Source organism: Rhagoletis pomonella, unplaced genomic scaffold (assembly GCF_013731165.1).
Source record: "Rhagoletis pomonella isolate Grant_MI unplaced genomic scaffold, Rhpom_1.0 Rhpom_scaffold_00010, whole genome shotgun sequence".
Classification (NCBI taxonomy): domain Eukaryota; kingdom Metazoa; phylum Arthropoda; class Insecta; order Diptera; family Tephritidae; genus Rhagoletis; species Rhagoletis pomonella.
In genome coordinates this window covers 11,692,809-11,764,897 of record NW_023458564.1, presented here as the reverse complement: position 1 = coordinate 11,764,897, position 72,089 = coordinate 11,692,809, and the positions used below count along the sequence as shown (strand labels likewise).

Genomic DNA, 72,089 nt, shown 5'->3' with positions numbered 1-72,089 from the left:
CACGAATATGATGTTCAAAACAGAAACAATGACGACGAGTTTTACACACATTGTAGTATTTTAGCGCAAACGATAAGTTTCACAGATATTTTAAATTTTTGCCTGGAACATGCACGTTTATCGTTATTATTGGAAGAGCAAGACTTGGCATGTATTTTAAAGGACTTATTTAATCAATTCAAATGAATAAAAACACATTCTTCTAGATTATTTCTCATTTTACATTTCAAAACTGAAAACTGAACTTTTTCTGAAACTTTAATGCAACTCTGTGCGGAGAATGAGAGAATTGAAAGTCAGGTGATCTCAGCTGTTTTCAAATGTAAACAAACAAAAGTACTGGAAAAGGTATTAATTATTTACTACTTTTAATCCGTTAGTGCATACTATTTCAAATTAAACGTAGAAAAATGTATAATTACAGTCTTATAAGCCTGAATATATGTTTGTATCGGCAGCTCTACACACACACAAACTTTGAAAAAGTAAAAGCCGTAAAACAAGGCAATTTCCTATAAGACTGTAAAAGATTTTCTAAATAGATCAAAACTCATAAATATTGATAATACAAGCGAATTCCTAATTTAACCATGCAGCCACTCTTTTCTAGTGTATCAGTAGTTCATTTGGCTCAATATTATGACAATGCAGCAAAAGTTATTTAATATAAAAACTCGCATTTCCATACGATTTTTGTGTACGTTTTTTCCATTGATAACCAGGATATCCTTTATTTTGCTACTTTTTGAGGACAAAAATTATACAAATCCAGCAATTTTAAATATTTACATTGTTCTGAAAACACCAAGCTCTTTAAAAATCGCGATAAAACGAATTACTAAAATGGACCATTTAGATACTATTGCCCAATGAATAAAAGTATAGAAACTAAAATCGGCAGCACTGAAAGTAAGCATGCCGATCAGTGATCGGACTTCTATCACATTGTGGTAGATCTGCAACTTTTTTGAGCATCTACCACATCTACCACACAAGGTCTGACATCTACCACATATTCGCGTTTTTGAGTACCTAGGGCCTGTGCCAATTGATAGAAAAGTTCTCTGGATAGTAAATTTTTGACAGCTATGAGGTGAATAAAAATGTTTGATACGGCAGGGCTAGTGAAAAATTTGACAGCAAGCATTATCAAGAAGAAAAACGAACAACGCACGTATAAACATAAATTAAAGAAAACAAAAGCGAGTGGAAATAAAAGAACATGGTCCCGCCGGCAAAAAAAATAAACAAAAGCTATATAACTTGTAAGATTTAATTTTAGATTTACATATGAAAAGGCGTTATGTATTTTTTTAATTAAGAATACTATTTTACAGGGAGCAGTTCAGAACGCAGAATCCTTCTGGAAAAGCGCATTGACAAGGATGTTTGGTTCAGTTCAAAGAACGCCAACAGCAACGAAGGCTGGAAGTGAGTAAGAACAATATAAATAATTTGAAGACTTTATTAAGCAAATGACTTCGTACTCCACTGACCATCCGTGGCGCTTTATGGGAATGTGAGTTACAATTTTTCGAAACGAAGCAGAGGACAACCTAAGATACATTTTTGTAGTCTTGTTATCGCCGTTCATAATGTTGCTTAGTATTTTGGAATAAACGTCTTGTTGTCTTGTTGCATGTACATTATACCCTAAAACGACATATGTTTTTATTGGAAACAATTGTACACGGTTTTAAACATTTTTGTGAACACACTTACCAGACGGTTTTGACGTGTTTTTATTTCTACTATTACTGCTAAAAGGTCTAATAAATGCATGGATTTCAGTTCCAGAAGAATTGAAATCATCAAAGGCAAATATTTTCTATATAATTGCTGCATTTTATAAATAGCAAACACGATAGTCTTCTTGTGCATCAAAGCAACTGTCAAAAATTTCCAGCAGTAAAAAGTTACGAATTGGCACAGCAGAAATGTAAAATTTTCTCACCATAGTAAAAAGTTTTTCCACCATAGAACTTTTCTATCAATTGGCACAGGCCCCTAGTTTTATTTTTGCTCGACATAATTTTCTTAATTTTAAGAGCAAAAATTGTCCAACACTAAACACTATATATTGAATTGAATGATATTGTTACGATTATCCTAGGATAGCTTGAATCCTCGTCCGGATTTCCCCAAATATTTTGGTTCGTATAGCTGGATTGTTAAATAAATGCTAACGATGACCAAATTGTAGTACAATTAACTTTATTGTACAACAAACAATTTACAGTGCTCGCTAATACAGTAAAAACACTTTACAATACTTGTTAAAGCAATAACTACGCTTTACTACTTGTTAACACAATTAAACTTATAGCTTGCTTATTCGCAACTCACTTCTCTGCTCACTTTACTTGAAGCTTGCTGACTTGTAACTCATTCAACTCCGCTGTGTCGTGGCATATACCTGCGCTCGCACTCATGGTAACTCTAGAACGTTCTGAAGATCATCGCTCATTCTCTTTCTCTCGCTGTTCGCAGTGTTCATCCAACTTGACGTTTCTCTTTGTGGAACATTCTACGTCATTCCTCGAACATTCTGACTATTTCGCATAAAATAAAATGAAAAATATTAAATTTTCTAAATAATAAGTTTTTTTCGACAGGAAACGTGGTTTCATTATGTTAAATTTTATAATATATGATTTATAAAAGGAATTAATAGCGACAATTGAAAAAACGGCGATTTTTGTGAAAGTATTAGCAAATTTCAGTGCATCTAAAAATTCTGAGGTGTTGTTTACATTAACTTGAGAATTGTCAAAATCGGCAAATCCCAAGTGGCGGTTTCTGTAACGTGCCACATTTTTTCGCTACATCGTGATGTGATAAAAAAAAACGCTGGCAGCACTCCGCAAGGTTGCAAAAAAATTTATGTTCGAAAAATATCTTGATATGGACCGCTTTACACTGTCAAGGAAAAAAAATTGCCAAAACGCAACGCAATTTTTAGTCTCATTAAAAAATTTGCAATTTAGGTGAAACCTTACAGAATTTCTTTCTTGCACTTTGTAATACTAAAATGAAGTTTTTTTTAGAGTCTCATTAAAAAGTTTGCCGTTTAGGTGAACCCTTACAGAATTTCTTTAATTTTTGTACAAAGTTCGATCCAAAACCTAAGATCTACCACATTTTTTTCCAGATTCTACGACACAGAATTTTTTTAGTCCGATCACTGATGCCGATGTTGTCAAAATCACAACAAACATGTCGCTACAGCTATATAGCTATATAGTATATATACTGACAACATCTTGTTATTATTCCACCATGCAATAATACAACGTGATATCAGTGATGACAGCTCGATTTGACACTACCCTAGCTCAGTCGAATAAGAAGAAAAACGGGAAGAAATGAATCCCCATTTGGAGGAAAAATATAAAATTTCATATTTTCTTCTAAAGAAAATTGGCTTTTTTATAGTATATTCGCAATGAAATAAAATAAGATATAATACCTTTTTGAGAAAACAAAATGTGTATACTGAGAAAAAATAAAAGAAAATTCAACTATATTATTAGGCAAACAACTGTTAAAGAAGTGACACTGTTTCTGACTGCCTTGTCAATATGTCAATAACTATATGGCATGAATCACGTAAAGGCCTGTATGCAACTCTCAAGAAAAGCAAAAACAAATGACGTACAAGAAAAGTCTAAGAAATGTTCTTGAGTCAAATTTCCATAAGGCAGTACGCAGATCTTAAGAAATTTACTACGCTTTCTACTACGGTTTTCTAAAGGTTTTTGTGAAAAAAGAGCACAAGGCAACCCAGGTTTGCAATAGAAATATATGCCCGTTCCATTATTTCTTGAGGAAAGAGTGAGGCAACAGGCTGTGAAGTATCAAAAATGTCAAAATTCCTTGGACACACACACGAAATAATGGCAAATTTTTCTTTACCGTTTTCTTGAGAGCTCCATACAGGCCTTAACTTTGAAACGATAGTCGTTCAAACCATGATACAAAAACGAAGGTAGTTTCATTAGTACTATTTTTTGATTATAAGGCAGATTTTTGACATTTCTCCAGAAGTAAACGTTTAGCATAGCTTTGCCACATTAAATTTTTTGATACCGGAGATTTTCTTAAATGAATGGAGTCAGTACCGTCGGTAACGATGTTTAACTGAGGATTAGTGTTAACCAGAGATGGTGAAAATGGCCCTAAGGGCCGGTTACTCAATGTCTGGTTAACACTAATCTCCGTTTAAACATCATTATCGACGTGTTCGGCTCCATGCATATAACATGGAGTCGGTAACGTCGATAACGATGTTTTACCGGAGATTAGTGTTAACCAGACATTGAGTAACCGGCCCTAAATGTATCAAAATTTTTCACAGCTTACAAAATTGTAATGAAAACTTGGGTTTGTGTCTACAAACAGTCAAATACGGTCGGCAAATAATCTGGTTAAGTGTGCGCATCAGTTCGGACGGTCAAATTGTTGTCCGAAATTGGTTGGCCTATCGGATGCAATGTGCGCCTAGCGTAACATTATTATAATTTTGGATTAAAGTTACGAACTTTGGCAACCGCGATCACAGTCGTGGATTCGTCATTGAACCACATTAAATGCGGTAATGTGAGGAGTTCATTATTATTACAAATATTTGCGAACCAATCTGGCTGCTTTTACTTGGCATGATTTGTAACAATTTTGCCAAAACGTCGAGTTTAATAACAAAACGTTCTATTTTCTTCCGAGAAAGATTTCATCGGCTATATCAAAAGAAATAATCAATTATGGGTGACATTCAAACTCTTGTGGACATGGGATTTGCTAAAGAGAAAGCGTAAGTAACAATTGGTGCGGCTTGTGCGAATGCATTGCAAAATTTGCATCATTTATGTTTCCTTCGTCATTTAAAAGTATATACATATAAAAAGGGAAATGTTTAGTTATTTGCCCAATGTATTTGTGTTAGTTGGCGGAGGGGGCGTGGCTCTTGGTTACCCACCCACTGGAAAGAGCACAGTTCAAAACGTTCCCACGATAGTCGGGTCTACATCGCCGCAGCGATTTATATCTGGCTAGGGACTGCCACTCCAGCAAAACTCGCCGAAAACTTTTTGGGGAATTTGTATGCTGTTACAACATCATCACAGTTCAAACTTTGTAAAAAGTCATGCCAGAACCCCGGGGAACCATTTGGTGTGGTTAAAATTAGCATTTTGACACACAAAATGAAAACTCGGGTTACGGCAATCACGGTATTTTTGTGCAGACCACTTGTACTCCGGCTACGCTGACCACAGTGTTTTTGCGCAGAGCTCACAAATGTGCATATTTTAAATCGAATTCAATGATAAATTAGTGACCGAATATTATGAAATTAGGTTTTAATAAAGTTTAGATCCTTGACTACAAGTGTAAAATTGTTTTGATCGGGTCATCCATTTGGAACAATAGCCGAAAATCATTGGGCAAATAACTAAACCGTACCTTATAAAATCCCAAGACTTATTTTTACTTTATATAGAGAATATGCTATGAAAGTGACTAATAATAAAGGAGTGGAGCCTGCTATGGAATGGTTGCTGGCACATGCTGATGAAGATATTCCAGTAGAAACTGCTCCATCTGTGATTGTTGAGGACAGCGGTACAGTGGGCGAAAATACAGATCCATCATCATCGGCTGATGTTGAAGCAAAGTCGTTGAAATGCGATGATTGTGGAAAGCTATGTAAAGATCAAACGGAAGTAGAATTTCATGCTGCAAAGACTGGACATAGTAACTTCTCAGAGTCGACGGAAGAAAAGAAACCACTAACTGAAGAGGAGAAAAAGGCACAACTTGCTTTGATCGAGGAAAAATTGAAACAAAAACGACGTGAACGTGAAGAACGTGAAAAGGCCGAGGCACTGGAAAGAGAGAAAAATCGTATCAAATCGGGGAAAGATATGACTGAAGCACGGAAACGAATGGAAGAGCTTGAAATGAAAAAAATAGTAGACCAACGTAAGCGTGAAAAAGCTGAGGAAAAAGCAGCAAGGGAACGTGTTCGGGCTCAAATTGAAGCTGATAAAGCTGCTCGCAAAGCTAGGTGTTATTAACATTGCAAAATACATAATTTTCTCCAAAATGTATACATAATTTTTCGTTACAATTTTAGAGAGCAAAACCAAACTGAGCAACCTTCGTCAGTAACAACTTCCCCCACGCTGCCTGTTGCGGCATCTACAACAAGTGTTCGACAAGCGAATAGAGATTATACTCAAACTCGTTTACAAGTTCGCTTGCGTGATGGATCCACACTTACTGAAACATTCAACGTAAAGGAACCACTGTCTGCTGTGCGAGTTTTTATTCAATTGAAAACAGGTGACGAATCGCCTTTTAATTTAATGACGACATTTCCTCGAAAAGTTTTCACAGGGGAGGATTTTGAAAAACCTCTAGATGTGCTCGGCCTGGTGCCTTCTGCGGTGCTTATTATGACTAAATAAACGCAATTCCTTGGTGGGGAAAATTCATAAATATTAACTTAAGTGTGAGTCGATATAAATTTACTGGTGTAATTCATTGTAGCGTTTTATATTCAACTTTTTGTAGTATTAGTGGAGTATATTTGGTCAAATAAAAAGGCCAGTATAAAAGCAATACAAGCATGAGATTCAAGGATTTCGTCCGAAAAATTTAGCAACCCTAGCCACTTATGTTACAATTTGCATCGTGGTTCTTCGCTGTAAACCTTCAAAGATAAACTTGCATGACCCATTGCTAAGACGCCCGCATTATAAGTAGTGAATTTTTCGCTAGTCTTGACAGTAGTGACATTGAAATTTTATTTAATTGCATAGGTTTTTTTGGTATCCAAGAGCTCCCGGATGAAGGCATAAATTCACTTCATAGAAAATAAAGGCAATTTTCCAGGGACGTGCACCAGATGAAAATTTTGGTCTGCTCTGTTCAGCAGTACGCGCCGTTTTTGCACATTTGGATTGATTTGTCAAAACGTTTTTTGTTTTTTTAACCGGAGTTTCAATTCAGTTGTTGTTGTTGTAGCGGCTACAACAACCCCGCCCAGGACGGTTGGTATCTCAGTCGTTGTCGTCAAGTTCCACTAACGGCAGCCCTAGGAAGCGTGCAGCTTCTGTGGGTTTGGTCCACAGGGACAAGGCCGTTAGGGTTGTCGGGTTTTCCGGGCCGGCCGACAGCCGGTTCTACGTACCGGAATGACTCGGGTTTTACCCGACCAAGGGCTGTTGTTTCTGCGATCTAACCCCGTTTAGGTCGGCGAAGTATCTCAGAAGTTTCAATTCAGTCCGGTTTAACGGTTCGGGATTTAAAAAAAATGTGTATGTATGTATCAGAGAAAAGCAAGGAGCTACTTGAAATTGGAGTTCGGTTATACTGAACTTATGTATGAATGATTTGATACATGAACAGGGTGTCCAGATTGTTAAAAAAGAAAGCGCAAGTTCTAAAAAAAAATCGCCAAAAATCACCAGATTTTTTTTTAAATTTATGAAAACGATTTAACAAATCTTTTATTTTAAAAATGAGATCTTGTTATAATATAGATTTTAAAACCAAAAACGAATATAACGCCTTCAGAGGGTAAGAAAAAATAACACAAATCTCTTATATAATAGTAATGTACAAAAAATTTTCTTTAAAAATAAGCATACTTTTTAAAAATATTTGTTTCAAAAAATTTTTCAATAGGACTGCGCAATTATTAAATTTATTATAACTCAATTGATTAATCGCACAATCCGATTTTAATAGCTCGGCGCTAAAAATTAAATAAAAGCCTATAATAAAGCGAGATCAGCTATTTCCACAATTTCTTCTAAATCACCTATAGAGTCTGAATGATTTACATTTCTGTTGTTGCCATATATTGAACTATTCAACCGCGATAACATACTGTTTGATATTTCGAACTTAGTTTTTGTTGAATTCATTAAACTCGTTCAACAAAGCATGTGATTGCGGCAAGGATAATAATATGAATTTACTTATATTTCCAAACATTTTATTGCCTGTTACGTTTTTCACTCCGCAAGCAATTATCCAAAATTCTTCAGAGTCGGATGGAATAGTTCAGAGAAAAGTTATTTCATGGGAAAGTTAAAAGATTTAAATATTCAGTTTCCGCTGCTTTCCTTTCCTTCAAAGTCAAATAGTGAATTGATAGGCCCCTGAAACTAGCCCTCTTGTGATTCACTTTTCTGGTGACAAAATCAAAGCTTTTTTATAAGTATTAAATTGACTAGGTAATCGTTTCAAAAGTTCTTCGGTTGGGATGATTAAACATTTTTGACAGCCTTTTAATAAGCTTCTTATAACTATAACTAAGTTTTGTATGTTTTTTTAATTGGAAAAAATTTATTTGAAAGGAAAAAACTCCAATGGCGATTTCCTAAATTTTTACGCGCAAATATCTAAAAAAAAATCGCCAAATCTGGACACTCTGTACATGAACAACGTTAAGCGTATGAGCCGAAACTTGCTTGCTAAATTTTGTACCGAGTCAACGCAGTAAAGAGTTGGCTTGTTTGAATCATACACTTGTACAATTTCAAACGGACCGAATCGTTGCATGTACATTCAGGGCTATCACAGAATCCATCGTAGCTTCGATTTTCGTGAATTCTACGAAAGTGCTATCACAAAATCCGAATAGCTACGAACGTAAATTCGAAATTCGTAGAGAACCTTCATTGAATCCGTTCGTAATGAAGATTCGTACAGATACTCTACGACGAGATTATGCTGTCGGAACAAAATTTAAAATCACTCGAATCTTAAAAATAGTAGAAGAAAGCTGCATTATTTTTAATATTAAATATTTATTATACTCCAAATATGTTATAGTTTGATATAATTCCATATATTTGTGTAAACGTAGACGTAAAATACCAATGCTATACATACATACACGCATTCATCTGCTAGACGCTATTTAATGAATTAATATTTTGCACGAATCGAGGAAATAATAGTTTAGCAACAATTTATTAGGAAATGAAACTTAATTACTTTAATATCATAAAAACTTATTTAAAAAAAAAAATTCTATTTAAAATAATAAAATCTAAGCTAAAAATAAACTAAAAAAAATGTTTATTAAAAAAATAAACAAACATTAAATAAAAAAAGAAAAAAATCTCCCGTGCCCCACGACTCGCACTGGAACTCGGCTCTCTCAATTGGCAGTCTACTGCTTTGCACACTCAGCCATTGGCCTGATTGGGCAGCGTGAGCAAAATGGCATACATAAATGTCTGTTGTTTCCTTTGCACTAACTGATTTCGAATCAGCATTCGAAGCTGGCAACGATATTTTCGAGTTCACTCGGATTCAGTGATAGCAATTTTTTCGTATTCGTAGCGGGCGTTCGGATTCGTAGATTTTCTACGATGGATTCCGTGATAGCTCTGATTGTAACACTCGTTCTGTATAAACGACTTGTTGGATACATTCGAGAGTTACGTACACTGCCGGCAAAAAGTATTGGCTCAGCTGTTTTTTTACAATATATGCAACAATTTTTATTGTTATATTTTCCTGAAACTTTGTTTATAAAAACGTGGTTCACTCCAAACAAAACTCGCGAAAATTCAGCAAATTTTCATGCATGAATTTTCTTTTGGTATCCAGATTTGTAGCTCATTAATTTCTGGTATGAAAAATGTAAGCTCGGAGTTAGTCAAAAATCGCATTGATTTTTGAGAATTTTTTTTGTTGGAGGTGTTTTGCATTTTTTCCATATATGTAAAGTATTTTCGAAATATTTTTTTGGATGGAAGACTGCGGGGAAAAAAATTGCCAAAAATCAACGGGGTACAAATCTACATACCCGAAAAAATTTAAAAAAATCGGAGTAAAAAGTTGAAAATTTGCATGAAAATTTGTGGAATTTGCGAGTTTTGCACAAAGTTCACAAAATATATTGTTTTGTTTTTTTGTTGTGGAATGAACCATATTTTTATAAAAAATTTTCGGAGAAATATTACAATACAAATTGTTGCATATATTGTAAAAAAGCATCTGTGCCAATATTTTTTGTCGGCAGTGTATATGTTCTTCCGTTTTTATTCTAAGATTCTGACGTGCGCAAATTATGTCGAATACTATTGAAAATATTATTATATTAAGTAAAAAATGAGATTATTAAAGAATAAAATAACATGCTGATATTCCATTACACTGAAAAGTGTACGCTTAGAATATACCTTAGCTACACGTATGTATATACGTTTCTATGTATATACATAAATATGTATGTAATTTATATACCATAAAATCATTACCACCATAATAGTTGTACATAAATATTTGTGCGTATTCTTACTTTCGTACCAACCATCGGACATTTTTTTCTGCATGAACATATCTACATATGTATATATATGTACTAGAGTCCAGCGCAAGTGTATTTGCCGCATTTCGTTCAATAAGTACTCCTTGCATTGTACTCTACTCCCAACACATTGTTACTCTTTTTCCGCATACATACACTACTTGGCGTTGAGAGAGTAAATACTTGACGTACTTGCTATTATTCCACCAAAGTACGTACTCTACTTTCTCTCATCGCGTACTAGAGATATTTGCTGCTGCCAAAAGGGAGTAGCAAATCTACTCTCTGTATACTTGTAGTACGGTAAGTACTTGCGTATTAAATTTCAATTCTGGTTGTTAGCCTACTAGTTGATATCGTTTGCAGCGCTGGTCAGTGAAATTGAAAGAGTAAAAATAGAATATGGAAATTGACGATGTAAGGAAATGTTTACGGCCTTATTTATAAAAAATAACGTAGATTAAGACAGTTGTTTAATGTGACATTTTCATAAAACTTTTGTATTCAAGCAGCTTTGTAAATCTATGTATGTACTGAAATTTTTATGAAAGTATTATTTCTCGTCTCATTTTCTATAAAACTATTTGCAGTCATTAACCAACAAGTAATTTGTCAAAAACAATAACTTAAGCAATGCTGCTATACGAAATAAAATTATTAGTGGCAACTCAAAATTTTCAAAAGTGCCGATTTTCACATTCGATAGTTGGACATGGTAGCGACGAGATGTACGAGCATTTTTTTCTTAAGAGCTGCATACTGATTTAAGAAATTTTTTATAGAAGAAAATTTATTTTCCATTTATTGTGCGTAATTTTATATGAATTTTTAGTTTTTCTTGAGAGCCTTTACAAATAAAAAAAATTTCGGAATATGACATACATATGTACATACATACGCAGCCATATAACTTGATTTCAAGAGAAACGAATTTTCATTTGGCACGTTCAGAAGGCGAAACAGCTCAGTAACTGAATAGTTGCGTGTTAGATGATCGTAATATTTTTCTGATCATTTGAGACAACATGTTGGTGTGTACCTTTGACAGTTGAATTTGGCAGCTAATGTATGAAGTCGTTCAAAAGACGCATAACGATCACTGATTTTTGTTTAGCAACGGTTGCGCTCAACTGCTGCGCCTTCTGAACCTACCTATTGATAACTTTTTTTTTTTGATAACACTGCGACAGCTCAAATTGGTATTGAGTAAAACCAAATGCAAGACAGAGTTTTTGAATTTCATTGAGTTTTTTTAATAAATACTAAATTAGAGGTGTATGAATGGCGAAGAAAAATTTTATCCGATTTTTTTAAATCGAAACTACGTTTTTACATATGTACATATGTACGTGCATACATAAATATATTTAATATGAAATTGAAACTTTCACATCAATTTGCGCTATCTTCAAACCCATGGTTTCAATTGTACGCATATCGTCAGGGTTTTCCCCACAACTTGGTTTTGCTGCAGTGAAGCGACAGAACAAGTGACGAGAAAAAATATATGCGGACACTTACATATAGTCTGTTCCAATAGCAGTCCGGTTTACAGGATTTAGTCGGAACTTACAGGAAGTCGTTCCTATTGACATAAAACCTGTAAGTGGGAACACATTTGAGAGAGTAACTGAGCAACTGTTCCTAGTCAGAAGTTACAGGATTTAGTCCGGAGTTTCTTTTCCTGTAAGTTCATGAAAAGTGTCAAACGATCAGCTGATTTGCATGTGCAAGCAAAAACTAACAGCGGTGAAAGCAAAGTACCTTATATATGTAAAAAAATGGAAGTAAACAACGAAATGTTTGAATATGTATAGATTTTAATAATTATTTAGTGATATTTCAGCTAAATCAGTGTTATACAAATGACATGTAAACAAACCGACTGACGTTTTTACAGGAAATAGTGCTTTTTGCGTTCCTATGCACTTCTGCATCTGTTCTCCTTTTACTCTCATTTGAGAGAGTAAAATTGTAGTTTGACAGTTCCACAGGTTTTAGTCCGAAGTTCAAAGGAACAGACTAATATATGTATATGTATCTATGCAAGAATGATAGAATACAAGATTGCAAGAATGGAAGAAGAAGAAAAAAATGTTGCAAGGAAAACGTAAACAAGTTGCACCAGTGTGACGTCATGCAAACAACGACTCTGTCAAATACGTTAAGAGAGGAATAGCGGTCCGAGATCGGCGCAACCTTTGTATTCTCTCAATCGTGGTATCTATGCACATACGTATCTATGCACATACGTATCTATGCACACTCGTATCTATGCACATATGTATGTATCTATGCACATACATATGTACATATGTACTTAGGTATGGATATCAGCATTTTAGTTGAAAGTACGTTTTGCTCGTCGCTCTCTTCATCGATCCACTACATTCCTGTCCTTAGTTTTATTCAGATACCACAAATGCGCGATCCAGAAAATTCTTCTATCATTCTTGCCACAATGTATGTTTTCTTCGAAAATACTCAAGTACTACCAGTAGAGTACTCTACTGTCAAATGCCTTTTACTCGCAGTAGTTGCGGAAGGCAAAGTAAATACTCTACGCGTCTTGCTATTGATCGGTAAACTACGTACGCTTGCAGAAACTGGTTTATGCTTACTCACACTTGACCCGAACGATGAGAGTAAAGGAGGGAAAGTATTTGCGCGGCGATCGGATGTCTTGTTAGGTCCTTTAAATGGAATTGCGCAGGAGTTTAATATGTACCAAAATCAAACGAGCTCTTCAGCAACCTATACATGCTTTTACAAAGGAACAAAAATTAAATTACCCTGCAAGCCAAAGTTCCCGAAATCTTAAGGAAATCGTTAGGAGTATCTCATTTATGTAACGATTTTTTTACGAATTTTCAAAGAAAATTATATGAACACGAACTCGTAAAGAAATTTCTGTACGAAAAATAAAGGAAATTCGGGAAAAATTCTGAAAGATATTCTTCACATAGCAGCATTATTTTCGTTGCTTCACAGATTTTCTTCCGAAATTCCGTAAAAGAATAGAAGTGTGCGTAATTTATATCATTTTAGAAAATTCGGCAAAAACCGAATTAAATCTTAACGAATTCTTTAATTTCTTTACAATGCAGAATACTCTAAAAAAATGGTTTGCAGGGTACATACATACATACGTACATATGTACAAATACAGCTTTAAACGAGTTGATAGTACGTACATAAAACGAGTCATACGTACTTTTCTGCTTAATGTTCAACCCATTGTCATGTAAATTTTTTTCGAACCAAATCTTGGTTGCGTATATTTTAAACAAGCTTTCCTATTGAATAGCTTTTCATGAAAAATATACTTGCTTCGCTTGTATTGACGTACTGGAGTGCAACTCATTCCAATGAGTTGCCTTGCAACGTGTTGGCTCGAAACTCGAAATTGTTACTCGAAGCATTTCACTGGTCTGATGCCAAAGTCAGCATAGGTCGCCATGATATGCTGTTTATCAGACCAGCGCTGACTATTGTTATGGCTGGCGAGCTGCTGCCCATAATCCTGGTGGGTGCGTCGTCGTTCATTGTGCAGAATGTCGAATCGTCTATCTGCTCAGCCAAATCGGTTCCCCTACGATCGTTTGACAGGCTTGAGTGCCAAAGATCGTGGTGCGCATGAAAGTCACCAACTACCATCCGGTTTTCACCTCTGAGGAGCGCACCTCTATCAGGGTGATATCCTGCCGGGCAGCAGGTGACAGGGGGTATGTATACGTTGAATATTTCGAGCTCAACATTGCCTGACCGTATAGCAATGCCCTGATATTCTAGGGTGGTATCCCTGCGGGCGATGTCTGCTTCGATAAGACGATACTGCACGGTGTGGTGCGTGATGAACGCTAGGCCACCACCATTATCTCGCTCGCGATCTCTACGGTGCACGTTGTACCCGGCACAATTCAACAATGTTGAATTGCTTTGCAACTTGGTCTCTTGGACCGCAGCTATCAATATACCATGCCTTCCCATGAAGACGGTTATCCTCGATCTTGCTCTGAAGCCCGTTGCAGTTAACTTGAAGGAGCTTCATGTGGTTCGGGAGACGTGTTGTAATGCGGGGTGTGAGTGATGTGTGTGGCCGTGACGCCATTGGTTGTGTGCGCTGCTGAGAAGGTTGCCGCCCTGTGGTGGTGGTGGGTGGCGTCGCAGTTGAGTTGAGAGATGTTGGCTGCGGCGTGTGGGTGGTGGTGCGGTTGTGTGTTTTCTGTGGCGGTTGTGGTGTGAACTATTGTGTTATGTTGTTGTGCTGTGGTGTTTGTTTTGGACTGCTCAGGTGGACTGGGGTTAGCCGTGGGGACTGCTCTGTTAGAGCAGCAGGGGGCCACAAACGACGTGCTCCACTGCCGATGTGTCCGTAGTCCTGAGCAGACTCTGAGCTGACTCCAGCCCTCGCAAGCATTGCACTTGACTGAGGTGGAGTTGTGGTGTAGTCGTCTCCGGCATACACAGCAGGTGTAGTATTCTGGCCCTGGGTTTGACTCGATGAGCAGAAGAAAACGTAGCGAATGTAGCCCTATGGACGAACAACTTCTGAGATACTTCGCCGACCTAAACGGGGTTAGATCGCCGAAACAACAGCCCTTAGTCGGGTAAAACCCTAGTCATTCCGGTACGTAGAACCGGCTGTCGTGGGAATCAAGCACCGGTCGCAATACAGGTCAGAAAGTTCTCTTTCTTCTTCTCTTTTCAGGCACTATAATATAGGGTTACCTGATTGCAGACACCGCGCAGAGAGCAGGCACCGCTCCGTTAGCCGGCACCGGTCTAAGAGCAGGAGTCAATCGAAGGGAAGACACCATCACGGCAGCAAGCACCGCGAAGGGTCGCTGGAAAGGCACCGCAGGTCCTGCAGCAGATCATCGGCCTCTGACAGAAGCTGGGTGGCAGACCAAGAAGGTGCAAACCTCCTCCACTACCCCCATTGGGCCAGCCGGGCGCTCTTGACGACCAACACCGCGTTGTGTCAAGTTGTACCTTTGCTACCTGGAGTAGAGGACCGCAGAGGAAGCTCGGGTCATGGCAGGAGTTCGGGTTGACGTAGAGAGAGGAGCGTAAGCGCGAGGATCGCAAGCGCAAATGTGACAAGGCCGCCCCCGCTAATGGGCGGAAGAGCGACCCACGCAAAGAGGCACGAAAGAAACAGTATATACCCATATATACGCCGATTGGCGGAGAAGCGGGGAACAAACAGGTACTAATACAGGTGAAGCAACAGCATCAAAGCGCAGCAGCAACCAGATTACACCAGCGGAGTTGTCTTCCAGGAAGCGTCAGCGGGAGCAAGCACCCCCTCTGGGATCATGGTCCAGCAGCCAAGGCGGAACTGCCAGTCAGGGACAGGCGCGGGAGGTAGCCACTCAGCAGCCCAGCTACTCTGAGGCCCTTAAGGGCATCCGCATGGCAGCGCACCTTGTGACTACCCTGCTGCTGCCCTGAGCTCGGAGGACCTAACGAAGCTCCAGGATGCCATTATGGGGGAGGTCTTTAAAGGGTGGTCGCATCCGCTGGCTTTCTGTGGGGTGTACTTCCGCTCGGGTATGCTCCTTGTTGACTGCAAACAGGAGCGAAGAGCAACCTGGCTAACCCAGAAGGCACCCTGTTTAGGCAGTTGGAATGGGCCCGCGTTGTGCCCCAAATGGGGTGATGACATCCCGCCAGTGCTTAATGAATACCTGTGTATACACAATGTCGGTCATAGTCCAACATTTGTTACTAGGGTTAGAGAGGAAGTACTTGACATCACTCTCAGAATCGGATCCTGTCTGATCACAGGATTATCCGATTTGCACTGGGAGCTGAGGTCATGACAGGCTGTATAAGCAGGAACCCCAGGAAAAGCGACTGGGCTAAATACAATGAGCTACTCAGGGCTAACCTGCCTAGCTTCAGGGTTAAATATAGAAAGGTCGACTGTGTAGAGGTAGAAAACAAAATAAATTAGCTGAATGGCACCAAAGGGGAGGTCACAGCCTGCTTGGTGGTCACGGGACCTCTCAGTACTCAGGAAGGAGGTGCGCAGACTCTTCAATCGAGCCAAGCGCACGGGAAACTGGGACGAGTATTCAGCCACCTTAACAACATACAGTACGGCGATTAGAAAAGCCAAGTGTAGCAGCTTCAGGTCCTTCTGTGAGACCATCTCATCTACCCCTGCGGCTGCTAAACTGCGCAAAGCCTTGGCGAAGGACAGCACAGTAACCAGACTAGCCATTAGGCTACCAGATGGTACTTATTCAGGTAACGAAAAGGAAAGGGCACTCGCCCTGCTATCTGCATACTTCTCTGATGTCATTCCACCAACCCGGGATGCGGTGTTCCGCGCCGTCAGACCATCCCCATCAGACTGGAAGTTGGCTAAACGCCTAATAACCCAGCGATCAGAACGATGGAAGTTGGATTTTTTTGAAGGGTGCAAATCCCCCTGGGTGGATGGCATCAGTCCAGTGCTTTTAAAGCACGGTGAGGACCTCCTACTTCCACACCTTGTCGACATAATGAGGGACAGTCTAGCGCTGGCCCACATTCCCTAGGTGTGGCAAAGAGCGCGGGTTATCTTTATCCCGAAAATAGGTAAGAGGGATTATTCCCTAACTAAGTCATTCAGGCCGATAAGTCTCACCCCCTTTATGCTAAAGGCAATGAAGAAGAGGTGATGTGTTGAGGTGGGACTTAATATTAAAACCTCTAAGACAGCCATTATTCTATTTACTAGGAAAATAGCCCTAGAGGGGGTGAGGAACCTACCCTTGGATGGGGTCGCGGTCAATGTTGTCACAGAGGTTAAGTATCTGGGTGTTATTTGGGACTCAAAACTTCTGTGGAGGACTCATGTTGAGGCGGTCACCTCCAAGGCTACGAGAGCGCTGATGGTGTGCAAACGTCTAGCATTGAAGACCTGGGGGTGCACCCTAAAGATCCTAAGATGGATGTACACCATGATTGTAAGACCAACAGTAACTTATGGAGCGGTGGATTGGGTATACAGGACTACTCTGGCAACGGAAAGACAGTCTTTTGCCAAGATTCAACGTCTGGCATCACGGGAGCTATGCGCACATGTCCGACGGCAGCGCTGGATGTAGTCCTTGAGCTGGAGCCATTACATATTACGATTGAACAGGTGGCAAAACGAACGCTCTTAAGCTTTGCGAGAGGGGGTTTTGGAAAAGGTAAGGTGCTATCATCCAGGAACAGGGACAAGCTAGGCTCTCAGCTGCCATTAGTGCTGTTCCCCAGGGATGATATGTTTATACTTAGTAGTAGTATTTGAAAGAAACTTCAAAGTCAATCTATACAAAAAGGCGACTTGGAGCACGCCTACCTTGGAGGGACATGTCCAGGTGAGCACTCTGCAGTGGTACACAGATGGCTCTAAAACCCCTGAGGGTATTGGAGCAGGGGTATATGGCCCTAGGCTGAAACTTTCAGTCCCCTTGGGGACTTTCCTAAGCATCTTCCGAGCGGATTACCCTTCGCAGAAATTATCGAAGGGAGAGGATACTTATACTAAGCGATAGTCAGGCTACACTTATGGCTCTCATATCGTTTGAGGTCAAATCTTCTTCTGTCTTGGAGTGCATCGAGAAGCTTAATGCCATTGCTGTGCACAACACCGTCCGGCTAATATGGGTACCAGGTCATGTGGGTGTCGAGGGTAACGAAGTGGCTGATCAGCTGGCGAGGCAGGCGGCTGCCTCGACGCCGATAGGACCTTGTGGTGGGTCCCAGCACGATAAAAGAGGCACTCAGAAAGGAAAACAACAAACTGAGGGAACAGCAAAGAGATACAGGCTACTTATAAACCTCCCCAAGGTGAGGCTAAGCATCATAACAGGTATTTTGACGGGTCATTGTAGGCACAAAGGCAACTTCTTTAATCTGAGATCTGGTCAAGCGACTTATGTCGCTTCTGTGATTCCGCCAAAGAGACACTAGTGCACCTTCTCCTGGAGTGTGAGGCCGTTCCACGAAGAAGGTAGAGGGGCCTATGACATATATGGCCAAGTTAACAGCACATACACTCGCTGCCCCCGGATCCATTCTAAAATTCTTGGAGGCCCTGGGTCTGGATTCAGTGTTGTCATTATCTCGGGGCACAATAGACCCATTCGGCGCAGTGCTTACTCTACTCATCTATCTATCCATGTATATAGTAAAATTGGTGCTGTGATAAACCAATTAAGAAAATTGTGTCTATTAAATATTGGTCGAAACGAAACTTTATAAAAAATGGTACGGTTTTCGGTTCGTATCAAACATTTGTGGAACATTTCGGGTTGGTTATTGGTTCAGTTAATTAACCCGTAATGGTCACACCTCCAAAAAATACCGTATCTAATGGTCACACGGCGTCCAGTAGACCCCAAGCCAATAAGCAGATACCACGAACGTATGTATCGACTCGAATCTTACACTGACCTTAAGTTTAAAACGTTCTCTTTGTTATCTGAAATGAAATGAATAAACGGATTAAAAAAATTCAGTTTATTGACTTTCTCCACGAATAAATTCATAAAAAATGTAAGGTTTTGCTATATGCCAAAATACGTTTACCATTGTGTTACTGATATACTATATTTAAAGAAAATACGTAACGCTTTGATAAACTGAAAAAAAGTAGATTTATTTTGAATATCAAAGCTAGCCAATTTCGCAAGGCTCGTAAAATCAAAGGATAAACAAAAGAAAAGGAAGATCGGTTTTCTGTACGCTAAATTAATTATTTAACTTATTCTTATAAAAAATAAGTACTTTTTAAAATAAATATATAACATTAATCGCGTCTACCAAAATCGACGCAAAATGTATGTACAGTGACGGGCAAAACTGTAACATGGTGTAACACTTTTTACTTCAGCCATCGCTATCTTTCCAAGTTCTTACGACTTTCATAATTTTGTTGTATATTCTTATTGGTACACCTGTACTTCCTCTCTCATAATGATTTGAAGTCTATCCAAGGTGTATTAAACAAGGTGTGATTGACAACTCAGTGCGGCTCTCTTTTGAGGTACTATAATGTCAAAAAGTATAAACAAACGAATTAACCCTTAGTGATGCATGTATCTTGTCAGCACTGATACCAAGGCTTTTATTTTGATTATAGTTTTGTTTTACTTACATTACCTGGAATATATATATTTTGTCAATAAAATAAAACAAATTGTTTATAAAATCGTTTAGCAATTTTCTTGTTTTTAATTGCCCAAGATGTTTGGTTTTGTGCGTTTATTTTTATATTTAAATTTTTTATCCTAAACATTATTCGGCACTTATATAAGTATTATTTGACATTTGTTTCCAATTTTATATGAGAGCTTAACTAACAATTTTGAAATTAAATTTTTTTCATACGAAATAGTTTGGGTATAAACGAGCTCGTTTGAAAGTGCTTGACTCGGACGGAGAACAAATGAAATCACTTTCCTTGAAGTGGTTTTCACAAACGCGAGATAAATCGCGTAGTACAACACTACATCGCTGCCGTCTTAACTCGCAACTAGGTGGTTTAAAACATCGCTCTATTTTCGTGTCCTGAATTCTATTGCATACAGCGCACCGTTCAAAGGTTTTGCTCCGTTTCATCTTGGTTTCCTTACATTAAATATTCAAGCAAAGTCGAGCGTACATATTTACTTATTACCAAACTTTAAATGTGCTTACTTGCTCTCCTCGGCGGTTTATCTCTTACCAATTTCACGTTTATTAAGAAAATTTGTTGCTTGAAAAATTTTTGTGTACATTTTTTTTAACCAATTCAAATTTGAAAAAAATATTTTAAAATGGGTTAACAATTCATTTCAATTTGACATTATAACCTGTTTCTTATGAGAGCAATGTCAAAATCAATCACACTTTGTTGAATACATTTTCAGTCAATCCAACAACAATAATAAAACCAGCAGACAAAAATGTAAATTAAGGCAGATGTTACAGTTTTGCACTCATATATTTTTAATAACTTTTTGACAATTTTGACGAAAAAAAAGAATTGTTAACACAATGTTCGGTACTCTTTTGCTTGTTTTAGTTCCTGTATGCGATTTGGGATTTCTTATTTGTATCTCTGTAAAAATTCTGGAGGTATATCCTCCCATATGTCCTTAGTTTGCTTTCACAGTTCTTTTACTGAATTTTACAGACTTTGATACTTATTAAGCTGTGCTTTAAATTGATTTCGCAAATTATCGATGAGATTCATGTCCGCGGATTGTGGAGGTCATTTCAAATTAGCAAATTTTTGCTTCTGTATCCTGGCTTTGCGAACATGTGCAGTGTGTTTTGAGTGATTTTTCAGCAGAAACTCATTTTTTCGACTACATCTTGCAAATTTTGCTGAAATATGAACAGATACTGTTCCTTACGCATAATACGTACTAACGGACAAACAAAATTTTTTAAATACAACCCCAAACTTTTATTGACCAACCACTGGGATTCAAAGTTTGCCTTACATGATGCGCATGTGCTTAATTTGGGTATTTGATCCAATACCATGCCCGGCCATCTGATTGAAAGCGACTAATTTAGTCTTGTCAGACCAAATAACCTTCAATTGAAACTTAAAAATATGTTTTTTATTGCATTCTGAACGGCCTAACATATCCCAATAGACAACGGTTCGGTTTTCGTGTGATGCAGCAACATGCTGCCACACTCGCACATGTATTTTGATCAAATTTGCTTTTTTCTTCTTTATGATGCCTTTGCTCTCAATTTGGCAATTCTTCGCCTCGCTGTCTATTGATTTGCATTAAATTTTAATACCTTAAGCGCTTCTGTAATAGTGGCTGCATCGCTACTTGCTGTTAAGTTCACAAGATATCGTACCGTAATATTTTTTGACAGACTTCCTTTGTCCTTGGGAACACTTTAGGCTATATTTTTTCTCAGTCTTAACATTTTCAAGTAGCAAATTCCAAAATTGTTTGCCTCTTTTCGTGTGGTCCCGCCTTGCCGCAGTACATCTATTATTTACATTTATGGTTCCTGATTAACTATAATATTTACTGGTGATCACTTCTTTAATAAATTACAATACGGAAAAATGTCATCTGACTTCCAACTAAGTAAGAGATAATTGTAAAAGGTAAAACTGAGAGTGAGTGCAAAACTGTAACATTTGCCCTAATTTACATTTTTGTATGCTGGTTTTTTTTATTGTTATTGTATTGACTTCAAATCGTTATGAGAGAGGAAGTACAGGTGTACCAATAAGAATATACAACAAAATTATGAAAGTCTTTAGAACTTGGAAAGTTAGCGATGGCCGACGTACAAAGTACTACACCATGTTACAGTTTTGCCCGTCACTGTACATGCATAGAGAGAACAAAGCTAGACAGCTCAATTTGACATAAAAATATTAGCATATTAAAACAAGTAACTTTTAACCAAAAATCAAAACCGACTTCAATTCTCATATAAAAATTTAAGGTTACCGTCGTTATCCAATGATCGAATTTAAACCATATTAGTATGGGACAACTTGTGAGGTAAGACCTTTCCTTTAAAAAAGGAATTATAGAAATCGGTTAACGTGGTCCAAAGCTATGCGGATATGTACATAAAAAAATCCGACGAATTGATAACCTTCTCCTTTTTGTGAATTCGGTAAATAAGTACATAGGAATTTACGCATGAATATTAGAATCTATGCCAGTAATAACAATTTAACACATAAAACACTATGTGCCAAATGGCATCCTGAAATTGTGCATACGAAAAAAAACGAAATAATGCATATATGCACAGTTTCGGTTGAAAACCGCAATAATGCATATTAGAAATCCTAAATTATGCATATGCACACTCGTTTGAAAACCAAAATAATGCATATGAGAAAACCGAACTAATGCATACATACACAGTTTCGACTCAAAACCGAAGTAATGCATATAAGAAAAACGAAGTAATGCATACATGCACAGTTTCATGATACAAAATAAAATTATATTTTAACAAGTAAGAAAGTCTAAGTTTGGGCGGAGCCGAACATTAAATGCCCGGCGCAAGTATTAAATATATGTTTTTTCACCTTTCCGAAAGCTACCGCTACATGGTAAGGCGGGGTGTATCAATTTTGAGTAAATTAACGTCCTTCAATTTCGAAATATTAAAGTTTGAAGCATTTCTGAAATTTACCGTTATATGAAAAGCGGCCGTAATTTTAGTCCAATTTCAATAATTTTCAAAGTTTTGCTTATATGTGGCAAGCACAATAACCACACCGAGTTTGGTACAAATTGGTAGAACGGTTACGGATATACATATATGTGATCATAAGTGGGCGGTGCCTCGCCAATTTTCCAAAATTTTATCACAAAAATATTTCTGGGTTAAGAATTTTTGCAAGCATCAATTTTGAATAAATTAGCTTCAATATTTACTGATTTATCGAAGATTTTGTATTTCTCTAAATTACCGTTATATGGGATGTGGGCGTGGTTATCGCCCGACTTTAAAAATTTTCGGCGATTTTGTATGCTGTACCAAGGCCAACAACTGTGCCAAGTTTGGAAGAAATTGGTGCAACGGTTACCACGATATACACATGTAACCATAAGTGGGCGTGACTACGCCCATTTTCCAAAAATTTATAATATTCTTATTTTTCGTCTAAAAATTAATGTAAATTGAGTGAATTATCTTCAGTAGTTTCTAAAATATCGTAGTTTTCGTATTTCTAGAAATTACCGTTTTATGGGAAATGGGCGTGGTTACAGTCCGATTTCGCCCATTTTCAATACCAACCTACCTTGGATTAAGGGAAACCTACGCACCAAATTTCGTTGAGATATCTCAATTTTTGCTCGAGTTATCGTGTACACGGACGGACGGACAGACGGACGGACAGACAGACATGGCTTAATCGATTTCTTTTTTCATCCTGATCATTTATGTATACATTTGTCTATATCTATCTCGATTCGTTTTGGCTGTTACAAACAACCGTTATGTGAACAAAATTAATATACCCTTGTGCACAAGTGCGCTCGGGTATAAAAAACTAAAACCTCGCTATTGTAATATCCATTCGTACTGTCATCATGGTATGAAACTTGAGAATAGAAATCGCTGCATCTTTTAGGCGCATCAATATTACATAGTTACATCCCGAGTTAATAAAAGGGAGGAAAACAGAAGGTAGTTTCACTTTTTATTTTTTTTACATAAACTGTGCTTACTGACGTTTCTACTTTTCGTAAATTGTTGAAGTAGCACTGCCACCTAATCAAATAATTATTTTGGAAATTTTAATATTTTGTTAAGGAATTTTTATTTTATCAAAAAGTAAGTTGTAACACACGAGGTAAATATACTTACATGATTGTTCGTATAAAGAGCTGCGTATTGATTTAAATTGCTATAAATTTAAGGCACACCAAAAATGTAGCATTATCTTTTACATGATATATTAACGGGTGATTTTTTAAGAGCTTGATAACTTTTTAAAAAAAAACGCATAAAATTTGCAAAATCTCATCGGTTCTTTATTTGAAACGTTAGATTGGTCCATGACATTTACTTTTTGAAGATAATTTCATTTAAATGTTGACCGCGGCTGCGTCTTAGGTGGTCCATTCGGAAAGTCCAATTTTGGGCAACTTTTTCGAGCATTTCGGCCGGAATAGCCCGAATTTCTTCGGAAATGTTGTCTTCCAAAGCTGGAATAGTTGCTGGCTTATTTCTGTAGACTTTAGACTTGACGTAGCCCCACAAAAAATAGTCTAAAGGCGTCAAATCGCATGATCTTGGTGGCCAACTTACCGGTCCATTTCTTGAGATGAATTGTTCTCCGAAGTTTTCCCTCAAAATGGCCATAGAATCGCGAGCTGTGTGGCATGTAGCGCCATCTTGTTGAAACCACATGTCAACCAAGTTCAGTTCTTCCATTTTTGGCAACAAAAAGTTTGTTAGCATCGAACGATAGCGATCGCCATTCACCGTAACGTTGCGTCCAACAGCATCTTTGAAAAAATACGGTCCAATGATTCCACCAGCGTACAAACCACACCAAACAGTGCATTTTTCGGGATGCATGGGCAGTTCTTGAACGGCTTCTGGTTGCTCTTCACTCCAAATGCGGCAATTTTGCTTATTTACGAAGCCATTCAACCAGAAATGAGCCTCATCGCTGAACAAAATTTGTCGATATTTGACATTTCGAACCGAACACTGATTTTGGTAATAAAATTCAATGATTTGCAAGCGTTGCTCGTTAGTAAGTCTATTCATGATGAAATTTCAAAGCATACTGAGCATCTTTCTCTTTGACACCATGTCTGAAATCCCACGTGATCTGTCAAATACTAATGCATGAAAATCCTAACCTCAAAAAAATCACCCGTTATATGCAGTCGGTCCATTAAGAAACTAAGTAGGATGTTGCTTTATTTCGGATTCTAGGGAAGCATACTCACTCTACTCCTACTGGTATCGCGTTTCGCTCTAATTGGGCGCATCCGTTCCTCCGGTTGAAATCTTTCGCGGAAAAGTGATCGGCACAAACAAACGATACTTTTGGTAACGCATTTTCAGTTTGTGAGGACCCAAATCCAGGGTCTTTGGAGTCCCCACAACATTATTTATTCTTATGAAGTATTACTATATTGAGTTAATTAATGTATATAAATTGAATTGTATCAAATTTAATTATGTATATAAATTGAATTTACACATACTTGTTGAATTGTAAAACACTAAATTCAGTATTCAATTGTTGCTATTTGAAGTTTGTTATTTTCTTAACATTAGTAGTTAAGTATTGTTATTGTAGAGTAACAGTCTGCCTGCGCGCAGAAGAGTATAAAAGCGAGGAAATATTTTGTAAAGTGAAGCAGTCGCTAGTAGGCAGGCATACTTGTCGGTGGGCAAACACTACCGGCAAACGAAGCGCACCTGGGAATTTCCACCTCATTTGCGTTTAGTCTAATATTCGGCGGAGGTTACCACTCCCGCCGACGGGTAAGGTTAGTGGAGGGATATTCACTCCCACTGCCTCTTAGCGTTCTTGATAGGAATTCTTAATTAACAATTTAATAATAAAGAGTAAATGGATTGAAATTGAAGATCTATTATTTTGAAGGAAAGAAGTAGGAATTCCAATTTCAGGAACCCTGGACGGACTTAGCCTACCCCGGCACTACAAAAAGTTCGTCACAACTTACCATGCACGCGGATATTCACTTTTCCCGGATATGTGGTACCACCGGGAGTCGAAAAAACTGTATGTTAGTTTTTCGCAATTTCTTCTGTTATTTTTGCAGCTCCTAAATATGCAGCTCATCTTGCTAAAAAACAATACAAAAATTAACAACAGTAAATGCATATTTTATGTGAATACAATGTAATGTTTCAATTACCTTCCGTTTTATACTCACTTTCGCTAAAAGCTTTAATTTCCTTTAAATAATATTTTTTTTTTTTGAAGTAGGTAATCAGCCACTTTTTTACTTTTGTCAAAGAATATGGTAGCTCGATTTCAAAAGAAAATGCCAAAAGCACAGTTTAGGCATTATAACCTGTGTTACCGTTGTGCGACTAAAGTGTCAAATTGACACTTTTTGGAGATCGATGCCCCCTGACACCCACTTTTTAGAAATAGGCTTATTTTGAAACTTTTCTTAAATCCATGCGACTTTTTTTTGCCCCGGTTTTTTGATTAAAAATTCTATATACAAATTTTCATAAAATATACTTTGTTTTTTACATATTTAAAAATGCGTTTAGTGTTTACTTTTCAAAGGCACTTAAAATTTACATCTCTGGCAAGATTTTATAATATCAAAACTTTCCGCAAAATGTCCAGAAATTGCAAGAATCAGTGTCCCGTTCTTGTAGCTTAGCATTTCCCCAAGTTATTTGTGTTAAATTCATTTTCGTAGCTCCGGGTACAAACAAATAATCTGTGAAAATTATATAGAAGCTTAAAAGGCTAAACTTTGTTATAATGATTGTTATCTACTAATGTTGATTTTGTGTTATATTGATGTAAGCTCTTTTTAACTGCAATTTTCTTTTCCATTAACAATTTATTATAAATAATGCGACATACTCATAGATGAAATAAAGTCGAGTTTAATGTAAGATGCAGCTTTTTTTGACAGATTCCATTGAAAGTTTTGTGTCAAAAAGCTATAACTAGCATAAGAGTAGATTTTATTTCGACTATGAATATGCCCCAATAAGTTTCGAGAGGTTAAATAATGAAAGTCTTTATACACATGGTATAAAAGATTTGAATTACTTGAAGAAAATTTTCGGGTGTGACTTTGCGACTTTCGAAAAATTTTCGGCGGTAACACTGATTATAACTCTTACTATGTATAATTCTCCTCTCTATGTTGCCAGAAAGAGGGGGCGGAAATATTTTTGTGCAGAACCGAAACTTCGGGTTTTTGATATGCATTATTTCGGTTTACAACCGAAACTGTGCATACATGCATTATTTCGGTTTTTGTTCTATGCATTATTTCGGTTTTCAACCGAAGCTGTGCATGTATGCATACCTTCGTCTTTCACATACGCATTTTTCTTGTTTTTTTTTTGTTATATGCATTATTTCGGTTTTCCAACGAAAGTGTGCATATGGATAATTTCGTTTTTTTCTAATATGAATTACATATTTACTTCTACTTAGCAAGGGTTTTAATCCCTAAGCGCCGCCGAAGGCCGCCTACGCAGAGAGAAATCCTGCGCAAAAATACTTCCGCCCTTCTTTTCCGGAAACACAGAAAGGACAGTTCTACTTATTTAGGGTTATAGTCCCTAAGCGCGGCTGAAGGCCGCCTACGCAGAAAGAAGCTTTGCGTAAAAATACTTCCGCGCTTCGTTTCCGGCAACACAGAAAGGAGAGCTCCATTTAGTAAGGGTTATAATTCCTAATCGCGGCCGAAGGCCGCCTACGCAGAAAGAAGTTCTGCGCAAAAATACTTCCGAGCCCCTTTTCCGGCAACAGAGCCCTACTAAGTACAATTTTTCGGTTCAAAACCGAAATAATGCATATGACCAAAAACGAAATAGTGCATACATAAAAACGAACGGACTTCTTTCTGCGTAGGCGGCCTTGGACCGCGCTTAGGGATCATATCCCTTACTAGGTAGAACTCTCCTTTCTGTGTTGCCAGAAAAGGGGGCGGAAGTATTTTTGTGCCTTCGGCCGCGCTTAGGGATTATAACCCTTACTAGGTAGAATTCTCCTTTCTGTGCTGCCAGAAAAGAGGGGCGGAAGTATTTTTGTGCAAAATTTCTTCCTGCGTAGGCGGCCTTCGGCTGCACTTAGGGATTGTAACCCTTACTAAGTAGAATTCTTATATCTGTGTTGCTGGAAAGGGGGGAGGGGGGAAGTTTTTTTTCGCAGAACTTTTTGCGTTGGCGGCCTTCGGCCTAGGGACTATATCCCTTAGTAAGTAGAAATAATTCACTTTCGTTTGAAAACCGAAATAATGCATATAACAAAAACAAAAATGCATGCATGCACAATTTCGGTTAAAAACCGAAATAATGCATATGTGAACAACGAAGTAATGCATACATGCACAGTTTCGGTTGAAACCCGAAATAATGCATATGAGAAAATACCGAAATTATGCATATGCATACTTCCGTTTTAAAAGCGAAATAATGCATATGAAAGAAAAGAGGAAGTAATACATACATGCGCAGTTTCGGTTGAACTCCGAAATAATGCATATGGCAAAAACCGAAATAAAGCATACATGCACAGTTTCGCTGAAACCGAAATAATGTCTAAATGCACAGTTTCCATATGCGCAATTTGGGTGCCCCGTGCTAAATATTCGATTTTGCCACACCATGCTCACAAAAATACGTCCGTACAAATCGATCTCTGAACACCGAATGAGGCCACGCTGGTTTAAAACGGCCTAAAATTATTGAATTAAGCTCTAGTAATAACAGGTGAAGTGACAGAAACGATTTTAAATAGTTTCTATATAAACTATATAGGCGCAAAGTTGGGCTGGGGTCCACTGGGCCCTATATGACCATTACCGGTTAGAAGCGGTCAATCCATTTTAAAACCGGTTTACATTCTTGCAATTTTCACTATTGTTGTTTTTCAAATCTGCCAGTTCGTCTTCTGTCTTTTGCACTTACTTGACAATTTATCATACCCAACCCGTAAAAACTACAAAAAGCTTCATGCCAGTTGAAGGGGAATTCCGCCTCCCCATCACACGCTGAAGATACATATGTATGAGTATCAGGGATTGGCATTGGTTGATCGTCAACTGTTCATACTCATTCAATACCGCTGCTTTGTATGACTGAGCAGCGGCGTTGGCTTAGTAGTATCGATACCTAAACGGAATTAGAGGATGACTGAACACGAGCGCATTGCGTGCTGTCTTGCAAATACAGCCACCACAAGTGAACGATGCTTATAACTGCTCATACTGATATTGACTTCGGCAAATCTGTACTCTGAATGATCGTGCACGAAACCAGCAAATGTGGCAGTTGAACGGCTCCGAAAACATGAGAGTCATCATTTGTTGCAGAAGTCGTTTGACTTGTTGCTGAAAATCATTTGACTTGTTGCTGAAAGCCATTTGACTTGTTGCTGAAAATCATTGTATGTACATATCAATGCTTCATTTCAAACAAGCAAGTGTCTTTGAATGTTTTTGAACTACAGTATCATCACTTCGGCAACACGTCAAACACGCCTTCAGCAACAAACCAAAGGCGGCGGTTTGACTTCTGCAACAAATCAAGTTAGCTAACTGCGGCAGTCTTTCACATAAGCTGTCATGCTTTCGGCAACCGTCCAAAGCAGTATCGGGCTTTTGGCAGTCGATCAAATACGGCGGTTGCTGGTTTCGGGCACGATCATTCGGAGTACAGATTTGCCGAAGTCAATATCAGTATGAGCTGTTATAAGCATCCTTCACTTGTGGTGGCTGTATTTGCAAGACAGCACGCTTTGCGGTGGTGTTCGTTCATCCTCCGTTTTTAACGTGAGTAGGCTTAAAGTCACAAAAACAGCACCCTTTGCCAATCCCTGATGAGTATGTTATTGATGTGTATACATCTTTGGTTTCGGTAGGCGTAAAATTTGCGAAGTTGTAACGCATATCCCAGCACAAAATTTCGAAGGGCTTAGCATGTGTATTTCAGCATACAATTTATATTTTCATTAGAAGCACCCTGTGTTCGCTTGCCAAATGGTTGCATACATTTAGGCATATGCATAGTAAGAGGAAATGCGCTACAATTGATTATTAGCCGTCATCGATTCGCCATCAGTTAGCAAGTGGCGAAACGAACGAACTCAATGAGGTACAACCAAACTTGCTATCGTCTATCCGTGCTAGCTAACTTTGTTGTTGCTTTCACATGCAAACTTTTTCGTTAAGCGACCGGAACTCAAACATAGCGAGCGAGAAGTGGCGAATCGACGACGGCATGGCATCCTATGACACCCTCAATGCACAAGATACTAATTCCTTATTAACAATAGGACAATTATCAGGGAGGCTCAAGAGGCCCACAACAAACACTACCGAGAAAATTATTCCCGGAAGTTTTCTCTTGAAGTATGTAACCGTGACATATATTACCGGCTGTTGATGAGCTCGGACTCGTTTTTAAGCAGTATTTCGGTTCATGACCAAAAAAAGAAAGAATATCAAATCGTTTTCCCCAGACACAATAAAGCTGCTGTTACCCTCTAAATCCGTTGTCAAAGATGTGACAAAGGAATAGTTTGAGGCCAGCGAAGATTCTGAAAGCGAAAACTAATTAACCAATGATAGTGTACACACATTTTATAAATAAATGTAGTTAATATATTTAAATAGTAAATTATTGGCTAATATATATATTTTATTAATATAACCTATCTGTAATACAAATTATTTCAATTTTACATTTGATAAACAATTTTGAGTAGATAGAGGCAATAAAATATTTTTTGCCGCATAAAACTTGAAAATCTACCTATATGCGGTGTTTCCAAGATATTTTAACGCCCTTGAGTCACAAGTATATATGTACAAGTATATTTTATCAATCATACCGATAATGTCATGTATTAAAAGAATTAAAAATGAAAATGAATAAAAAAATTAAATCAGCAAAATAAATAAAATTAAGTGAAATTAATATTTAATTTCTAACCTAACCTACATTTGTATGTGTGTAATGAATCGCCTTTATATATAAAAATATTATCCTAATTTTCGAGCTTGACTCCCTAATCTGTTATTAGAAAAAGAGATTAGCCATGCAAAATTATAATTAAAAATATCTCAGATTAAACCGATAACTTTTTGGTGTCCAACCCAGTTTTATCGATTATACTTGCGAAGAAGAGGAGGAATGTCAAATGTTAAAGTAAACAAAAATTGACGCTAGTAAGGAAAATAGGTTTGTAAAGGTATTTTTAATAAAATATTCAGTTAAAATATATTTAAATGGCCTAATATGTGTTGCAAAAAAAAAGTGACCACGGTGGCACAGAGAAGAAGTTTAACTTTTCCTCGAGTTGTGTGAATAACAAGCAGAACCAATTTGACAGCTAACGAGCTTTGATTGAGATTATATTTATATGTAAACGTACTTTTATGCTTTGCCGTTCGCATATGTACACACATCAAATTTCATGAGTACCTAGTACCTAGCTGTCCCACCGCCTGACTATGACGAGGTACGAATAGCGATTACGCGGCTGAAAAACAACAAAGCTGCTGGAGCTGACGGCCTGCCAGCCGAGCTATTCAAGTACGGCGGCGAGGAGCTGATGAGGTGCATGCATCAGCTCGTATGCAGAATATGGAACTGGAATTTAAGTGTGCTCTGCCCAATCCACAAGAAAGGCGACCCCGCCATACGCGCCAACTACCGCGGAATTAGCCTTCTAAGCATAGGTTACAAGGTCTTATCGAGCGTATTGTGCGAAAGACTGAAGCCCACCGTCAACGAGCTGATTGGACCTTATCAGTGTGGCTTTAGGCCTGGAAAATCCACCATAGATCAGGTATTCACAATACGCCAAATCTTGGAAAAGACCAGCGAGAATAGGATCGACACACACCATTTATTTGTCGATTTCAAAGCCGCTTTCGACAGCACGAAGAGAAGTTGCCTTTATGCCGCGATGTCTGAATTTGGTATCCCCGTGAAACTAATACGGCTGTGTAAAATGACGTTGAGCAATACCACCAGCTCCGTCAGAATAGGGAAGGACCTCTCCGAGCCGTTTGATACCAAACGAGGTTTCAGACAAGGGGACTCCCTTTCGTGTGATTTCTTTAATCTTATGTTGGAGAAGATAATAAGAGCCGCAGAACTGAACCGCTCAGGCACAATACTTTATAAGAGCGTACAATTGCTGGCGTATCCCGACGACATCGATATTATCGGTAAAAACAAGGGCTACGTCTGTTCTGCCTTCTCGGGATTGGATAGAGAAGCAAAGCGAATGGGTCTGGTGGTGAACGAGGACAAAACGAAGTATCTCCTGTCAGCACACAAACAGTCAGAGCATACGCGTCTTGGCACCCACGTCACTGTTGACAGTTACAAGTTTGAAAAAGTAGACGACTTCGTTTATTTGGGAACCAGCATTAACACCAATAATAATGTCAGCCTTGAAATCCAACGGAGAATCACTCTTGCCAACACGTGCTACTTTGGGCTGAGTAGGCAATTGAGAAGTAAAGTCCTCTCTCCTCGTACCAAGATCACACTCTATAAGTCACTCATCATGTCTGTGCTGGTGTATGGCGCGGAAGCATGGACAATGAAAGCATCTGATGAGGCGGCTCTTGGAGTTTTCGAGAGAAAGATTCTGCGAAAGATTTACGGACCTTTACGCGTTGGTGATGGCGAATATCGCAGACGATTTAACGATGAGCTGTATGAGCTTTACAACGATATAGACATAGTGCAGCGAATTAAAATTCAGCGGCTCCGCTGGCTTGGCCATGTCGTTCGGATGGACAGAAACGCTCCTGCTCTGAAAATATTCAACGCGGGCCGCGATGCTGGTAACAGAGGAAGAGGAAGGCCTCCTCTGCGTTGGAAAGACCAGGTGGAGAAGGACTTGGCTTCACTTGGCATTTTCAATTGGCGTCAGTTAGCACAGAAGAGAAATGACTGGCGTGCTGTTTTGGACTCGGCCAAAATCGCTTAGGCGGTTACAGCGCCAAATAAGAAGAAGAAGAAGTACTCACGCCTTTTTTTTATTGTAATTGTTTTAGATGACCATGCCGAGACTAACTTATATTAATATATTTTCAGATTTTTCATATTTTTTGTATATCTGAACCCCAAAAAAGTCTTAAACTGAAAGTACATAACGTGCATTGCGTCGCCGTAACCGTTACCGGCAGCTGTCAATAAAGCTGATTCGGTGTATTTGTATGAAGTAAGTTACATGAGCAAGCTGCGCACAAATTAGCTCAACTCTCAATTTTGCTTATGCGATTGCGTCAAATGACAACTATTCAGTGTTTTGTTTACATTTTTGAACGTAAATTTTTCCAGTTTGTGAATATTTTAATATTTATGGAAAAACGAAATGTTAAAAATTATGGAGGGAAACCTAATAGAAGAAGTGAAAAAGTAAAATACAAATTTTGCAGAGAATCAGCGAGTGCAAGTCAAACGATTTCTGTGTAACTTAACGCATAACTAATGTGTTCAACTATTTCATAGCTCAAAGCAGTACAGCTTAGGTTGGGTTAAGTTAACACCGCGAGCCGACTACGAAATTTCGATATCGATACTTGAGAGCTCAGTGTTTGTTCAGAAGTGCGAGCCAAAATGCTTCCATCTTAGGCGTGCGAAGGTTGGACAGTCTAAAAGAAAGTGTTAAGATGATCCCACTTCATCTTCCTCTTGGCAGCTGATACAAAAGGATCAGTTGAAATTATTAGTCTCACCGCATGAATACCAATCGCACAATGGCCTGCCAGAACCCCCATCACTAGCCCTTGAGAGGTAAAGTGTTTTAAAGTGGTCAATAAAAACATTAGCTGCCGCAGATAAGCGACTTCTTTTTTTTATATCACAAAAGGGCACCCTGAAATTGTACATATGGAAACTGTGCATACGAAATAATCCATATGAAAACAACCGAAATAATGCATATATGCACAGTTTCGGTTGAAAACCGAAATAATGCATATGAAAAAAACCGAAATAATGCATATATGCACAGTTTCGGTTGAAAACCGAAATAACGCATATGAGAAAACGAAGTAATGCATGCATGCACAGTTTCGACTCAAAACCCAAATAATGCACATGACAAAAACCGAAATAGTGCATACATGAAAACGAACTTCTTTCTGCATAGGCGGACTTAGGCTGCGCTTAGGGATTATAACCCTCACTAAGTAGAACTCTCCTTTCTGTGTTTCCGGAAAAGAAGGGCGGAAGTATTGAACTTTTTTGTGCGTAGGCGGTCTTCGGCCGCGCTTAGGGATTATAACGCTTACTAAGTAGAATTCTGCTTTCTGTGTTGCCGGAAAAAAAAAGACGGGAGTATTTTTGGGCAGAACTTCTCTCTGCGTAGGCGGCCTTCGGCCGCGTTTAGGGATTATAATCCTTACTAAGTATAAATCTCCTTTCTGTGTTTCCGGAGAAGGGGACCGAAAGTATTTTTGCGCAGAACTTCTTTCTGCATATGCGGTCTTCGTCTGCGCTTAGGGATTATAACCCTTACTAAGTAGAATTCTTCTTTCGGTGTTGCCGGAAAAGCCGGGACGGAAGTATTTTTGCGCAGAACTTCTCTCTGCGTAGGCGGCTTTCGGCTGCGCTTAGGGATTAAAACCCTTACTATGTAGAAGTAAATAATTCATATTAGAAATAACGAAATTATCCATATGCACACTTTCGTTAGAAAACCGAAATAATGCATATAACAAAAACCGAAATAATGCATGCATGTACAATTTCGGTTCAAACCGGAAATAGTGTATATGTGAAAGACGAAGGTATGCATACATGCACAGTTTCGGTTGAAAACCGAAATAATGCATATAACAAAAACCGAAATAATAGTTGCGATCCCGCACGAGTCCGGACTAGTCAGAAATAGTCAGAATCAGTCAGATTTTACTGGAAATCGATCCCGTACTCGGTTCTTTGACTATTGAGAGGACAAAAAAGAGAGTAAATACGGTTCTCTCTCTGTCAGAAGTTACCAGTTTTAGTCCGAGAATTTTTTGCTGGTAAATTCTGGTAAATATGTCGAACGATCAGCTGTAGTGTGTTTGGCAATCAAATTGTAAACAAAAGAAAAGGCACTCTGCTAATTCATGTTGAAAAGTATTTAATTACTTGTTTAAGTGGATTCTAATGAATTTGAAATTATTTTTGGTTATTTACATGTGTGTGCTGAGTGTGTTTGCATACAAAATAAGCAAAAATTTACAACCAAAATTTGGAAGTTATGTTGAAGTTGACAGAAGTTACCATTTTTTACTAGAAAGCGATCCCGTACTTTTCAATGTTACTCTCTCGCTCTGAGCGAATTTTTATTTTTTGACAGTTTTACTAGTCCGAGTCCGAGGAATACGGGATTGCACCTAATGCATGTATGCACAGTTTCGGTTGAAAACCGAAATAATGCATATGAAAAACCCGAAGTAATGCATACATGCACAGTTTCGGGTGAAAACCGAAATAATGCATATGAGAAAATACTGAAATTGGGAGCACTCCATAATCCCGACTAGACATAATCCAGACAATTTTTAAAAGTCCAGACAATACAAAATCCAGACAGGACATATTACAGACATAACCAAATCCCGACCAAATAAAATACCGATAACACATTATTCCGACAAGACAAAATCCCGACAACTCATAATCCCGACAAGACACAATCCAGACAAAAAAAAAATACAGAGCGTCTGGAAATGAAATTGATCACTTATGCTTAAATATAAACGGTTACCACTCCACATTTTTTTCGCTTCTTCACTGCAAGGAGCCTAACCCTCTCGGCAACCATTTTACCACAAGGACGAAAGCTGCGTATTCTCGTCGATGGAAAACTAATTCCAACGGTGAATAACAGGAAAATTGTCAGATCTAGCTCTCGTTCCCGGCGCATACAACCGAAATTGCCAACAAAGTACAGAGCCGTAGTCGGCAGTACTTGGCCAAAGACAAAGAAACGGTGTTGCAAACATACAAAGCCGTCCGGTTCTAAATTATGCAGCGCCTGTGTGCTCGCCGGGGAGAATTGGTTCGCAGTGGACGAAACTGAAGACATGCCACAGTACAACACCCTGGACAACCAGATGTCGCCAGAACATCACATCCACAGTGAAGCTGAAATTCTCCCAGTAAGGTGCTACAGTTGTCAGCATTCGAACTTGTTTGAGCTGAAGGATCAGGTCCAGCACTACGCACAGCACCCCTGGGACTGGGGCCGTACAGACAGGTTATTAACGGTATTTGCAAACTCCAGTCAAGTGAATGCCATCATCAGTGCCAATCACCACCTGTGAACGAGAGTGAGCTTCAACTGCCACGAGATACCCGCGTAACTCTGGCCCAACTCGCCTCCCAACATCGAAAATGAGTGTCCAGCATGTGGAGATTCCCCCGTTGACACCAACCACCTCTTCACACGCTCACTCAATCCAACTCAACTAACATCCCGCCTCTCCCTCTGGTTCTACCTCATCGAAATATCAAATCTCCTGGGCCTACCGTTAGTTGAGCCTGCGGACAATTACGGGCTAAGTAAGCCCTTACAACAATAACAGGTATTTAGGCCGTTTAAAACTATGAAATTATAAAATCTCGTCTGCGCGCTAGGTATACGAAATAAAGCAATCCCTCTAAGTTTACCTTAAAATGTTTCCAGGTATACGACGCGTGAACGTGTAACCTTCTTGGAGGTGCCACGGCGAGTTCTAATATTTCCAACTCAAATTTAATACCACTTCTCATTACTGTAGCAAATGCCTCAATAGAGCTTTAAATTATAAAGCCGAACCCGGCTCTCCCTTTTCCATTTAATGAAATTTATTCTGTCTTCCACAAACACTTCCAGGGATATGTTGCAAGAAAAAGTAAGTTTGTATTGGAAGTGCCACGCCCCTTTTTCTTATAAAACAAATCTTCTTCCATGAATTTAGAATTGATTTTACATACCCCAGTACCAAGTCCCAGTACTCTACCATGAACACTTCTAGAGATAAGCAGTATAAAACAGTAAATTTGTACGGCAGGAACAATGTCCCCTTTTCGAATAACGCAAATTCTTCTCTTTGAGTATGGAATTAATTTTGTATATACATCTCGGTGCCAAGTTCCAGTCCTCTGCAATAAACACCTCCAGAGATATGCAGCATAGAAAAATCAATTTGCATGGGAGTTGCCACACCACCTTTTCCAATAACTCCCATTTTTCTCCATGAGTTGGTATTAGTTTCACATACATACATGCATACATATGTATTTCCATACCAACAAACATTTGAAGAGATATGCAATATGAAACTTTCAGTCAGTATGGGAGGTGCTACGCCTCTTTTCCAAAAACGTCCATTTTTCTCCGTGCATATGAACATGATTTCACACAGTGTTGGCAAACTGTTAATCTGATTAACGATTAAAAATTAACGATTAAAATGTTAATCGCGTTTGTCGATTAAAATTAATTAGTCGTAATCAACTGTACGATTAATGATAACATTTTTTTAATCGTTAATCGCTGGCTGCGATTACGTTTAATTAATTTTAAATATTAATAGTTAATCCAATTAAAAATAAAATCTGATTAATTTGTCTAAGATTAAAAATTAACGATTAAAATGTTAATCGCGTTTGTCGATTAAAATTAATTAGTCGTAATCAACTGTACGATTAATGATAACATTTTTTTAATCGTTAATCGCTGGCTGCGATTACGTTTAATTAATTTTAAATATTAATCGTTAATCCAATTAAAAATAAAATCTGATTAATTTGTCTAGTTTGTCCGAGTTTAAAACCAAACACCAGTTATAGTAATTATTTTGTGTTTTATGTTTATAAAAAGCACGTAATATAAAAAAAATAATAATTATTGTTATTAGTAATACATAAACTGGGAACTTTTACAAACCTAGTTTGCAAAACGTTTGTTCGTATATATCTTAATGAAAATGCACACCAAATTGCTTAGATTGATGAGGAAACCCGACTTAGCCATACCAGATTAACTTGCTTTGTGTGCACAGGGAAATTCCAGCATAACTTAATTAATCACCAAAGTTACTTGATCAAATTAAGAGTTAATGATTAAAAAATAATTTTTTAATCGCGGTTACCATTAACTGTTTAGTCGGATTAAAATTAATCATGATTAACTGTAATCAGATTGAATTTAATCGAATTAACTAACTAATTAAAACATCAATCGATTAATGCGAACATTGATTTCACATACATATCACTATACCAAGTCTCAGTTCTCTCCCACAAATACTTCCAGAGATATGTATGTAATATGAAAATTCCAATTTGTATGGGAGAGGCCTTGAGTTATCGGACTTACTTTCAGTCTAAGACCATTCTTCCGAAATCCGTAGTAAGTGTACTGAATTTCGCTCTGATCGGAAAACCGGTTAAGGAAGTAGCCAATTTTTAAATCCAGGTCATAAACTATCTTTGAGCAAAATTTCATTTTCAAGCAGGTGGAAATTCTTAAAAAAGTAGCCTTTTTTCCAGTCTAGGTCATAAGCTATCTGTGTGTAAACCTTCATGCAAATCAGTTCAGTCATTTCCACGTATTAATTTAATTAAACTTTCCTAATACGTGATAACTCTTAAAATAGTAGCCTATTTTCCAACATAGGTCATAAGCTATCTCTGTGCGAAATGTCATGCAAATCTGTTCAGTGGTTTCCGCGTATTAATTTAATTAAAACTTTTTTAACAGGTGGCAACTCTTCCAAAAAATTAGCTTTTTTTCCACTGTAGGTCATAAGCTATCTGCTTGCAAAATTTCATGCAAATCCGTTCAGGCTTTTCCGCGTATTAATTTAATTAAACTTTTTTAGCAGGTGGAACTCTTAAAAAAGTAGCCTATTTTTCAACCTAGCTCATAAGCTATCTGTGTGAAAACTTCCATGCAAATCAGTTCACTCATTTCCGCGTATTAATTAAATTAAACATTTCTAACAGGTGGCAACTCTTAAAAAAGTAGCCTACTTTCTAACCTAGGTCATAAGCTATCTGTGTGCGAAGTTTCATGCAAATCCGTTTAGTCGTTTCCGCGTATTAATGTAATTAAACTTTTTTAACAGGTGGCAACTCTTCCAAAAAATTAGCCTATTTTCCACTGTAGGCCATAAGCTATCTGCTTGCAAAATTTCAGTCGTTTCCGCGTATTAATTTAATGAAACTTTTTCAACAGGTGGCAACTCTTAAGAAAAGTAGCCTATTTTCCAATCTAGGTTATAAGCTATCTGTGTGCGAATTTTCATGCAAATCCATTCAGTCGTTCCCGAATATTAAATAAATGAAACTTTTTTAATAGGTGGCAACTCTTAAGAAATTAGCCTATTAACCAATCTGGCCCATAAGCTTTCTGCATACAAAATTTCATGCAAATCCGTGTAGTCGTTTCCGCGTGATGATTTCCCAAACACCCAAACATAATATTATAATATTTATAAGATTTTTGAGTGAAAACAGAAGAGAATCAAGACAAAAATCCCGAAAAAAATATTAAAATAATTAAAAAATCACCTTGTGGAGTGCTCCTATTGACTCTGCACTGTGTGCAGACGCTCCCCCACTCCGCCGCAACAGATTATGAATATACTTGACAAATTCCTCTGGAGTGACATTTTTGAAGAACCCCTCGATATCGAAGACGGCCCCTACTGCATAATTTTCATGCGTGAAAGCTCCCTCTGACCACTTTACCAAGGTGTGCAGGGCGGTATTTACCGACCTTTTTTGCAATAACCATATTAAGCTCTTGAAAGACAGTCACGGGGAATCGCGTTCCTTATGTACAGGTCTATCAGTCTCTTTAGCGTTTTTAGCAAAAACAAAGAAACTGATAGGCCTAAAATCCCTAGGGGGAGCCTTTTCTGGACTTCGGGATGAAAGCAACATTGACTACCCTCCAAGCCTATGGTGACTTTAATGTTTTGAACGAATTTATCGCCCCGGCCATGTGACGATCGTCCAGTAGATCGGAGGAGTACACGGACAATTTTCGAATCGCTGTCGCACTTTTGACGCAAAAACATTTATATCATGCGTCAAAAAGTGCGACAGCGATCCAAAAATTGTCGCTAACTGGTTACAGAATTTCGCTCCTGAAGTACAATATATCGCAAAGAAATACATTTGACTGTACTTCGAGGTTCGAAGTACAAGGGCGAAAAAAGAATTACTGTACTTCTGAAAGAAGTACGGTTGGTCACATTACGCATAGCCATTGTTGACGGTAAATGTGACGGTGGCGGTGACGCTGTACACAATTGTTTTTCGATTCAACATATGAAAAGTCATGTAGTCGATTCTAAAAAAAAATTGTAACGTTGCCAGTTCGCTTTTAGGGTATAGGCCTGAATGCAGTTCTCAAGAAAAGCTAAAGTTCCATACAAAATGGCGTACAAGAAATGGCTAAGAAATTTTCTTGAGTCAAATTTCTTCAGGCAGTACGCCATGGTACAACAAAAACACGTGGAAGCCAATTACAAAAGTCAATGTTTTCGGGAGAGTAAAAATAAAAATGAGCGTGCGTAAGGAAAAATAAAAAAGTACATTTCACTGATTGACGTTTTTAAGTGAATTTTATGTTTATTTTTATATATTTATTTTCTTTAGTTAAAATTCGTTAACTTGTATGTTGTTATCGGTTTTTGATTTATCAGTTGCAGTGTTGTTGGAGGGACTTTTCGACATAAGGGTCATAGGAACAGCACTAGGCATCAAACGTGCCTTTCCTGTACCTCCCGGTGTATTTGTAAAAAAATGTTTAAATGTTTAAGGCATTTCACTGCAGTTCTGTCCCACAGTAGCTTTCGCAACGCTCCTTACGCGAAGGACATTGAGGCACGTTAAAAAAATTAATGGTATTTGCTTTATATTTAACACCACATAAAAAACAACGTTTGAGTTGTTGCATTTTTAATATGTACACTAAGAATAAACCGCACAGTACTACAAAAATTCAAGTGTTATTTAAAATTTGTTATTAACGAACATAAAAAAAAACAACGATATGACATTGAAAGCGTAACGAAATATAGGAAATAAAAGAAAAACAAGTTGAAGTTTAAAGGTTTGGTTCTCATGAGAGCAACGTCATTTTGGCTTCTACCTGTATTTATGTGCCTTGGCAGTACGCAGTTCTTAAGAAATTTGCTACGCTTTTTACTACGTTTTTCTAAAGTTTTTTGTGAAAAAAGAGCACAAGACAACCCAGGTTTGCAACAGGAATAGTTGCGATCCCGTACGAGTCCGGACTAGTCAGAAATAGTCAGAATCAGTCAGATTTTACTGGAAATCGATCCCGTACTCGGTTCTCTGACTATTAAGAGGACAAAAAAGAGAGTAAATACGGTTCTCTCTCTGTCAGAAGTTACCAGTTTTAGTCCGAGAATTTTTTGCTGGTAAATGTGTCAAACGATCAGCTGTAGTGTGTTTGGCAACCAAATTGTAAACAAAAGAAAAGTGCACTCTGCTAATTCATGTTGAAAAGTTTTTAATTACTTGTTTAAGTGGATTCTATTGAATTTGAAAGTATTTTTGGTTATTTACATATGTGAGCTGAGTGTGTTTACATACAAAATAAGCAAAAATTTACAACCAAAATTTGGAGGTTATGTTGAAGTTACCATTTTTAACTAGAAAGCGATCGCGTACTTTTCAATGTTTCTCTCTCGCTCTGAGCGAATTTTTATTTTTTGACAGTTTTACTAGTTTTCGTCTGAGGAATACGGGATTGCACCTAATATATGCCCGTTCCAGTATTTCTTGAGGAAAGAGTGAGGCAACAGGCTGTGAAGTATAAAAAATATCAAAATTCCTTGGACACACACACGAAATAATGGCAAATTTTTCTTGACCGATTTCTTGAGAGCTGCATACCAGCCTTGTAACGTTAAAGCTGATAAACATATTTTTACACAGAACCACAGGCTTGCTTAGTTTGTTCCAGCGTTTTGTGCAAACATTTGTAATAGACCATTTGGACTTAAGGTTATATGCCTAAAAAGTGCACTTACAACATTAACAGAAAGACTTTTCGGAAGTTTCTTTTATTGTGGATTCATTTTTCACCATTTCAGTTAATACGTTTTTTGTGTTGTTTTTTCATATGCTATTTTATTGAACCTAATCTCCCTATATACTATTGTCAAATATGTATATTAAACTAAAAGATCTAATTAATGGTCGATTATGGATTGGCAACCGAACTTCATTGCGTTGCCAGAGGCTGAAATTGTATTACTAATGGCAACTGGCAACGGAAACCTGGCAAACGAGTTGCCTTATTGGCAACTATATTTTTGTAGTTACCGCGGAAAAATTATTTATTTTTATAAACTGTTTCCTCGGCTTATTTACATTAAAATCTTAGTTGCTGCTCCCTCAAAACTCGATTATATTCAACTTTGTAGCACTTAACTATATTTGCTGTTCATAATACACATTTTCATTTCAGTGGCGTTGCTCTTCGGCAACTCAACTAAGGTTTGCGTTGCTATTCATAATCGATCCATAAAATTGCAATGTAAATTAATAAATTAATTTTACGACGGCTGGAAAGCCTACATCATTTTAAATATATTATTTAGATATTATGTACTAATGTACGCGAAGTTAATATCTGTGGTCATAAGCAACAATCGCCTAAGTTGAAAACCCCGAATTCGAGAAAAAACGCTTTAAAGATTTGCATTGTAATGTTAACCTTATGGGGAAACCAAAATATTTTCATCTTAAACTTTATAAATAGCCTAGGTAACGAGACGTGGAAGTATCACATGCACATGCAGAAAACGATAGCATATATAACTCAATTCTTTTTAAGTCGACCTAGGCGGTTATTGCTTATGACGACAGATATGTGCTAACCGTCATGTAGAATGTATCTCTCAATTATCTAAATCCCGTAATTACGTTTTATGTTCCTTATGTTTTATGTATAAAAAATTGCTCTCATTCAAAAAAGGTCTATACATTTGCATTATTAAAAATATATGAATTTCTTTCATCTACCTATGTACGTAATGCACTCACTTAAATCAAATCGTATATAAACGGTAGCTGATAATTTTCATTTCCCAATTACAATAATTTTAAATACATATACATATGCTTTATATGAAAATTCCTCCATTCTTGAATGATCTTGACGTTGTTCCACTTAAACCTCTTCGAAATTTTTGCCTTTTTACAGCGTAAACCACATAATGAATTGTAACAACTTGTAGGTGTTTACTACAGGAAATTTCCAATCAGCTTTTCGCATTCTTAATAATGGCGGCATATTGCTAGGATAATGTATGGGCTTTGATATGTGGCAATTTGTGATAACTGTTCCGCCTGGATAATTGATTGATACGGCGTCACCCGGTAAGACACCATCGCAATCAGTGAGCTCGAGTTGTTTGTTAAAGCAAATGCGAATCTCTTCGAGGTAGCTCATATCCCGCTTGTTGTCGTATATGCAATGTATAGAGGGGTTTTTCCCTAGTGTTTTAAGCAAAGCCGTCTGCAGCGCAACTACTGTATTATTCGAATCTGGGTGTATTCCTGCATTTCCTAAGATATTCGACATTAAGAACTGCTCCCGCCAAGCCAATCCTTGCTTGAAATATTTCAACTCATTATCTAGCTCTTCCAGGGTTACAGCGCAGGTTCCATGTTTCAACCATTCGTGCCTCCAAAAATACCCCAATTTTTGCTGACCGTCAATTGTTGGCCAATAAGTTTTTAAATTTGTTAGTATCTGTTCGAGCTGATTCAAGTCAAAATCAGCAGTCTTGTTACAAAAACTAGGACCCATATGGCCTAATTTCGTTGGCCATACGCCATGAATAGTCCAAAATTCTTTCTTGTCAGGTAAACTACATGCGTGCGTGCTATCCTCTTCTCTCCAGTGGTAACATGTGGTGACCGGCCATTGCTGAGTAAATATCAATACATCCCAGTCAAGGTTTCCGCCGTCATTTTCAGTGTTTGAACTTTCATCAGAAGAAATTTCATTAAAAGGTGACAGTTCGTTGCTGATAAGATCGCCGTCATTGTATAGATCAGTACTTGATATGTCGCCGTTATCACCGAACGACTCTTCCGAGCTTTTGCCAATTGTAGAGCTGAGAATAAATAGAAAATTTTGATTACTTTTCAGCTTAGTTAGTTTTTTTTTCATGATAATACAAGCTTACGAATATAAAAATAATGCTCTGAACTGTATCATTTGACTAACACTTAACTATCTGTAGATATAGTTAGCCGATTTAAATTTTCTGTTTTTTACGAAATTAAAGGCCTTGAAATTTCCTTTGCATATACGTACATATGTGTACATATAAATATATATATATATATATATACATATGTGTGTACGTACATATGTATACATACCGAAAACTATTCTACTTTGCTATTCAAGGCAAATTTTACATAGAAGCTGCAGTCAGATGCAGAATTAATATACATGTTTCATGCCGTTAGTTTAGTATCTTACTGAATCTTTCAAAATAAAAACATAAGTGAAAGCGAAAGCAAAAGAATAATGGCCTTATTCATAAAAAATAAAGTAGGTTTAAAGAGCTTTATAAAATGACGTTTTCATACATTTTTCAATTTATAAACGTTTCTTATAGCTACTTTATTTTTTATGAATAAGGCCATAAAAATATATTTTCATTTCCATTATGGCGTAATAAATTTTAGTCAACAGTCCTTTTGATTTCGAAATCAGGATTCATGTAAATAAAATTAGAAAAAAACAATAATATGAAATAATTGAAGTTACATGCAGCTTCTATTTCGTAGATCCCCATATTTCCTCATCATAGTTCTCGAGCTCAGTGATATTTGAACTGCGTCAGTATCGTACAAAGCACTGATTTATATATGCCCAATGTATGCTGTTATTGCTCTTTTCTAATTTTTCAACCCAACCACAAGGGCAAATATTTTGGTTGCTGCTTAAGTTACATCGTATTTGTTGGACACAAGCTAAAAAAATATATATAATTTGATAAAAATATTATTATTAATTCAAATTCATTTACAATACCTAAATTTAATATCACTGAAATTAGGCATCTATTACATTTCAAGCTCACTTATTTGTAGTGACCAAACAAAGCTCAGCTTGAAATACGTGAAATGACATTTGGCTTTAGATGGCTGTGTTGGTTGATAATGGGAAAGACCTGTTTGACAGCTCAACCGTGTCTGAATAAGCCGGAATTTCCCATTGTGACTATAAGCTTTGATCGTAATGTACTCTTAACAACTAAGTGCTGTGTGTTTTGTGTTGTATACTGCTATCGATGATAAGTTCACGCTGTTTTGTCCTTGCAATTTGCATACCATGGTGCATTTTTGCTAAAGTTAATGCAGATGGAGTGCCTAGAAGCAATTCGGATGCTGGTAATTCGGTCTTTGAAGCAAAAAACGGTGTGAGAAGGGCAACAGCGGAACTGGTATCTTCAAGCATTTTAAGTTTCGCACATGATGTTGGCTTGCTACTGAACGACGATGTGCAATTTGGTAAAACTTCAATTTTCTCACCCGTGAGCATAATGTCGTCCATGGCAATGCTATTGTTGGGATCAAAAGGCAGGAAATATGAAGACTTAAGACATATTTTTGGCTTGGATGTGCCACCACTGAGGGATGCCTCTAACGCATTCCATGCCGAATTTGGAGCTATGATGGAGGAAATGCAAGAAAATTCAGACGCCCTGCTGACGCGCAACCACGATAACTGGCGGAACACGAACGTAGCATTCAATATTCGAAATAAGCCGAATATGAGTGAGGAGTGTGGGAGTGCGGTAAATAGCGTGATAAAACTTGTAAATGGGCTGTTTGTGAAAAATGGTTACGAACTGAATCCGCTCTATAGGTATGTATGTACATATGTATGTTACATATGTTGTTAATGTATTCAAGTACATAAGTATTGCTCTTCTTCTTTGTACATAAGTATTACGGTGGTCCTAAAAGTATCAACATCAGATAAAGGTATCCACGAAAATTTCAAAATTAAAAAAAAAATGAGGTCGGTGCCTGGTTAAAAAAAAAATTAAATAAAAAACAGCAAAAATGAGGGAAAATTTTAACTTTCACCGTATATAACTCAGCGAATTTATGAATAAGTTTCAATGATATGTGAAAGTTATCAGATTTCGAGTTACTTTTAGTCAAAATTTTGTGATTTAAAACAAAAATAAATTTTTTCAAAACATAGTAGCGACCCCTAAACGTTTTTTAAATTTTGAAGTTTCCTTGGATATCTTCATGATACAAATATTTAAAGGTAAAACCGCTCGCTCAATTCGTCGGCCACCATTTATTTTTTGAAGTTTATCTACTTTATAAAATTGAAATTTTGAGAGCAACTCAAATGCCAAATAAAAGTAAAACAAAAAACAACTAGATGAAGTTATTCAAATTTTTTGTTATTTCAGACTGAAAATGAGAATGTATTTGTGAGATTCAAAATATGAAAACATTTTTGTTATGTTAGCAAACTTCAAAAATGTTCAGGCTGCCTCTCAGCGGTTTTAAATTTTTGTATAATGGGATATCTGTACGTATGTACGTACGTACGTAGGCCAAAATAAAGGGGTGCCCCACACAAAATTTAGATGTTGCTATTTTACTGACCGCCCTAATATGTATGTATGCGTGAATGTTTATTTGTGTTTATTATTTTTCAGGGACGTTATTTACTCCATTTACAAGTGTGACGTAATCCCATTGGATTTCAACAAACCACTAGCGCGTGACTTCATTAATGATTGGATTTTCAAAAAAACATTTGGCAAAATTATTGGAATCGTAACAGAAAACATCTCTGCAGATACCAACGCAATTATTGCAAGTGCGTTGTATTTTAAAGGCTTTTGGGTAAACCCTTTTATTAGAGGCGCTACTGTCATCGATAATTTCTATCCAGACGGCTTGCAAAGAACTCCAATAAAAGTGCAAATGATGGCAACAGCAGGCGCTCACCCATACTATTTTTCGGTAGAACATGACTGCGGTATACTCGGTATGCCATATATAAACAACTTCACTACAATGTATATAATACAACCAAAAAATTCTAGCCGTGATAAGCTAAGTAATTTGTTAAAAGCCTTAAATGCGGACAAAATTGAAGGATTGATATCTAAAATGGTTTACCAGAATGTCATATTTGCACTCCCGAAAATGCATTTAACGCAAAATATTGATATGAAAAATATATTCCGCGCACTCGGAGTTAAAAATATATTTGCTAAGGAACGAATTAGTGAAGAGCCAAGAAGTGATTTGGCTGAAAGAACTTGGCCACATGTAAGACATAGTATCACATTCCCAACTGATAAACCAGTAAATATTGTGCATGCGCCGCCTACTTCGACGGAACAACTGCTGGAAGAATGGATTAGCAACCGAAATGCAAGTACTAATTTACTATCTGACCTCTTTGTGGGTGATATAGTACACAAAGTTGATTTTGTCGTCGATGAGGATGGAACTGAAGGTGCAGCGGCAACTGTCACGTATTTGAAACGATCTGGTGGTAGCGTGTTATTCCGCGCAGACACCCCCTTTTTAATATTAGTTCGCCATGATCCTACGAAATTACCACTATTTTATGGTATAATTAATGTTCCCTCGCCCTCTTTCTGATATAATTGAATTATTGCTAAGTAAACTAATTTTTTATTGTTACTTATCATAACAAGTCTTCATATTCCTATTGATACAAATTACTGTAACATACGAGGAGTATTTCATGAGATAAATATCCCTGAGATAGATTAATATATGAGGCCCTGCCTTGCGTTTTTCAAAGCACTTTTTAATACAGACTATATTTTCATTATGTGATAGTTGTTTTTACATTCTCTTTGATTTTTGAAATGATTTTGAACCTTATACAAACCCGGATTTCTATATTAAAGTAGCGATATTTACATGCACATAGTACATGTGAATATAAGGAGTCTGTAATCAAAAGGTGATATGTATTTCCACTCTATATTATTTTACATGAGGAGCCAAAACCGGGAATACATAAACCCAAAATGTACTTGAAATATAATGATGATTTCTAAGTTTGCGTAATTTTTAAAAATATTTAAAAGATGTTTTGAAGAAAACTAAAAAAAAATACTTATTAGACACTAATCATACATATGCATGTACATATGTAGTATGTATGTATGTGCATAAGTGCACGAGATTTTCAAGCGAACAAAAATGATTTATTTTAAGTTAAAAATAACTTTATTCGTCTCAATTCGAATTCATACATACATACATACATACATACATACATTCATACATGTTATGCAAGTAAGCCTGAAAAACTATCCAATATGACTATCGAACTGAGAACGAACTCATAACCAACCTTAATTTTCCATCGTTCATAGTGTATTGGAAATACATTCGAGATGGGTTCGAAAAAAAATTAAAACCATAGTAACAAGAGAGGAAGTGAAATCCAGCTCATTTTCGAATGGAAATATTTTACAATCACTTTCTCTCATTAAAATTTCAATTCTATAATGGGCTGGATTTCGAATTCATAACGAAGGAAACATTCATTGGATAACGAGGTTCCATTTTGCTGGAGAATGGCCTAGTTCTCAATTCGAATACTAACCCATTGCACATTCGTTCGAGGGTGAGACTCAAAAAAATAGATTGGTTTTCCAATATTTTTCGAATTGTTAACCAAGCCCAATGGTTACTGGGTATTTATAGTTTAGATTTTTTTTGATACCGATTGTTGTTAATACTGTGTATGTGTAGACAGCGCCTGTTCCAATTTTAATGATTTTTCTAAGTGACTGACATAGATACCAACATATAAAATGTATAATTTTCATTAGTAGTTTCTAAGCCAAATGTACCCTAGCCTAAATGGCCTAGCTCTCGAATCGAATACTAACCTATTCTACATTCTTTATCGAAGGTGTCACTTGAAAAAAATGTTAGTTTTCCAATCGTTTTCGAATTGTTAACCAAGCCCAATGTTTATTGGGTCGTAACTAAAAAAAATTCAAAGTTCAGTTTTTGATTGATATGATGGATTTCATCGAATTAAAACTCCCACATCATATTATGAAAAAAATAAAAAAATATTATTCACGACTTTTTCCATTTTAGTTACGATGTTGTTACGTCTTTTTGCTAAATGCAAGATATGTATGTATGTGTGTATATAAATGTAGATGTTACCTAATAAACATTGTGGCGAGCGTTGGAAAAAGACCTTCGATATCCAATATGAATATCGAACCTTAGTTTTCCAACGTTCAAGGTAAATTGGAAATACACTCGAGATGAGTTCGAAAAAAAAAATTAAAACCATAGTACATGGCAAGAGAGAAAGTGAAATCCAGCTCATTTTTGAAGGGAAATATAAGACAATCACTCTCACACAATAAAACTTCAATTCGATAACGAGTTGGATTTCGAATTCGTAACGAAGGGAAAATACATTGGATAACGAAGGTTCCGTTTTGCTGGAGAATGGCCTAGTTCTCAATTCGAATACTAACCCATTGCACATTCGTTCGAAGGTGAGACTCAAAAAAAAAGATTGGTTTTCCAATATTTTTCGAATTGTTAACCAAGCCCAATGGTTATTGGGTATTTATAGTTTAGATTTTTTTTGATACCGATTGTTGTTAATACTGTGTATGTGTAGACATCGCCTGTTCCAATTTTAATGATTTTTCTAAGTGACTGACATAGATACCAACATATAAAATGTATAATTTTCATTAGTAGTTTCTAAGCCAAATGTACCCTTTCCAACATTTTGTAATGCAATAAACTAGAAGTCATATTTACCCAATTTTTCATGTTCAAAATGGATAAAATATAGTTTAATTTCAAGTAAGTAAACCACATGTTATTAATTCCTGCCTATATAAATAATATTCGAAATAACTTGATCAGAAAACAGCGTTTAAAGAAGTTCGTTACTTACATTTGCGATCCATTTGAAATATCTACTGGAAATTTTCTGTGAGGGATAAGAACGAAGAGGCCGGGCGGGAAGATATTTCACGAGAAGAAAAATTCCAATAAAACCAAAATGCACAACAAAATTTGAGCTCAAATCGTCACTTACGATATCGTATTACTCGGCACGTAAAAACACATTTTTCGGATTATGTCATACGTGAACGTTAGGTTATGCGATGACGTATCACGTAATTTTCTTTCGTACAGTTTTCGATCCGAGAACGGACGTTACGATTATTGCCCGTGCAAGCGAAAACTTTGAAGAAATTTCTAACTACACGCGAATTAATGAAAAAATTAAAACACGAAAAAAACAACAAACCAGCAAGCACACATAAATGAAATGAGGCCAACGTGGAAGTATATACTTTCGAATAACTGCCGCCCCTCAATTGGCGAGCCAAACAACTGTCAAAAATCCTCAAGCCCGTAAAATTTGCATGGAGCATTCCACAATAATGCGGAGCTAGCGCCGAGCAAATGGAATTTTGATTTTTGACAGGCGGTTACGCCCCATTTAATTTAAATTTAAATTTAAATTTAATTTAATTGAAAAACACCCTATCTCAGAATTCGCTTCAAAAACGCTCTATCTCAGCACATTTTCAATATATCGCACACCGTCTTCAAAAGAGTCACAACTCAAAATTTGGCATTTGTGAAATTATGCGCTACAAATGTACACAGAGCTTTTATTTACCTTTCAGCAAAAGCTGGAGCAAATTAAGGCATAGGTAACACTGCGCTGCGGGGCGCAATTGCGTTAACACCGTAGTCGGAGTTGCCGCGCCAACACCAGTATATGGAAAGCGCCAGCGCCATTAACACCAAGCAACACATAAGGCATACACACAATTCGCCTTAACTCTTTGAAAATTTACATGTACTTTGTTTTTGCTTTTGAGTGTTGAGAACGCAAATTTAAAGCTTTTACTCAAGAATGATAGAATATCGTGGCCGAAAAATTTTAGAAATAATAGACATGACACCACTGTATGGTGTACTGCACTGTATGACGATGGGTACCGTGGTGACACTCAGATGGTTCAATCCGGTACACTGCGCTATTGCGATGGATTAGTGCGCTGACACCACAGGTGAAGCTGGCGTTATTGAGCTAGCGTCAAAAAAATTGCGCAATTACCCATGGCTAAGCAAATTTGTGTTATAATTTGTTAAAAAAAACCTAAGGTAAAGTCACCCTTGCCCATATGATTATCATGTGCTACGAAATAGTTTTTCGCATTTTCTATCTAACGAATTATTTTGAGTTGTGACTCTTTTGAAGACGGTGTGCGATATTTACGTTTGAGATAGGGAGTTTTTGAACCGAATTCTGAGACAGGGCGTTCTTCAACCAAATTCTGCGATAGGATGTTTCTCAATAAAATCCTGAAATAAGGCGTTCTTGAAGTAGGGCGTTCTTGAAAAGCTTTCTGAAATAAGGCGTTTTAGAACTGGCTGCCGAGATAGGTCGATTTTCCACTCAGCCATCGATATAGGAACGTTGTGTGTCACCTGCTTGAAAATTTAAATTCAATGTAAATAATTATCAAAACTTTGACATACTTAGCAAGAAATAAGTGAAGAGTAAAAAATCCTGAAACTAAAGTTAATTTAAAGGTCCAGTAATATAAAAGGAATGTAACCAAAACAAATCATCCATGGGCTATGTATGAGTACATATTTACTAAACGTATGCACAGAATATTTTGCATTGCCACGACAGCCGGTTCTACGTACCGGAATGACTCGGGTTTTACCCGACCAGGGGGCTGTTGTTTCGGCGATCTAACCCCGTTTAGGTCGGCGAAATCCCTCAAACGTTGTTCCCATATGGGGCTACGCCTGTTCCGTATTCTTCTACTCAGGGCTGGCATTGAGTCAAACCCGGGGCCAGAAACATACACCTGTTGCGTATGCCAGACACGATTGCACCCTAACTCCACCTCCGTCAGGTGTAATACCTGCAATAGGTGGAGCCACCTCCGCACTTGCTCGGGTTTAAAAACTCGCCCGCAGTAGACCACGGCACACTGGAGTTCGCCCGAGCAAAACAACACTAACATAACCACACCCCAACACAACACAACAATAGACAAACAGACGGACATAACCGCACCCCAATAACGCACAGCCGCCGGCAACTCCTAGTCCCTCCAACAATCGGATCGGTGTGTCGGTCCAGATTATTCCGTAACGTGACATCAGCCAAGTGCAACACATATTTGAATTACCTAATTCTCTTAATTCGCTGCCGCTGTGGTGCAGTGGTTAGAAGCAAGGACCGAGAACGCGTTCCCATTTTGGTTTAGTTCTGAACGAGAACAAAACGTGATGTCAGGAGCGTTCCCACAAAATGCCAACAAAACTCTCGGGAACTTTCTCACGAAGAACAGGATGAGAACGAAACTTTCGGGAACGTTTTTAAGGAGAATCAAATATGAAAAAAAGCCTGGGGAACGTTCTACTTAAAAAAAAAAATGCTAACAAAAGTTTCGAGAACTTTACGTTATGGATGAAAAATCGGTTCAGTGAGAACCACTATTGTTAAAGCTCAGTTAGTCTAGACTTAATTTCCGCAACTTAACTTGACTTAATATTTTAGCCAACCTGTTATATGAGAAACTGTATTGGCGGTGAGTTAAAACTTAACTTACCGTAAGAAACTTAAGAACCTGTAAATTTTAGGTTCTTACGGAAATTGAGAGCGGTGAGAGAATCAGGCATGCCAGACTCTCGTTTTTGTATTTCTTAAAAATAAATGAAAGCAAACCTTTTTGTGTGCATGTTTTTTTTTTTGATGCGGCATTTTAGGACACCTGAAAGAGAAAATACAAAAGCAAAATATTTCCGCTCTTGACTTAAGTTGATGTGTTGATGATTTCTTACGGTAAGTTTATTTAAGTTAAGTCTAGACTAACTGAGCTTTTAACTCTAAGTCAGAGGAAAGCTGGATCATTTCAACTTCCAGATAATTTATCATTAGGGTGAACTCTGCATTTATGGAAAGAAATTTCATTTTCTGTACAATAAAATTTTGTGTCTAAAGTCTTTCGTTGACTTTATTTGCATAATTATGTATGTTTCAGTTCTTTTTTGATTAACTAAAATATTCAAACATTTCAAACTTATGGAACGCTATAAAAAAAATTTTGTTTTCGATTCCTTTCTTCGCGAATAGTTCAGTGAGGATTTTTCCCATTTCGTTCTATTCCAGAAAGGTCCTGAGACTAGTTCCCAAATTGTTCTTCGAGAGAAAGTCCCTTAGACTTTTGTTCGCATTCTTGTTCTCTTAGAAATGTTTTGCTCGCATTTTGGGAATGTTCCATCGGGTTTTGTTCTTATATAACTTCCAATGGAAAAAGTTATCGACAGTTTTGTTCTCATTTCGGATTTGGTTTTGAATCGTTCTTGGAAACAAAACTTGGGGAACGACATTTAGTTTCGATTATACCTTTTGTTCTCGGTCCCTGGTTAGAAGTGCGAACTACTATACAGAAGGGCCTGGGATCGAGCCCACGTTCCGACTAACATCAAAAACAAAAGAAGAAGAACAAGTTTTTTCTAAGAGCGGTCGTCCATCGGCAGTCAGTTGCAAACCACCGAGTGTTTTCTGCCAGGAAAGAACAGCGTCTCATAAAAATACAATCGCCGTTCTGGGTTGGCGTAAAACCGTAGGCTCGTCCAAGCACTAACATATTGTGTGAGCGCCAATCTATTATAATTTTCCCTTTCGTTAAGATTCTATTTTGAGAATGTTTAACTTTTTTAACAGCAAACAACAACCACATGATCATGTGTAAATAGCAGCGGAATAGATGCGCTTGATTGCAGTTGGGTTGACAACATCAAGGCGCACGCCACAAATCGGAGGAGAAGCGCGGCCCAAACACTAACATATGTGTAAGCGCCAATCAATTATTATATTATTACTAGCAGACCCGGCGAACTTCGTCCCGCCCAAAATACATTTTTTGTATTGAAACATTTTCGTCCAACATTTTCACCAAGAGTTCACGTTCATGATTTTTAGTGACGCATTTGTCTTCTAATATTACGGTTTGGTGGTTGTCAGAAGGCATATTTGCCGTCTTAAATAACTTAGCAAAACTGTACATGCATACAAAGATAAGTAATAGTTTCAGTGCGTTTGAAAGGCGCCACGTCCCCTTTTCAAATAGCCCCAATTTTCTCTAAGAGCAATTTTGTCTATACCATTTTCGAGTAATCTACCATGAGAGGTGCCACGTCCCTTTTTCCAATAGCCCCAACTTTTCTTCATGACCAGTCGCGTTTTATAAATATATCTTGCACATACCAAGTTCCAGTACTCTTCCATGAACACATCCAGAGATATGCAGTATGAAAAATTTGATGTGTATGGGAAGTGCCACGCCCCCTTTTCCGATAACCACAATTTATCTCCATGAGTATGCGATTGCTTTCATATATCTCCATACCAAGTTCGAGACCCCTTCCATGAACATTTTCCGAGATATGCAGTATGAAAAATTCGGTTAGTTAGGGAGGTGCCACGCCCCCTGCACCTAGCGGTATGAAATATGCTTTACATCCGAATCCCATACCTACCATATATAACACAAAAATTTCATAAAGATCGGTCGAGCCATGTAGGAAGAGCTCGATTTTTATATATTAGATAAGCATGATGCGAGAACATAGAAAACATTTTGATGAAAAAATATATTTTTTCTCGGGTTCACAACTATCCTTTCTTTTAAGTTGGAACCAACAATACACACCCACAAATTTCATTGAAATCGGTTAAGCGGTTTCGGAGATTGGCGTAAACGAATACAGTGACACGGGATTTTTATATATTAAGATACTCTACTATAAGCACCTACCATATATATGACTGTATACCAAATTTCAAGTTCATGTGACTGTGAAGTCATGGCTGATTAAAAGTTTCACGCCTATGGGAGGTGCCACGCCCCCTTGTCGAATCCCAATATTTATACCCGAGCGCACTTGTGCACAAGGGTATATTAATTTTGTTCACATAACGGTTGTTTGTAACAGCCAAAACGAATCGAGATAGATATAGACAAATGTATACATAAATGATCAGGATGAAAAAAGAAATCGATTAAGCCATGTCTGTCTGTCCGTCCGTCTGTCCGTCTGTCCGTGTACACGATAACTCGAGCAAAAATTGAGATATCTCAACGAAATTTGGTATGTAGGTTTCCCTTAATCCAAGGTAGGTTGGTATTGAAAATGGGCGAAATCGGACTTTAACCACGCCCACTTCCCATATAACGGTAATTTCCAGAAATACGAAAACTGCGATATTTTAGTAACTACTGAAGATAATTCACTCAAAATTGATATTTACAATAATTTTTAGACGAAAAATAAGAATATTATAAATTTTTGGAAAATGGGCGTAGCCACGCCCACTTATGGTTACATGTGTATATCTCGGTAGCCGCTGCACCAATTTCTTCGAAACTTGGCACAGTTGTTGGCCTTGGTACAGCATAAAAAACCGCCGAAACTTTTTAAAATCGGACAATAACCACGCCCACATCCCATATAACGGTAATTTAGAGAAATACAAAATCTTCGATAAATCATTAAATATTGAAGCTAATTTATTCAAAATTTATGCTTGCAACAATTCTTTACCAAGAAATACGTTTATGGTAAAATTTTGGAAAACGGGCGTGGCACCGCCCACTTATGATCACAAATAAGTATATCGGTAACCGTTCTACCAATTTGTACCAAACTCGGTATGGTTATTGTACTTGCGTGTAAGCAAAACGTTGAAAATTATTGAAATCGGACTAAAATAACGACCGATTCTCATATAACGGTAAATTTAAGAAATGCCTGAAACTTCAATATTTCGAAATTGAAGGACGCTAATTTACTCAAAATTGATACACCTCGGCTTACCATCTAGCGGAAGGTTTCGGAAGGGTGAAAAATATACATTTAATACTTGCGCCGGGTATTTAATGTTCGGCTCCGCCCGAACTTAGACTTTCTTACTTGTTTTACCTTATTATAGGCCCAGGTGTCATGGCAATACTCTGTCAAAAGTTTGTTTGATTCTGTCCGTCCGTTTAGGCTGCAACCTGGCACATACATACATGCATACATACTTCCACAAATATATAGTAGATATATCCTTCTCTTTGCGTAAAATAATTTTTGGGGATATCTCGGCCACAGGGCCACTTATCGTGTAAGTTTAAAGTCCAAATATTTCCTTTCAAATGGCTAAATTGTATTCTAAATATGAGCCAAATCGGCAATTAAATGCAACTTTTATGAATATCCCGACCCCAGCGCCACCTAGCGATTACATTTTTAGTCGAAATATTTCCCTTCAAGGTGATGAAATATGTTCCAAATATGAACGAAATCGGTCTAGGCGTTTAGTAGTTTAGTGACATTCAATATACGGAAAACTCTATGAAATTGTGAAAACGTGGCGTCTCAGCATTCTTCATTTTTCGGCAATAACAAAAAATTTCAAACTTTTTAAAATCGAAAAACCTTCCACACAGAAGGCCAAAAAAGTGCTTTTTACAGAATTGAAATCGGTTCAGCCGTTTGGTCAGGCATCGCCGTCATACGGAAAACATTTCATTGTTATACATATAGACTAGCAGACCCGGCGAACTGCGTCCCGCTCAAAATTAATTTTTTTATTGAAACATTTGATCCAACGTTTTCGCCAGCAATTCACGTTTACGTTTGGTTTTGTGGTCGACAGAAGGCATATCCTCCTTTGCTGTCTTAAATAACCTAACGAAAGCGTTGTACCAGGAAGAAGTCCTTGCGGCTCGATGGTGAATAGTCCATGAATCTGTATAGTATAATAATAATAATAATAGATTGGCGCTTACACATATGTTAGTGTTTGGCCGAGCATCTGTATAGTATAGTTGGTGGCAATTTCCAAACTGGTGAGTATCATTGGTCCACATTCTGTTTAGTTAAAGCAAGCACCGCAATGGTTCTGATGGTTGATTTAACGGATGTAATTTGGCTTTCATCACTGGTGCCTCCGAATTGACGATTTTTGGCAATAATCGTAATCAGCACAAAAAAATTGTCAAAAATATTGTCAATGTTTGCTGCATAAATTTTTTTTTGATGACCTGTGTAATAAGTATTGTTAATTAGTCAATACCCACATGTTTGCGCGCCTTCAAACACTTTTCGTACTGTAAAACAATGAGTCAATTCAATTCTACGCATATCTATAATACTTGTATCGAATTTCAACCAAATTGGACCATAAATAGGAATTTTTGGAATAGATCGGTCCCTGGTCCACCTATCAGAAAAAAGTATCCCATATTTTAATCCTGGCAATAAGCTACCTACATGCCAAATTTCAAGCAAGTCGCACGATAAATAAGATTTTTTCCAATAGATCGGTATATGGTCCACCTATCAGGAAAAATACCCTTTATGTTAACCCAGGAAATAAGCTATCTACGTGCCGAATTTCAAGCAAATCGGACCACAAATAAGACTTTTTGGAATATATCGGGCAAAAGGCTACCAAATGCATTTTTTTAGCGTAGCTCGACCTTTGCGCCACCTATCGGAAAAAATAAAGCTTTGTGACCCCTCCTTCTAAACACGTTTAAAAAAAAGCAGCAACCTTTCGAATCGGTTATGAAACATAGGAAAAAATGTTTCCCAATTGATTCTAGCTCACAATGAATTTCACAATTATCCGAAATTTTCCAAGCTTCACAACGAATTTTCCACCATTACATCGTCCAAAATCATCAAATCATGCGATAAAATGCAAAATTTCGTCGAAAAAAAAATCAAAATTTTCGGGTTCTTCCGGATTTTGCCGAGTTTTCCACTTAGAATTTTCCTTTTTTTCCTTTCGAAAGCCAATCCGAAGGAATCGCACACAAAATTCCATACAAAAAAATCAGTTTTCGATTTTTCCAATTTCCCGCCTTTCCCGGAGGGTTACCCAAAATTGTCTTTCGAAAAAACCTTTTCCTGGCAATTACAAACATCTAAAAAAATTTTAGCAAATCGGTCCAACCGTTCTCAATTAATGAATTACTAAGTATACAGTTTTCACTCCATTTTTTATATATAGAGAGATAAGCACGATATGAGAGGCATAAAAAAAATTACGATGAAAAAAAACAATATATTTTTTCTCTAGTTCAAAACAATCCTATCTTTTAAGTTAGAACCAACAACACACACCCACAAAATTTGATTGAAATCGGTTAAGCGATTTCGGAGATTATCGTAAACGAACACAGTGACACGGGATTTTTACATACTTACAGCTGCTCGTAAACGACGGTTTTCGACTGAGTTTCAGTTTTTTTGCAAAAGTATATATATATGTATCTCTTCATGTCATAAATATATCGATGGTCCTCTACAATAACGACAGAATTTAAAATTCAAAAAATAAAAGCTCGTACTATTTTTAAGTGGCTCATTTCTTTAATCGTTGTCTTATTCACATATAATATTTACTACTTACTTTAGTTAGGATTAGACATAGGTTAGCCAAGAATTAGAGACATGAGACTCTTAACAGTAATAAGGGATTTTTTTTTTTTGAATTTTGAGTTGTGTCGTTATTGCAGAGGACCATTGATATATGAATTGATATATTTCGATAATGAAATAAATGCGAGCATAAATACGATTTTTGGTTATATATACATATGTAACTCAAATTCAGCGCCACCTGGCGGCAAATTTTTGTTTTTGAAAGAATTCTTTTTCCAGTTATCAATACATATTTTGTATCTGAGGATAATCGGACCAGAAACACGATTTTAAGGAATAACTCGACTCCAACGCCACCTGGCGGCTCTTTTTTGCAATGGTATTGTTTTCCCTATTGTCAACACATATCTCGATTATGAGGAGAATCGGACCATAAATAAGGGCTTTACTAATAACTCAACTCCGGCGCCACCTAGCGGTTGTTTTAATAGTTATTCTGATATTCGGAAGGTAGACAAACTTAAAAACCAAATATCATAAAAATCGGCCCAGCCGTTCTTGAGTTATAAATGGTGTAACTAACACGACTTTGTTTTATATATATAGATAAGTTATTTTAGTATTTCATTTTCAGTATTTCAATGATATGTTTGAGACCAATTAGAGAATTACATTGGAGTTTAAGTTTGAGAAACAGTTTTATATTCATACAAAGAAAAAAGCCCATTTTGTAAAGAACGCTCTGATCCTCCACTTGAGGTACTGTTGAGGAAGAACGATGGAGATGTGAGAAATACTTTAGTTGTCAATTTAATCCCAAGCTGAGCGCAAACCTAAATGTTTGTTGGGATCATTCGCACTTTTTTAATTTGGCTCTTAATTAGCTGCTCAGGGTGACCATAAGTGCCTTGCATAGTCTCCATCATTGTTGCCACGTTGTTAAAATTGGCAACGAGTTTCATAAATTCCGCCATCATAGCCGTTAACTTTTGTCGTACATACGAGTCAAATACTCTGAGGAAGATTCGCCGGTATCCGTTGCTGCTACTTGTTGCGTAACTGTATGGCTCCCAGAAGATCCAGTGGCTGGCGGCGATCGGATCATTTTAGTGGCTTTGACATTTTTTCTAACAAAAATAAAGTTGTTCATTTTATGGGTGTGAGAAATAAAATATCCTCTTTATAATTTGGAGGGTTCATTTAAATATAATATTTTTATTCCGCTTGACAATGCGACAAGGAATGAAAACTGTAAAACGAGAATAGCGAACAAAGTATACAAAGATGAAATTATCGATTATGTTAATGAGGTAAAATACAAAGTCCGGAGTACAACATTCCTAAAAAAACAGCAGTTACAGCCAAAATCTATTTATATTACTATTTAATGTGACCTGCGGGGTAGATTATCTCACCAAGGCCCTCAGGTTGTCCATGGCCACTCTCATCGTGCCACATAACCGGCTAACAACAGAGAGCCGTTTCGACCGATAACCCTCCTTTCCCGGTAGCTAAGACACTTGAGGCCTTGCTACTCCCGCACTATACGTACCACCTAACACCAGTAAGGCATGAGTAAAGTGCACAGCACAACAACGGCAGTTAACGCCATAAACAGCCAGATAACTCGTGATCTGAACCGAAACCGCCCCTGTGAGAGACAACTCCTGGTAGCGTTGGATTGGTCAAGGGCGTTTGATTCCGTCAGCCACTCCACGCTTCTAAATAGAAGACATTAAGGCTTCTTCTCTCCCACATAAGCTCAAACGGTGGTCGACTTTCATTAGTAATTTTCAGGGATTAAACCAGAAAATCGAGGAAAATTAAACAGGGGGTCCACAGAGTGGTGTCTTTTCCCTGCTTCTGTTTATTAGTATATCTCAAAGCTCCCTCACGCACCAGAGCGTCCATGACGACTGCTCGCCAATGGCTCCAGGAATTGAATTGATGACTTGTGCTCGAAAGTAAACGGATACCTCTCCGAACTTTCTCGCTTCTTCACTGCAAGGAGCCTAGCTCTCCCGCCTACCAGCTGAACGAAGGAGGCCAAACTACTGCTGGGAATTCACGTCGTATAAACCAATTCCGCCACAGTACCACCTACACGACGAGGCTCAAATTCTCCATGTGAAGGAGCACAACACGTTGCTTTGTAATCAGTTCTTAGTAGGGTGCCACAGACGTGGGCACCCGAGCAGACACCTGCTTGCCGGACGAAGTCCAGAGGTTCATAAAATAACCGCGCCAACAAGCCATAAATGACATTCACAGGGAGTCGGTCTCGACATAAACCAACTCGACACCTGACGTGAACGAGCCAAAGTTTCTTCTGCCTAGGGAGACTTGCACCACCATCGCCCAACTTCGCCCTAGCAGCGGGCTACGTGAGTAGGATAAATGCAGATGTGCCCGATGAGTGCCCGGCATGCGGATAGTCCCTCATGACTACGGTGATAATATTAACCAAAGTAAAATAAAGGCCGCTGTGGTGTGTGGTAAGCAGTGCGCGCTTTCACTCACCAGCACCTGGGTTCAAGCCCTGGTCAAAGCAACATCGCAAAAAATTTAGGAAAAGGTTTTTTCTTAACAGCGGCCATCTCTCGGCAGGCAATGGCAAACCTCCGAGTGTATTTCTGCCATGAAAAACAGTCCCTCCGCTTTGTGTGACAATATCAAGGCGCACGCCACAAGTTCGAGGAGAAACTCGGCCAAACTCTAACATATGTGTAAGCGCCAATCTATTTTTATTATTATTAATAAAATAAAATAAAAACTTTTTAATATACAACGCTTTTATAAATGGACTAAAAGGTAGAAAATAATATTTCTCAGTCCCATAGAATATGTTCTGATAACTTTTGATTTTGAAATTTTAGCAAAAGTCATTATAAACAATTAATGACATTGAAAACGAAAAACGTGGAGCGCATGCAGTACAAAGCATGCGATTTCATTGACAATAGTCAAACTACATAACATTCTACAGCGAAAGTACAAATTTGAGATCGATTTTAAGCGTTCGTTATTCACATGCCCACATACATACATATATATGTTACTTTTCATATCAATTCAAATGTATTACATGCGCCCCACGTTTTTCATTTTCAATGTCATTAATTGTTTATAATGACTTTTGCTAAAATTTCAAAATCAAAAGTTATCAAAACAAATTCTGTGGGACTGAGAAATATTATTTTCTACTTTTTAGTTCATTTATAAAAGCGTTGTATATTAAAAAGTTTTTTATTTTATTTATTTTCTACTTTTTAGTCTTGTCTGTACAAAATTTTGCAATAGATATTAAAATAATTCAACTTGCAGTGAAACAGAACAGGTTGTTTGCCCACATTTAGTGTATGCCTACATATGTACATACATACATATAGCAGCAATTAATTTCATTTAAAAAAATGGCGTGTCGAGTTGAGCGTTCTTTTGTCGCTCGCTTACAAAAAAATGCAGCTAGTATAAATGGTGGTCTGGACATACAACATTCAAAGTGGTCTGGACATACCACATTGCAAGTTGATAAAAGCGTTGTAAAAAATAATATATCTCAGTCCCATAGAATTTGTTTTGATAACTTTTGATTTTGAAATTTAAGCAAAAGTCATTATCAGGGAGCGGATTTTTAGGACCTAAAAACCTATAAAAAAGGCAAAATAAAATAGCGAAAAAGGCAGGAAAAGGCACCAGGTATTGCAAAAAACAAAATAGCGAAAAAGGCAGAAAATAAGAAGAACAATCAAAAAATACATTTATTTTAGAAATGTTTATATTACAACTAAAAAGAGAAAAACTATGAACTAGTTTCATTATATAAAAAATTTGTATTTCCTTTTCGGTTGTTGTTGTTTCCGGGTGTATGATGTATTTTGGAACGAATTTCCGTCATCCCTTGTCAAATTTGGTTTGGAGACAAACCGGTTTCGGCGTTGTGCCATCTTCAGTGTCATTTTTCGTTCTCCGAAACGAGAACTTTACTTTGAATCTTTGACTATATTATCCTTGACTGGTGATATTATAGGCCAAAAACAGATATATATAGCCGATTTAGTAGCGCATGTGCACGACTAAAGACCTATCCGGATCCAAATCCATCAATAAACAGCCTTTTAATCCCATTCGACAATGTGTTTTCACTTATTTGACGACAAATGCCACCAGCGAAAGTACAAATTTGAGATCGATTTTAAGCGGTCGTTATTAATATACCCACATACCCACATACATACATATATTACTCTTCAATTTCAAATCAGGCCTATTACATGCGCCCCACGCTTCTCATTTTCAATCTCATAAATTTTTTATAATGACTTTTGCTACAATTTCAAAATCAAAAGTTATCAAAACAAGTTCTATGGGACTGAGAAATATTATTTTCTAATTTCAGTCCATTTATAAAAGCGTGGTACATTAAAAAGTTTTTTTAAATTTATTTTCTACCTTTTAGTATTGTCTGTATAAAGTTTTGCAATAGATACTAAAATAATTCAACTTGTGTGAAAAGAGAACAAAAGACTATGCAAGCGAAATGTTTAGTATATGCCTACATATGTACATAAATATGTACATACAGTCCATATAGCAGCAATTAATTTCATTTAAAGAAATGGCGTGTCGTCCATTTCCGCTGTACCGTATGTAGTGCATATTTTTAACTTCTTCTGGCGAGGCGACATCTATCTCTAGAGTTTTTCTAATTGTATGTCTTTGATATGATACCTACGACGAGGTTGATATCTAGACTAGGTTTGCCATAAATACCTTTGCTATATTAAGTTGATAAAAGCGTTGTAATAAAACAAAGGAAATTTTTTTTCAAAATGATTTGGGAATACGTACATACAACTTGTATGATAAAAAAAGTACCTTACCCATATCGTAATTTAAATCAAATATTTACCATGACTTCGCCATCCTTTTCTACCAAAATTTCAAAATTTTTTTGTGTATTTTTTTTTGTTTTGGGAGAACCATACAATTGTCTTCAACTAGTTTTTTTTTATGTAACAATTATTAACTGGAACAGAAGAATACATTTTCTTTAACATTGCTACTTTATCTGCTACTAAAAAATTTAATATAATCAAATAAAAGTTCAGAAATCAGGCTCAACTGGTTTTTTGCAAATATCGTAAGCTTTCATAAAAAAAATAATAAAAATTAACCAAATTAAGTGAAAAATGAAGGCTTCAGTGAATTACGAACACTAAATGTCAGTTTTGAACCATGTGCATCAGAGGGTTTATTGTTCTCTTTCAGTGGAACTGGAAACTCAGCGTACAACACGATCCTGCGCACAACTTTCCCTGTGCTTTATAGATTGTACAAAGATTACCGATTAAATAGAAACCCTTAAGTGGGGTGCGAAACAAACTGGCGAAGGTTTTCATTATATTTCGTAAGGGATACTTTTAATTTTCATATTCTGCGTTTAAAAATTTACCTCTGAATAATGCAGAGCCGATTTAAAGGACAGTTTGAGAAATAAAGGACAAAAGGCGTCCTTTATTTTGAAAAAAATTATAAAGGACACGGGGTTAAAATAAAGGACTCTCCTTTAAAATAAAGGACGGATGGTGACCGTACTCATGACTCGCAACACCTATTCGCATGTCCCTTAAACCCAACTCGACTAAAGCCCCTGCCTCTATGGACCTTCCTAGTCGGAGTGGCACACTCCCTGGGTCTCAGGTTAGGCATGGCTGAGTAGCCGCTACAACAACAACATATTGTGATTGATGCCATATAAACGATAATTATCTTCCGATGAAAAAGAATGGCAGCCTTTTGGTACTTTTATTTTTCTATTTGGTATTTGTTTATCCTAAATATGGCATCTCATAGCTAAGGATGGTTCTCAACTCTGCTTGGTACGGTCTCTGCTTATAACTCTTAGACCGTTTTGACAATCAACACCAGAAGGTCACTGTACTCCTGAGCTTTATAAAAGTTGCGTTCGCGTAGCTGTTAATTGTTCATGTTTAACCAAAACTTACAAGTTTTTGCGTTCGCGTACGCAAAAAACTTACAAAGTAGGGGAAATCGAGAGAGCAAAGTAACATTTCATTTTGAGGGGAAGCTGCTGGTTTCTGCTGGAAAAAATTTTGCCAACAGCAATTTGCCAACAGGAAAACAGCTGATCAAAAACAGCTGGTTGGCATTTACGCAAATCACAAAATTGAATTTGATGGTTTGGAAGTTAAAAATTACAAAATGCGGCTAATTAAACTTGTAAGAAATAAGTAGTTATTTGTTTAATCAATAAACTGTGCCAGTATAACACTTTGTGATGACTTTTCGTACGTTTTAAATTTTACACTTTTGAATGTAAACAAAAATTATATCAGCTGTTCGTCTAACTTGCAAGTTCCTGCAAATTTTCTGTTCGCGTACTATTTGGGATATTTTTCTCTTGTGAGAGCACAGATGACATTTCGCCGGAATTTGGCAGTATGTTGGTTTTTACTGGAGATTTTAAACGAACGCACCTAAAATCACACAGAAAAGTGTTATTCTAGTCATCGACTTTGACATCCCTGCTTAATGCACATACGAGCCAATTTTCATCTTTTCGCAGTGGACTACGCAGGGTGCACAGTTAGGACTCTCTGTGTGGTGTGCTGATGCTCCTAGGGAGGCTCTGAAGAGAGTCCCAAAGGAGCCCATTCGCGAGAGAAAAGTGCCTTCTCATTATATATGCGTTTAGGACTCCTTATATAGGAGACCCAGAAATCTCTCTCTCCCTCTTCGCCCACGATTTTGTCAAAAGGGCTCCTTAAGTCATCCGAAGATAACCTAGACGGAGTATTTTGGGAGTGATCCGATAATAGACCTATTTATTGTTTTTAAAGATTCTCCAAATTTAATTTTATCCATAATTTCAGAACGTTTAAATACGCCTGAGAAGCTCTAGAGCTAGCCAGTTTTTAAGCTTAAGTTTTTATGCGTTATTGCTTACCTTACAGCTTTTTTTGCGATATACCTTTCCAAAAACATTCGGAAGCGACGACTCGCTTGTTGATTGAAATCTTCATAGATACAACCCAGATAGCCAAAGGCGGAGCGCTCCAAATGTGGAGTAGTAAGGACTCCCATAGTAACACCTCGAATGAGTGCTTTCGGAGCGCTTCGAATATGGAGTGAAAAGGGAGTCAAAATATGTTTTTTATCTCGTTCTTCTTTTCTTTGCAGCTAGTTTGTAAGATGAAAATTCAATCAATGCAAATTCAACCAAGAAGGGGGTCGTCGCTTCAGAGTTTTCCTGGGAAGGCAAAAAAGCTGTTGACGTTATGGCAGTTGCGATAGCATTCGGAGGTAAGCAATAATGCATACATTTGGCTAGATTAAGGGTTTTAAAGGCGCATTTATTACAAAATTATCTGGTTCTGGCAACGAATCCAATGGAGGTTCCGTCTTAAGAAAATAAAAAAGATTTTTTATTTAGTAGTTCACAGTTTTTCCTTTTTTACTGAATATTTAATATAGTCAATCATATTCTTTAATTTAAAGTTTTTTTAATAAAAAGAAATGAGGGGAAAATTTCAATTATTTAAATTACAAATTAAATTAGGAGCATTTAAGTCTATTATCGGAGCACTCCCAACACACTCCGTCTAAGTTATCTTCGGATGATTTAAGGAGTCCTTCTCACAAAATCATAGGCGAATAGGGGAGTCCGTAGAGTCTTTTCGGATTATCTGAGTGAGATTTGTATTTCATATATACTGAGAAGGCACTTTTCTTCGGCGGATATGCTCCTTTGGGACTATTTTCAGAGCCTCCCTAGGAGCATAAGCGCACCGCACAGGGAGTCCTAATTGTGCACCCTATGGACTCCGCTTGTTGCCTGGGAATGAAAGGAAAACCAATATAAAAAAAAAACACTTTGGCTCCCTATTCACTCTGCTGTATTCGGATCATTCAGAAAATGCTCCTTCGAGGTGTTGATGTGGAAGTCCCTTTTCGCTCCATATTCGGAGCGCTCCGAAAATGCTCCTTCGAGTTGCTGCTGTGGGAGTCCCTTTTCACTCCATATTCGGAGCGCTCCGCATTTGGCTAGCTGGATTTGTATTTCATTCAAAAACGAAAGTATGCATATGAATACATTGTATATTAATTAAAATAGTAATTTTTCTTTTGATGTAATCAGATTCGTCAATACGGTATCACTTAAATTATAAAATTTTTGGTGAACGAATATACTTTTTACATACTGTAAACATATAGTATGTGTGTGTACATACTTATGTATACGCGTATGTGTGTATGAATATGACTAAATTGCCTTGGTCTATGCAGTCTTTGCACATTTGCGTACTTCTTCTATCACCCTTTTTTATGAAATTGATTTCGCAATTGCCCAAATTTTGATACATTAATCTATTATTTCTTAACATTGATTTAATATTTGCTTTATGTTTCATTATTTCTCATTTAAGTACTCCTCTTTAAAATGGACAGTTTTGTTTTTTCCATTGTCACTTACCTAATCACGTCCAGCCATTGTGTGGTAAGCAACACTATGCCGAATGTGGCCCATAATGTTAGTTTTTGCCCCATTTCCTATCAAAATGTTACCACGAGATACCCTGCTTTAATCTTAGTTAATAACCTCCACTTAATTTGCACTTTGATTGCTCCTCTATTGAATTAAATTTTATTTTCGTAGTTTTATTTTTATTGAAGTTTCGCTTTTGCTGAATATTGCTCGTCCCTTGTTAAGCAATCTGCTGTATTTGTTTCAAAAGAAGTGGCGTTTCTGTTTTTTATTATTGCTTTTTATCATTTCTATTTTTTATTTTCGTCACGTTCTTTATGTATGTACATACTAAATTGCAGTTAGTTGTTTGTTTGGTTTGTCCACTGTTATTGACGCTCCGCTCTCTATTTTACCAGTTTTCTCAAGAGTTTTCAGCACTTCCATTTTCTTCTGCCATTTTCTTGGTCGTATTTTCCTTTTCACCAATCTTCACTGTATATTTGCTGCTATTTTAACGTTTTTCCGCATCGCATTGTCAAAGCACTTGTGTGTTAATACGTCTGTTTCAAAAGCATTTAACTAACAGCGTAATATTTGTGTGAAAATGTTTGTATGTATACCTATATCTGACAACATAGTTCCTTCTCTCCGTTTCATTTTAGTAGCACTATAATGAGGCATTTACCGAGACCGTGTCGCACACGATCTTCAAAAGTGACACAATTCAAAATTTGGAATTTTTGAAATTGTACGCTAAAAATGTACACAGCGTTTACTTATATTTCAGCAAAAGCTGGAGCAAACTTTTGTTATAATTTGTTGAAAACCCCTAAGGTAAAGTCTCCCTTGCCTAAATGATTAGCATGCGCTAAAATACAGTTTCTCGAATTTTCTGCCAAACATGTAATTTTGGGTTGTGTCTTCTTTGAAGATCGTATACGGTATGTACATATGTACTAGGGATGTTTCGAATGTCATATTTTTCACATTCGCGGACGCGAATTTTCGGAATGCGAATGTTAGGAATATTTAACATTAAAAAAGCTATAATCAACTTAATAGGCGGCATACGCGGTGCGTCTGACTCGCGAGTCGGTTTGGATGTGTTAATGATATGTGAATATGTGTAAGTTACACCCACCTGACTCTGGTATGACTCTGAATGACTCAAATGTGTGTTGTCGAAAGGCGAGTCAAAACGTACACAGTTGACTCGCGAGTCAGACGCACCGTCTATATTGCCTATAAGTCATCGATTTTATTACTTAAAAATTTTGTCAATTATTAGAACATTGAACGAGTGGTTAACCTTTATAGTGTTTTTTTTTTGTTTGTAGTAGTCAAAGCTCAAAAGAGGCATATTATATTTAAAAAAAAGTAATTTTTCTACCTTTTCTCCCATCAGGCGACTTTTTGGAGGCTCGTATGTAAGGGTGGCTGCACTGAACAATTGCTCACTTGGAACGCTGGCGGGTGGAGCGCTCAAATATTTGCAGACCAGGTCTGTCAATTTGTCGTATTTTACTTTAGTTTTCCACCAATCGAGAGGATTTTAACCGAGATAAACTCCTTTTTCTTTAAGATAGGCCTTCAATTGAGCTTTAATTTCACATTTTTTAATGTCTCCAGACTCTACATCCGAGCCTTCGCATTCGCTTGAGGAATCTCAAATTATTTCTAGGTTGCTTATAAGACTTTTAGCAGTACTTTTTGAAGGCCCATCAATGTTGCTTGATATAATATTGAACCGTTTAGCGCCTGAAGTTAAAAGCCAGTTATTGTCGGCACCCTGGCTAGACAGACTTAGAGACATTTCAACAATATTAGAGTGGACTCTCTGCCCATGTAGACATTCGCATTCGCCAAACATTCGTATCATTTGATGCGAAGATGTAAAATAATGCGAATCATTCGCATAACGAATGCCAATGCAAATATTCGCCACATCCCTGATATGTACATAGTACAAGGGCGTACCCAGGTAGGGGCAGGGAGAGGAGCTTATAAGACTAAGTCGAACTTAAAAAATTTATAATAAACAAAAAATATAAAATTGTGTACGTAGTCAAGCTCGTAACTATGCTCTCAATTTGCACTTAATGCCGGTGTTTTTCTGCTTTGATACATTGAAGCAAGCACAACGTTCTTCATCGTCAAACTTGCCTGCCTGGCATAATGTCAATCTGCTCACACTCGCGCCTTTCTGCTTTTCTTTTCTTCTATTTAAGAATAGTCTCTCTTTCACCCTTTTTTCTGTTACCACATTTCCCTGCAGTAGCTGCTAGGCACTTTTCGTCTTACCTTTACGCTGTTTCTTTGTGGGCGAAAGAAACCAAACGCAACGGTACGAAGATTGGTAGATCGATTCCCAATGCTCATTTATGCATACCCAATTGATGAGAAATATCTTTTTGAAGCAGGATTCAGAGTCTATTGCGAAAGTTCTCGGGTTTCATTTGAGGCTATAGCTTTTCGGCGCCTATCACAATGTTACCCAAATGGTTTTATGGATGTTTCGTTGCTGGTGTGTGGTACTACCTACTAAATAACTACCATGTCCTGAACCGCGGAAAAATCGGTAAACCTCTCTTCGTGGTCTGAGGTATTGTCATAAAAACTGCAATTTACGACTGTTGGACCAAATATGTTAAGCTTTCTTGCGGGTTGTGGCAATTCGTTCACAGATAGAAGTGAACCTAGGCACAAGTTGTCGAGGCCTCCGCACAACTACACCAATCTCATGGCAGCTGTAATAGATGTCGCACGCTGCAAATTTTTTACAATCAAGCCCCGTCTGTCGCAATTTCTGTACTGGTATTCTGTAAGAAACCCGGCAGTTAGATTAAGGCGCCTTTCCTATGGAGGGGCTATTAAAAGCGCATATCCGTAAAGCGTAGTCCTTGTTTCGTGTGGTGGGTCGTCAGTAATTGGGGGCAATTAACAGAGGCTGTTTTGGGTTTTCCATTGGATCCGTTTTTTTACTTTACGAGTCCAAAACCCAGTGCACAATCCATTTCTGGGAGAGCTTTTTAAGATGCTTATTTACATAGCTAGCTGATTGCTCCAAGACAAGAGACGCCCGCATGTAGCCGAATATAAAGCTGAATAGATGACGCTGAATTTATTAATACTTAAACGACTGACCCCATCGAAACCTCCTCTCTTTCTGCCGGGAACCAAAGTTATACAAGAGTTGGATACTTAATCTCGATCCAATGATCCCAAAGTACGCGAACGGCAACGCAAGAGTCGGGATTGAGTACATATATTGGTGGAACACTAACTGAATACCCCGAAGCACGACCATAAGGAGAGGAAAGATTTTATGGACTAACGAAAACCGCATGATGATTGAGAAGTAATTGAAGAGCTTGCTAAAACTCAAAGGCGTTTGTTACTAGAATAAAAATTGATTGAATAACAATTTTTTTATTGGTATATTAATTTGACACCTATGTACAATAGTTCCTGCCTACGCCCTGGTGTGCATACATACATATATATGTATATACATATATACAAGCTTATATATGTTTCTACCTACGTATATACATATATATCGGCGTTTAAAGTATAAAACCGCGTATTGTCATTCTGCAAAAGCGCGTAACTGATATTCGCTGCCAAAAATTGGACTTGCTCACACAAGCTCTTGGCTCAATCCTTATTATATACTAGCCAGAAATGCGATTGCTTTAAAAAAAGGAGAACCGTATTGAAATACGAGTGTTTTTACTCTATAGATTTTGCATTATATTGATACACGGTTTTGCATTTTGTTGATACGCGGTTTTGTAGTTTAAACGACGATATGTATACCATTTGCTCAAATGCTGCTTTGGTTGTTTTCACGCAGGCAGCAGTAAGCAAGACATTTTCTAAAGAGCAACCACTACCCAACGGCTTAAGAGAGTCATTGCATGTATGTACATATATATATGTATATATGGATATGTTTGTGAAGGGTAAATAAGAGAAATCATCGGAAAATATTATACTGGGTGTTAAGAAAAAAATGCATAAATATCGCACGCTTGCGGGAAGAACGTCATAAAAAAGATTTTTTCTTAGAATTCTTTACAAGCCCTTAAAAAACAGCTGGTTGGCAAATTAACAACAAAATATTATTTTTTATTTTCACTTTTATTTCAACGTAGTTTGATTAAAAGAAAAATACCGATATAAATAAAATATTTCACACAAACAGGGTTGAAATTTTGAAATCCGTGCTGGTGTTTTGTTTGTAAGTCAAATCATAGTCAACTTATGGACAGTAGTCGAAAAAATTATAGGCGAACCACTTTTTGCCAAGTTTTAACATACATATTATTTTTGCTGTTATTTAATTTTGGTTATTTTTTTTTATAAAAATATAGTTTATTCAACAAACTGTCGTACAATATCGAGCTTTTTTAAAAATTCTAAAGAACCGTAATTGTTAGCCATTTGAAACTTATACTTTATTACACTAGAATTCAATGGGCTACAAAACTGCATACTCAGAATCTAATTAAAAACACGAAATTTTTACGAAAATTTATTGATTTTTTTTTTTAAATTGCATAAATTTTTAAAGCAGTCCCAACTAGCACCAAAGTAACAGAAACGGAGACGGAAACCTATAGCGAGTAACTATTACGTAACCTTCACTAAAGGTGCGACTTTGATGTATAAGTACCTTTATTTGACACCCGCAAACCCGGCGAACTTCGTCCCGCCCAAAATTTTTATATATTTTATTGAAACTATTTGGTCCAACATTTTCACCTACAATTCACGCTTACGATTTTCATTGGCACATTCGTCTACTAAGATTATGGTTTGGTGGTCATTTGCCGCTTATGGAAAGTGTTATATCCGGGAAGAAGTTCTCGAAATTCTCCAGTTGTGCGGCATTTCATAGCACGGTTATTCGCAAAGCGAAATAAATTTTTTCCTCTTCACTCCCTGGCGGCAACAATGACCCGGTTCCATAGTGAATGTCCTAGAAGCTTTACAGTATAGTTGGTTGCAATTTCAAAATGGGTGCGAATCATTGTTCTACTAAAATGCAATATACATATACTTATTTCAGACGAAATACCTTAAAAGTTTGAACGCATAAAAATATTGGAAAATCACATCCATTGGGCCAATCGCAACGCAAGAGCGTTCGATATAGTCAATGGTGCAACAGGTCGTTTTAATCTGACCTTCACGGCCCCTTTTCTCACTTGGCTATTTTTTAGTAATAGCTCGACTTCAGCACCACTTGGCAGCACGTTTTTGCAATAGTATTGCATACATATTTAAAACATTAGCCAAATCGGATCATAAATAAGATTTGTAGTAATAACTCAACTACAGCGCCAACAGTCGGATTAAATTGTGAAACTAAACCGTCCACAGACCCACTCAAACACACAACAAGTTTCGTTAAAATCCGTACAAACATTTAGGAGGATTTCACTCACAAACAAACCTGCAGAAGAATTAAAAAATACATTCAAAGATAGCTAAAGGTCGGTATGTTTGTAGGCCTCA

General features: G+C 37.3%; 3 protein-coding genes across 5 annotated transcripts; 2 read left to right on the top strand and 1 right to left on the bottom strand.

Moving 5' to 3' along the window:
- The first annotated feature begins 4,594 nt into the window (after positions 1-4,594).
- On the top strand, positions 4,595-6,504 carry LOC118746040 (UBX domain-containing protein 1-like). The gene is made up of 3 exons (XM_036479769.1): positions 4,595-4,810; positions 5,498-6,064; positions 6,134-6,504. Exons 1-3 carry the CDS (start codon positions 4,761-4,763, stop codon positions 6,465-6,467), a joined length of 951 nt encoding a protein of 316 aa, XP_036335662.1. The 5' UTR covers positions 4,595-4,760; the 3' UTR covers positions 6,468-6,504.
- Positions 6,505-41,598: 35,094 nt separating this feature from the next.
- On the bottom strand, positions 41,599-67,159 carry LOC118746039 (ribonuclease Oy-like). 3 transcript variants are annotated; one of them, XM_036479768.1, is made up of 3 exons: positions 66,573-66,642; positions 44,346-44,551; positions 41,599-43,680 (listed from the first exon to the last, which is right to left on the bottom strand). In XM_036479768.1, the coding sequence occupies exons 2-3, from the start codon at positions 44,384-44,386 to the stop codon at positions 42,756-42,758; spliced, it is 966 nt and encodes a 321-aa protein (XP_036335661.1). In that variant the 5' UTR covers positions 44,387-44,551; positions 66,573-66,642; the 3' UTR covers positions 41,599-42,755. The 3 variants fall into 3 exon arrangements, with proteins under 3 accessions (XP_036335661.1, XP_036335660.1, XP_036335659.1); XM_036479767.1 differs by lacking the exon at positions 66,573-66,642 and adding an exon at positions 44,613-44,854; XM_036479766.1 differs by lacking the exon at positions 44,346-44,551 and having other exon boundaries at positions 66,573-67,159.
- LOC118746038 (serine protease inhibitor 28Dc-like) lies at positions 44,849-47,395 on the top strand. Its single transcript, XM_036479764.1, has 2 exons — positions 44,849-45,449; positions 46,267-47,395. Exons 1-2 carry the CDS (start codon positions 44,872-44,874, stop codon positions 47,225-47,227), a joined length of 1,539 nt encoding a protein of 512 aa, XP_036335657.1. The 5' UTR covers positions 44,849-44,871; the 3' UTR covers positions 47,228-47,395.
- Positions 67,160-72,089: the final 4,930 nt, after the last annotated feature.

Bases quoted from the DNA above. Each gene is read 5' to 3' on its own strand.
- LOC118746039 (XM_036479766.1), bottom strand. From the start codon at position 66,646: ATGGGGCAAAAACTAACATTATGGGCCACATTCGGCATAGTGTTGCTT. The intron at 43,681-66,572 runs GTAAGTGACAAT...ATTTATTCTCAG, and splicing joins CAATGGCTGGACGTGATTAG to CTCTACAATTGGCAAAAGCT.
- LOC118746040 (XM_036479769.1), top strand. From the start codon at position 4,761: ATGGGTGACATTCAAACTCTTGTGGACATGGGATTTGCTAAAGAGAAA. The intron at 4,811-5,497 runs GTAAGTAACAAT...TACTTTATATAG, and splicing joins GGATTTGCTAAAGAGAAAGC to AGAATATGCTATGAAAGTGA. The intron at 6,065-6,133 runs GTGTTATTAACA...TTACAATTTTAG, and splicing joins AAAGCTGCTCGCAAAGCTAG to AGAGCAAAACCAAACTGAGC.
- LOC118746038 (XM_036479764.1), top strand. From the start codon at position 44,872: ATGATAAGTTCACGCTGTTTTGTCCTTGCAATTTGCATACCATGGTGC. The intron at 45,450-46,266 runs GTATGTATGTAC...ATTATTTTTCAG, and splicing joins GAACTGAATCCGCTCTATAG to GGACGTTATTTACTCCATTT.